The sequence below is a fragment of the Microcebus murinus genome, chromosome 7, assembly GCF_040939455.1.
Source record: "Microcebus murinus isolate Inina chromosome 7, M.murinus_Inina_mat1.0, whole genome shotgun sequence".
Lineage (NCBI taxonomy): Eukaryota > Metazoa > Chordata > Mammalia > Primates > Cheirogaleidae > Microcebus > Microcebus murinus.
In genome coordinates, this window is record NC_134110.1 from 59,884,741 (window position 1) to 59,956,829 (window position 72,089).

The window sequence follows — 72,089 nt, forward strand, 5'->3', positions numbered from 1 at the left end:
TCATTATAGTAAAAGAGCTTAACTTTATGATCTTTTCCAAACCACACCCTTGGTGCTTCTGTCAGGCTTAATCAACAGGTCCAACTGAGGGTGAGCCCTTTCAGCAGTGAACCAGCTCCAAAATTGGTTTCCCCTTCCATCTCCTTTTCACATAGGCCTGATTGCAACATGTGTTGGTTAACCTCTGAATTACATAAAGAGCACTCAATGTGCTTTTTGGTGTGAGGGAGGAAGGGGTTGTGTTCCTATGTTCATACCTAGTTTGCATAACGTACTCTTCTCTTTCGGGGGTGGGTGGTGGGTGGTATGTGTGGTGGGGATGGAGAAGGAAGCCACCTGCTCTGGTGGCAGCAGCTGGAGGAAAGTGTGGTGACTCGGAATGGAACAGTACAGGGTGGTTCATCCTGGCCAGGAGGAAGGAAGGGGAAAAACCAGTCAGTGGTGAGATATGGTCAGGCTTGTGAGTGGCCTTGGGGACACTGGGAAGAAGTTCTGGTGAACTGGACCACAAGGGGCTATCTTAGCGCTGAAAGCTCCTTGCGATCTGAGCTAGCATACTTTAAAGTGAGGAAGTCTCAAGTATTCCCCATGAGCATAGGTAAAGTCTTAAGCCCAAAGCCTTGATATTAAATTTCCAGATGGTAACTGGAATTCTTCATGAAGCCCATGCTGCAGGCAAGAGTATTATGCACATTTTTAGAAATAAAGTACTTCAATGTAGTGGTCCTACTCAGCATCAATATATTTTGAAACAGGACTCATAAGAATATAATAGGAAGCCATTGTTACCTCTGATGGCTTAAAAATCTTTCATCAACAATTCTCAAGAAAGGGATCTTAGAGTTTATTCATTTATTTGTTCATTCATTTACTCATTCAGTCTGAAAATATTTATCATTCTTTTTTATTCTTTATATTCCCCGAGGTAGAACCGATGACCACCTGAGTAGACAGAAGTCAGAGACTGGTGTTTGAATCCCATTTTCACTCGTATTTAATTGTGAGGTCTTGGGAAAGTTCTTTTGTTTATAAAAGCTGAAAAAAATTCTTAGCCATTATTCTAAGAACTTTAAAAAATTCACATGAGGTCGGGCGTGGTGGCCCACGCCTGTAATCCTAGCACTCTGGGAGGCCGAGGCAGGAAGATTGCTCAAGGTCAGGAGTTGGAAACTAGCCTGAGCAAGAGAGATACCTGTCTCTACTAATAAAAAATAGAAAGAAATTAATTGGCCAACTAAAAATATATATTAAAAATTAGCTGAGCATGGTGGTGCATACCTGTAGTCCCAGCTACTTGGGAGGCTGAGGCAGAAGGATCGCTTGAGCCCAGGAGTTTGAGGTTGCTGTGAGCTAGACTGACACCACGGCACTCACTCTAGCTTGGGCAACAAAATGAGACTCTGTCTCAAAAAAAAAAAAAAGAAAAAGAAAAGAAAAATTCACATAATTCACATGAGATAATGTATGGAAAGTGATACAGCACCCATGAAATGATTGCATTTGCCTATTACAGAATGAGACACAGAGTGAACAAAAGATTTTCCCAAAGTCATAATTAGCTAGTAAGGGAGGTCGAGGTCATACATGAGATATAAATTCAGGTGACTGGACATGATATACAGGCCAGAGTTGATTCAGATAAGCAATTTCTTTTTTTGTAGTCTTCTTTTTTTGCATGTCACCTGTGAGAGGCAATAGTCCACTGAGATAGAAAGGGGTATTTACTGAGAGTGAATACAGATCTCACAGAATCCAAGAATGGAACACCAGGTGTTGCTGGGCCTCACTCAGACTAGCCAGGGGACTGGGGACTCCTCACCGACAGGGTGGCTTGACCCTGCGTAGCCCTTGTCTGTGCTTCCAAGCCAGCCTCAGCCTCTCCGCCCGTTCTGTCTGCCTTCCTCTGCTCGCTCATCCTGTGGGAGGCACACACGGTCGGTCCACCATCTCTACTAAGCTCCAGTGCTCACAATCAACTGGCAACACCTACTGAAAGTCCTCAGGGAGAAATGAACCAGCCTGGCTCCTCTGACAGAACGTGGACCACACAAGTGATTTCTGAACAAATGATTGGCTCCTGCTGGGTCAGGCATGTGTCCAACCAGCCATGGGCTTCCCCACCCACCCACCATCACCACAACCCAAGCCTAGAAGCCATGTTATCTCACTTTGTCTCAAGCAGCTGTATCTGCAAGAGCTGTGGGAGGCAAGGGTGCTAAATTGCCAGGCTGGGTGTTATCGCATAAAGAGAGGAACTATTTATAGAGAGAGCATACTTTGAATGATTTTATGATATATTTCAGTTATGAGATTTAAGACCCAAATTTTCTGATCAAAAAAAAAAATCAATTCAGTTTAATATTATAAATATTGTGTCGGGCTCTTAAGATCAGACACATATGTTCACAAGTTATGTCCACAAATAACTGTAATGTAAGACAGTCTATCAAAGTTTCTTAGAAACTGTCTCATAAAATTACATGGAAGCATAAAAAAAGGATTAAATCTCCTGGAGGAGTCAGAAAGCTTCCACTGAGTGAGTGCAGTTCGAGATAGGTCTTGAAGCTTGCATTTAATTGTTATAGAAAGAGGTGGAAGATGGGGAGGACACACATGAAACAGTGGGAAAAGCATGACAAAAAATTGGAGAAGTGAAATTATACGTACCCGGGAGAGAGGACAAACAATAGATATGGCCAAAGAGCTGGCACAGGAGGAGGGAAAAGAAACCAGTGCTAATTGACCCGTCTCAACCACATGCTGGACATTTTCAGATGACACCTCATTTAACCTTTCAACAATCCTTGAGGTAGCATTTACTGTCCCTATTTTACCGAGGTACACTAAGCCAGAAGGCACTCCCTCTGTAGTACCGTGACGGGGCTGAGGGCGAGAGCAGATGGAGGGGAGGTCCCCCCACCAGCTAAGGAGCTCACGCCAGATTCTTAAGGCACTAGGAGGTCGTGCAAGATTTCTGAGCAAAGAATGGCACAATCAGATCTGAATGTTCGAAAAATATGCTGGTGGTAACATGGAGCTTAGAGTATCCTTTCATTCTCCTTCATTCATTTAATTAGAAATATATATTGGTTGTGACGTCACAGTTACTGTTAAAATAAAAAAAAAAAAAAGAAATATATGTTGGAAACTTACTGTAGGTCAAGACCTTGCACCAGGCACTGTGGGAAAAAATGTTATGTATGCCAGACATGGCCCCTAATCTCATGAGGCTTATAACACATAGGCCATATATGCCTTTCTTGACATATATTTTATAATCCAGATGATGCTCAACTTATGATGAGGTTACATCCCAATAAGTCTATCATAAACTGAAAATTTGGTAAGTCAAAAATGCATTTACTACCCTGATAGGCAGGGCACGGTGGCTCACACCTGTAATCCTAGCACTTTGGGAGGCGGAGGTGGGAAGATTGCTTGAGCTCAGGAGTTCGAGACCAGCCTGAGCAAGAGTGAGACCCCATCTCTACTAAAAATAGAAACAAATTAATTGGCCAACTAAAAACATATAGCAAAAATTAGCCAGGCATGGTGGCACATGCCTGTAGTCCCAGCTACTGGGGAGGCTGAGGCAGGAGGATCACTTGAACCCAGGAGTTTGAGGTTGCTGTGAGCTAGGCTGACACCACAGCACTCTAGCTCGGGCAATAGAGTGAGACTCTGTCTCAAAAAAAAAAAAAAAAAAAATCCTCATAAACCCATCACAAAGTTGAAAAATTGTGAGTCAAACCATCATAAGTTGGAGACTCTCTGTACACACAAATACATATATAGAGAGTAAACTAAATTTTAATTATCTTTTAGCTCACAAAACACTATAACATTTTTGTTGTATTTATTATTATTATTATTTTGAGACAGCATCTCACTCTGTTGCCCTGGCTAGAGTGCCATGGCATCAGCCTAGCTCACGGCAATATCAAACTCCTGGGCTCAAGAAATCCTCCTGCCTCAGCCTCCCAAGTAGCTGGGACTATAGGCATGTTCCACCATGCCCAGCTAATTTTTTCTGTATATTTTTAGTTGGCCAATTAATTTCTTTCTACTTTTAGTAGAGACAGGGTCTCACTTTTGCTCAGGCTGGTTTCGAACTCCTGACCTTGAGCAATCCACCTGCCTTGGCCTCCCAGAGTGCTGGGATTACAGGTGTGAGCCACCGCACCCGGCCTTGTTTTATTTATTATTATTTTATTGAGACAAAGTCTCTTTCTGTTGCTCCAGCTAGAATGTAATGGTGTCATCATAGCTGACTGCAACCTCAAACTCCTGAACTCAAGCAGTCCTCCTGTGTCAGCCTTCTCTGGGACTACAGGTATGCACCACTATGCCTGGCTAATTTTTTCTATTTTTAGTGGAGATGGGGTCTCGCTCTTGCTACGGCTGGTTTTGAACTCCTGGCCTCAAGCGATGCTCCCATCTCAACCTTCCAAAGTGCTAGCATTACAGGCATGAGGCATTGTGCCCAGCCCATTTTTGTTTTAAAATATAATTTATATATCCTGGCAGTGTCCAGAATATATCCCTTATCATATATATAATTTGCAGATTTTTCTCCCATTATGTGGGTTGCCCTTTTACCATGTTGATGGTGTCTTTTGATGCCTGAAAGCTTTTAATTTTCTTCTTTTTTAAAAAAAAATTTTGTAGAGATGGGGATCTTGCTATGTTGTCCAGGCTGATCTCAAAGTCCTGGCCTCAAGCGACCCTCCCTCGGCCTCCCAAAGTGCTGGGATTATGGATGTGAGTCACTGTGCCCAGCCAGTTTTTCATTTTCATGAAGTCCAATTTGTCTGTTTTTTATTTTGTTTCCTATGCCTTTGTCATCACATCCAAGAAACTGTTGCCAAATCCAATGTCATAAAGATTTTCTCCTGGATTTTCTTCTAAGATTTTTATAGTTTTAGGTCTTAGGTTTAGGTCTTCGATCCACGTCAGTTAATTTTTGTAAATGGTATAAGGGTCCAACCTCATTCTTTTGCATGTGGATATCCAGTTTTCCCTGCATCATTTGTTAAAAAGACTGTCCTTTCTGGCCAGGTGTGGTGGCTCACGCCTATAATCCTAGCACTCTGGGAGGCCAGGTGGGAGGATTGCTCAAGGTCAAGAGTTTGAAATCAGCCTGATCAACAGCGAGACCCCATCTTACTATAAATAGAAAGAAATTAATTGGACAACTAAAAATATATAGAAAAAATTAGCCAGGCATGGTGGCGCATGCCTGTAGTCCCAGCTATTTGGGAGGCTGAGGCAGGAGGATCACTTGAGCCCAGTTGTCTGAGGTTGCTGTGAGTTAGGCTGACGCCATGGCACCCTAGCCCGGGCAACTCTCCTTTCCCCAGTGAATAGTCTTGGTGCCGTTCTTGAAAATCAAGTGACCATAGATGTGAAGGTTTATTTCTGGGCTCTCTATTCTATTTCATTGATCTATATGTCTGTCCTTATGCCAGTACCATACTGTTTTGACTACTGTAGATTTGTAGTAAGTTTTGAAATCAGAAAGTGTGAAACCTCCAACTTTGCTTTTAATCAAGGTAGTTTTGGCTGTTCAGGATTGTTTGAGATTTCATATAAATTTTAGCATGAGTTTTTCTGCAAACAAAGTAAAACAAAAAACAAAAGAAAACCTCACCAGTGGGATTTTGATAGCGATTGCATTGAATCTGTGGATTGTGTGGGCAGTATTATAGTTACACAGCATTTTGAATGCATTAAATGCCACTGAAATGTATACATTAAATGGTTCATTGTGAGTTATGTGGAATTCAGCTCAATTTAAAAAAATATTAGGTAATTATACCTCAAGAGCAGGTATGGGGGACAGCCTGAGGCAACTGGAAGAGAAAGGAGGTTGTAGTGGAGGAATGCTGGCATTTAAGACCTGTAATTCACAACAGTTTAGGGTGGGTAAAGATCCCTGAAGTTCAGCAGATAAAAGTGGGAAAGGGCAAGGAGCTCCAAATGTAATCAGCAAAGACAATGACTTCACTAGGAGATTCATGACTGCAGTTTAGGAAGCATACCAAGCTGTGACTGGTGGTCACCGCTGCAGTGGGGTGCAGTGGGATGCAGAGAGGATTTTAGAGGGATTTTATTATAGTAGCTTTTTAAAGAGAAAGAATACAAAAATTATTGCTTTAAAGCTATAGTTTAGGAACTTCAATTTAGGAGAGAAAGATCATGAACCAGGTGCCTTTAAAAAAAAAAATCCTTGTGGGAGTGACAGGAAGGTGTTAGATGATACAGGCATGGACGGATGGGGAGGCGGGCATGCCAGCTGGCTTAATCTCTTATTTATTTTCAGAGTAATGGACTGGCAGTAGCATTGTGGAGCTGGGAGAAGGCCAACCCTGTCTCCCAACCCTGCAGTATATGAGGACTAGTAAACACCACTCAACTCAAGACAGCAGCAGGGGAAGCTATGTTCTTGTAAGGTAGCCAAGTTTCAGTAAGGCAAGGAGTGGGAGACAGACTGGGGATGTAGCACAGTTTGCTTACCACAAAATGGGGGTTCCAGAGGGTACAACAGAAAAGTATGAGAAGGAAAAGGGCAATGGGGAAATGACTGTGGGAAGGGACCGATATACAGGAAAAGATGGAAGAATGAAGGCGCTTATATTTTACGCATTTATACAGCATGGGAATAAGAGGATTTATATAGGTAATAGTAGCCCTTAAGGGCCCAGAGAGACCTGTGATGTCAAGTTTAGCAAGAGTGAAACAGGCCTCCTGGGATCTGAACAGGATGTTGGATTTGAGTTGGGATGCTATGGATGGCAGAATTTGGGTAGATAATAAAACAATGATACGAAGTCCCAGAGGCAGACACTAGCATGGATAACTCAAGGGCCCAAGAGGAAACCAGACAGACTTAAGCAGAAAGATTGTGTTGGGGATTAGAAGGCTTGCTCCCAAGGGTAGGGCTGGCTTCTGGAGAGCCTTCTAAGCCAGCAGGAGTCAAGACATGATTTGTAAGAAACAAGGGACCATTACAGGGTTTTGGGGGTTTTTTGGTTTTTTTTTTGGGGGGGGGGTTTAACCAGTGGAGGGACAGATAAAAATAGCATTTAAGGACTGTTACTGTGAGAAATATCCATGCAAAGTGGATTGGGGCAGGAAAAACTGAACACTGTAGATTTTGCAACTATCCAAATATGAAATGGTGCAGGCTTGGACTAAGGAGAATAAAAATGTAATTTCAAAATAAAAACAAGCAAAACTTATTTTATATGTGGGTGAAGGGAAGAAAAGAGGGGGTTAAAAATTTTGAGTATGGGAAATTAGAGAGTTATATTTAGAACATGGGGCTGGGTGAGGTCGCTCACTCCTGTAATCCCAGCACTTTGAGAGGCTGAGGTGGGAGGACTGCTTGAAATCAGGAGATCCAGACCAGCCTGGGCAACATGGCAAGATCCTGTCTCTACAAAAAATAGGAAAAATTAACAAGAGTGGTGGCATGCACCTGTAGTCTCATCTACTCAGGAGGCTGAGGGAGGAGGATCGCTTGAGCCCAGGAGTTTGAAGTTGCAGTGAGCTATGATGATGCCATTGCATTCTAGCCTGGGTGACAGAGTAAGAGTTTGTCTCCAAAAGAAAAGAAAAGAAATGACATTTCTTATAGTTTTGGAGGCTGGGAAGTCCAAGATTGAGGGGCCAAATCTTGTGAAAGCCTTCTTGCTGGTGAGGACTCTGCAGCATCCTGAGGTGGGCAGGGCATCACGTGCTGAGGGGCTGAGTGTGCTCACATGCTAGCTGGGCCTCTCTTCCTCTTCTTGTAAAGCCACTAGTTTCCCTCCCATGATAATCCACAATCCATTAGTCCATGAATGGATTAATGGATCTAGTCACCTCATAAGGGGCCACCTCTCAACACTGCCACATTGGGGATTAAGTTTCAACATGAGTTTTGGAAAGGACATTCCAACCATAGCAATACCCATTTCTTTGTTTTTGTAATAAAGTTCACCTACATTGGGCAATTCAATAAATATTGAATCCATTGAGCTAGGTACAGGCATAGTTGGGGTATAAGGAAGACAAAAATAATTTTGCCTAGAGGGAAAATTCATGGAAATTTCCAAAGAGGAAAATTACACTAGCTCTGATTCTTTTTTTTTTTTTTTTTTTTTGAGACAGAGTCTCACTCGTCCTGACTAGAGTGCCGTGACATCAGCCCAGCTCACAGCAACCTCAAACTCCTGGGCTCAAGCAATCCCTCTGCCTCAGCCTCCCGAGTAGCTGGGACTACAGGCATGCGCCACCATGTCCAGCTAATTTTTTCTATATGTTTTTAGTTGGCCAATTAATTTGTTTCTATTTTTAGTAGAGACAGGGTCTCGCTCTTGCTCAGACTGGTTTTGAACTCCTGACCTCGAGCGATAAAACCCACCTTGGCCTCCCAGAGTGCTAGGATTATAGGCGTGAGCCACCACAGTTCAGCCTAGCCCTGATTCTTAAAGAATAAACAGGAGTTTATCAGGAGATAAGATGGGGAAATTTAAAGGTTATTCAATGATTATAATTTGGAATGCAGTTTATTTGTACTGATTTTAAGGCTGAGTGGAAATATGGCAGGCATGAAGAAAATATTTCATAATTTGAAAATCTCCAGTCTTATTAAAATGTGAAATATCGAGCAACTCATAAGACTTTATCGTTTGATTTCTTTTTTTTTTTTTTGAGTCAGAGTCTCACTCTGTTGCCTGGGCTAGAGTGCTGTGGCATCAGCCTAGTGGACAGCAACCTCAAACTCCTGGGCTCAAGTGATCCTCCTGCCTCAGCCTCCCAAGTAGCTGGGACTACAGCCATGAGCCACCATGCCCGGCTCATTTTTTTTAATATATATTTTTAGTTGGTCAATTAATTTATTTCTATTGTTAGTAGAGACAGTCCCGCTCTCAGGCTGATTTCAAAGTCCTGACCTTGAGCGATCCGCCTGCCTCAGCTTCCCAGAGTGCTACAGGATTACAGGCGTGAGCCACCTCGCCCAGCCTTATCATTTGATTTTAAATATGTCTTTAGAAATCCTAATAGCATAACGGAATCTACAAGGTCTCAACAGCCATTTTACTAAATTAGCACTCCTAAATCTCACCTGTTTTCTATTATAAATTTTATAAAAACATTATAAAAATATTTTTATGAGCACACTGATTAACTAAAAACTTGTATCTAATAGTTTAGAAATTTCTTTAAGAGTCCAATTTAGAACACACCTAAGATAAAGGCTACTCTCCCATTTTCAAGGCTTTTATGATAAAGTTGAAATTCTATTATAGTTTTATTTTTCACTGTTGATTTTACTAATTCTGTGAGCTTTGAAGGTTTCCATATCTTCCCCACATTCTAGTACCTTCCTGCTTTCTTCATTTGTAGATTTGGTGTTCTGGATGCTTAGTATTAAGAGTATGGATGAACTTCAAAAAAGCAGGTTTGGCAGTTTCCCAACATGGCAAAAATTGCAGAACATTAGGTAGTTTTCCCAGGGTTTCTGTCCTCATAAGAAAGCCATCACTGTAAAATATGTTGTCCCGTATTATCCCCTGCAAATCGGGCTTGCTTTCTGAGGCTGTCGGATCACACAGGCTTTGACCCATCTAACCCGACTCCCCAAAAACTACACAACCAGAGGACAGGAACAAGCAGCAACGGGGGATGCCCTATGTAATCCAGCTCGTGATGTTTGGAAGAATATTGATTTTGCTTTTCTGACAATTATTCTCTAACAATTAAAAGGTTTAGTTCAGGCCAGGTGTGGTGGTTCACGCCTGTAATCCTAGCACTCTGGGAGGCTGAGGCGGACAGATTGCTCAAGGTCAGGAGTTCGAGACCAGCCTGAGCAAGAGCGAGACCCGTCTTTACTATAAAGAGAAACAAATTAATTGGCCAACTAAAAATATATAGAAAATAAATTAGCTGGGCAAGGTGGTGCATGCCTATAGTCTCAGCAACTCGGGAGGTTGAGGCAGGAGGATCGCTTGAGCTCAGGAGTTTGAGGTTGCTGTGAGCTAGGCTGATGCCACAGCACTCTAGCCTGGGCAACAGAAGTGACTCTAACTCAAAAAAAAAAAAAAAAAGGTTTACTTCATTAATTTACTGTGCTGTTAACAACCAAATTTTGGATCCAAGTGTTCAATAGTCCTGTAAGTGGTTTATAGTACCCAGGAAGCAGGAGGCATGCTGCAACACAGACCCATCGGCATTAAATCATCTCCCACTCAAGGGCAGCTGCTGGCAGCTGGAAATTTGATTTAGGAACCGATATACTTTAAGCACCATTGTTTTTGTGTATAAAGAACAATGTGTGAGACTGGGTTTTTAAAGCATTCTTGATGTTATACTATTATAGTGTCCCTTATTTTCTATTCATTCACTTTCTTTGAATAGCAAACACTTTTTTCTGACTAAAATTTATAAAAGCCTCTCAAATTAGACACAGGCATTACTTTTCCTATTGTAGGCTGTTGATTTCCCTGAGGAGGAAGAGGAATCCGTAAAATAGCCAAGCACAGATCAAAGTATCCTCATTTTTGTATGGATAAACAAAGAATTATAAAGAAATATAACTTATTTATATGTTAATACACAATCATCGTATTTAAAGTTAAAATAATGTTAAATTCTTTTAAAAAATATATAAGTGAATAGCAATGTATACATTTGACCTCTACATTGTGGTTAAGGAAGGAAAATAAGGGGTCCCTCTGGCCCAACATCCTCCCAATGCACATGTTCCCTCTGTATCTCTGAACAAATCCAGTGACAAGATAACTTTCTGCTCCATGACACATCTCATTGCATTGTCATTTACTCTACTGTTAGGAAGTCATTACAGGTCTGTGCACAAGGCACTGTACTCAGTGTTCTGTGAGATTAAAACAAAAAAAGAATCAGAGTCCTTGCCCTAAAGAAGCTTAATATCTTGTTTACAAAGTTCAGACAATAATTATGGCAAAATCAGACAAGAAATTAAAAGGGCCACAGAGAGACACAAACCCAAACTTCATGGAAACCCAGGGGGAGGGATGAAATAGCCCATCTGGCCAAGGGAACTCACTGGTCACACCTCTGTCTGTACTGACACTGTGATTTCTCTTACCTACCTGTTAGAGCTTGGCATGTTCTGAAAGTTATCCAAAGAGGCAATATGGTTGAGGGGCTTGAAGCTTGGCCTTGGGAATTCGACACCTTTGCATATGAATCTGGACCCTCTCTATTTAGCTGAGTGACCTTGAACAAGTTACATGACCTCACCGTAGTTCTGTTTTCTCACTGTGAAATGGGAATAGTTAAGATCCATCTGATAAGCTTATTGAAGGATTAAATAATAATATTATATAAAGCGCTTTAGCATATGTGTGGTACTTGGTGTTTAAAGATGGTAGCTTTTTTTTACTTTTTTCATTTATCTTCTATTTTTCTCCCAATCTCTCTAGCATTGTTATCATTCCTAATAATATGGAATGATATTTTCTAGATCTCCTCACCTTTATGACTATCCTCTTCCACGATCTAGTTTTTACTCTCCTGTATAATGTGCTGTCTAGAACTTTACAACAATAAAATTTTCCCCAAATAGAAAACCTACAGTTGGGATCCCACCAAACATAGTAAACCAAACTGCTACTTCCCTTCTGACGTATATTTTTACTAATGCAATCCAAATTGCATTCAAGGGTTTTTTTTGTTTGTTTTTTAAGAAATTCCATGACCTTGTTGGTTCATGGCAAGCTTATGGTCAAATAACATCTATAGGCACTATTTAGATAGTAAACAATCAGGCCTCTCCTATCTTGTACTTATGCAATTAATTTTTTCAACCTAAATAAAGACCTTTTTGTTTCTCTGTCTTGTGTGGGCCTGGACTATTGGTTGCAAGTGACAGAAGGATAGGTGGACCTACCTTAGATAAGAAAGAGAATTTTTTTGTTGGTGTAACTGAAAAGCAAGAAAAATAGGACAACTGAAATGCTGACTCACCCCTCATCATCATGAACATTGGCTTCATTTTCTTACATACATGTCTTCTGGGACCCTGGTTATGGGCAGCTCCTGGCTCATATTATCATAATTTGAGCCACAGAAGAAATGATTCCCTCTTTAAGTCTTCCTTCCTGCAACCATTCATTAATAGAAAAATCCCAGGGAAAGAACTATCTGAATCAAACACATGTCAATCATTATTGAACTTCCCTGGCTCCCCCAAGACTGTTTGAGAAGTTGTCAGCCCTTATACCAATTACTGTGGCCAGGGAGCCTATATTAAAATGACAGCTCCTGACAGAACTCAGGGTATGGCAAGGGAAGAGTACTTCCAAAGGAATTGGGAATATATTTTAATGAAAGAAATGGAGGTGGTTTAGAGTTAAACTGTCCTGGCCAAATAGGGTCAGGACTAACTGAAGGTCTTTTAACTATTATACTATAGGTGATTGAATGATCTTCTTGAGTCAGACACAAAAACATTTTTGTGAAAGCAAGTCATTTGTGTTTCTTCCTCCTATTTTGATAAAGAACTCATACTTTATTGTCTTTATTGCATGAACTTTACTCCTTCCAGTTAAAATCAGATAAAGTAAATTTAAATTGATATGAATGTTTACAAGCAAATTGGCAAAACTTCAAATTAAATGACAAAGTCATTTAAAACGTCTCATTAAATAAAATGTAGCCTGCAGTCACTGTTATTAACCATCTTTTAGATCAAGTGTAGTGGCTTGTGTAGCACTTTGAGGCCAGGAGTTCCAGACCAGCTTGGACAACATAGTAAGACCCTATCTCTACAAAAAAGAAAAACAACAACAACAATCATTTAGGAAGCAGAATCAGCTCATGTGACAGCATCCACACTCATTTATTTAAAAATATAGAGTAAACTACAATTCAAATTAGACAAGATTAGATTTCAGAGCTCCTATTTTCTAATCCCTTAACCAAAAACTTTAGCTATCTTCCAGGCAGCTATTTTGACATACAGAGATATAAACTTGAGCCGGGAACAGTGGCTCATGCCTATAATCCTAGCACTTTGGGAGGCCAAGGTGAGAAGATCGCTTGAGGCCAGGAGTTTGAGACAGCTTGAGCAACATGGTGAGACCCCATCTCTACAAAAAATAGAAAAATTAGCAGGGCTGTACTTGGGAGGCTAGGCAGGAGGATCGCTTGAGCCAGGAATTTGAGGTGGCAGTGAGCTATGATGATGTCACTGCACTATAGTTTGGGAGACAGAGTGAGACCCTGTCTCAAAAAATCAAGAAAATGAAATCAATTTTCTGAGGATTTCCTGACTTTTAAGGATTATATGAAGATATAAGGGAGCAAACTCATGGATCATGTCCATTGATTATTCTAATTATCTAAGTTACATTTAATTTGTAAAACTGGATTACTGCTTTGGCCTCTTATATAGGTTTCTAAAGCAGTCCTCTTAAATTAACCATGAGTAATTTGTTGTTTCTGGAAGTAATAAAAGACATCAGTGTATTGCTTATGACTTGCTTATTGCAGAAACCACCCACGTCATTCAGGAGAGGTCAAATGCTGACCCACATCTAATGACATACACAGCTAATGAAATGAAAACAGGAAAATTTTTTCTTTTCCCTTATACCTGGATTATAATCTGGGCTCTATCACTCTTTGCTTGCCATGCATACCATTCTGTAGGTTAAATTATCCTACGGACAAAGGTATGGGTGATGGATATGGGCCAGTGCTGGGATGTAGGCCATTCATTGCTAGACTGGAATGCCCTATAACCCTATTGACCTAGTCCTATGTTTTGTGAAAAAGATTAAATATGACAATAAAATTAAATTAAATGCTTTCTCATCTAAGATGAAAACCAATTCAGGTAAAAGAATTTCAACTCCAACAGATTTTTTTTTTTTTTTTTTTTTTGAGACAGTCTCACTCTGTTACCCGGGCTAGAGAGCCATGGCGTCAGCCTAGCTCACAGCAACCTCAAACTCCTGGGCTTAAGCAATCCTTCTCCCTCAGCCTCCCGAGTAGCTGGGACTACAGGCATGCACCACCATGCCCGGCTAATTTTTTATATATATATTTTTAGTTGGCCAATTAATTTCTTTCTAGTTTTAGTAGAGATGGTCTCACTCTTGCTCAGGCTGGTTTTGAAACCCTGACCTTGAGTGATTCACCCGCCTTGGCCTCCCAAACTGCTAGAATTACAGGCGTGAGCCACCTCCCCTGGCCTCCAAAGGATTTTAATAACAGAAAATCAGCAAATAAAGGAGTAACATCTATTCAGTTAAAAGAAAGAATGGTTTTGACAGTCCATAACTGTAGCACCATATTCTTATAAGCAAGTCAGCTTTTTAGGAAGGTTATTAGTGCACAAAAAGATGTACTGGACAGCTGATATATCATGTTTTAAAATGTGAATGTTTTAACTATTCAAAACCTATATATTTTGGTTTTATATATAAGGAGTACTTTAGGAAATTACCTTAGCAATAAAAATTCATATTAAGCTCTCTGTAAACATTCCCATTGTATTAGCCCATTTTGTGCTGCTATAACAGAATACCACAGACTAGTAATGTATAATGAAAAGAAATTTATTGGCTCACAGTTCTAGGAGCTAGTCCAAGATTGAGTGGCCAGCATCTGGTAAGGGCCTTATTGCTGTGCCAACCCTTGAAGGAAGGGCAAACAGAGGGCTAGAGAGAGAAAGAGAAAGGGGACTGAATTCATCCTTTTATAAGGATGCCATTATTAATTAATTAATGCCATTCCTGGCATTAATGCATTAATCCATTAACTCTGCCCTCATAGCCTAATCACCTCTCATTAGGCCCCACCCTCCAAATTTGTTGCACTGGGGCTTAAGTTTCCAATACATGCTTTTTAGGAGACACATTCAAACCACAGAATTAAACTGGGATTTTAATTCTCAGTTACCATTGGGCTCTTTATATTTGTCACTTTTATATCTGTGACTGCATGAGATTTCCATTATGGGCTGGTGATTTTGGATTTACTGATTATTTTTGAGTGACTTACCTTTATCAACAATCTAATTCATTCAAATCTTTTATATCTACTGGCACAAAATCAAATGGGTTTGAACCAATGGACCAGGATGATCTAAGTGTGAATGGTATTATATCATTTTATCTTAGGGCTCTTTATTTAACGGTAATATATTCACTGGTACTACCTGTGTATTTATGTATGAGTAATTCAACTTGGCAAAATAACCAAAACCCCAAAACCCAAACACAATTAAATAGGCTGTTCTCATTAGATAGCTATCACTCTATTAAAGTTACATACTATGTTGTCTACTCCAATGCAGCACAGTTTTCAAGATTCTATTGTATTCATTAAAAGCTAGCATTAGGGGGAGGGGTGGCAAAAAAAAAAAAGCTAGCATTATTCTTTAAATCTGAATACACATACTAATCCCCATGGGCACATTGTTTTAATAATAAAAGTTGTTAAATTGCTTCATGGTGTAAATAATGTTGGATTAGGCCCTAGTCCAGTACCAACCACTTGAGGAGAGGTCAACATTCACTGACTTCCCTTCAGCTGCTCTTCACTCAATCCTCTGCAACCTTCTGTTCTTCCTACTCCACTGAAATTGCTCAGTTAAAGGTAACTTCTTTTTAGGCCCTTATCATTCTCCGTGAATGAATACAATGGCTTCCTAAGTGGCCTCCCTGCCACAACTTATAGCACTTTCTCTTCCCATACCCACTTTCTACACTTTTCTAAAATGCAGCATTCCCATGATTGAAACCTTTCCCAATGCCTTTGGGATACGAATCCAAACTTCCTAACAAGAGATCAGAGTTTACCAATAATATGCCATTTGCCAAAATGAGAACCCCCTTTCATCCTCTGAGGAATATGACAACCCTAATCACTCATTCCATCTTGGAGCAAGCACTCTCTTCCTTGAATGGCTTGGCATCGGACTATTGCGATTCTCTCTGTAGTCCATAACCATAGCATCAGATTCTTGATAAGCAAGTCAGCTTTTTAGAAAGGTTATTAGTGCACAAAAAGATGTGCTGGACAGCTGAAATATCATGTTTTAAAATGTGAATGTTTAGGCCGGGTGTGGTGGCTCATGCCTGTAATCCTAGCACTTTGGGAGGCCGAGGCGGGTGGATTGCTCAAGGTCAGGAGTTCGAAACCAGCCTGAGCAAGACCCCGTCTTTACCAAAAATAGAAAGAAATTAATTGACCAACTAAAAATATATATACAAAAAAAAAAAATTAGCCTGGCATGGTGGCGCATGCCTGTAGTCCCAGCTACTCGGGAGGCTGAGGCAGAAGGATCGCTGAGCCCCGGAGATTGAGGTTGCTGTGAGCCAGGCTGACGCCACGGCACTCACTCTAGCCTGGGCAACAAAGTGAGATTCTGTCTCAAAAAAAAAAAAAAAAAACAAAAAAAAACTTTAAAAAAAATGTGAATGTTTTAACTATTCAAAACCTATATATTTTTGTTTTGTATATAAAACCAAATATATATATTTTGCTTTACTTGGGTATTTCATCAACAGCTCAAACCCTTAATGCTCAAAGCAGCCTTATCTTATTCCCTCCAAATTGAGTCCTTCTATTAATATTTCTACCTCTGTTCATTGTTCCTGAATTCTCCCGGTTGGTAAGTTTGATATCCCTAAATCATTTGACACCTTCTCCTATCCCTGGGAAGTCAAGATTACCTCTAGTCTTTCTATGCCTTTTCCCTCCACTCATTCTGAACTCCTTAGTACTCTTTTTAAAACAGCTGTAGGAGCTTCCTTCACTTAGAAACTTTCTACCTCTTTTCAATCTCATCCACTGATGCCAGCCCTAATCTTTTAAAAATATACCTTTGAGTATATCATGTTCCCGCTTAAATGGTTCCAGAATAAAGTTCAATGCTAACCCTTTCTTGGTCTCACCCTAATCTACTTTTTCAATCTCATTTGCAACCATGAACCTATGTTGGAAGCAGAAAACCCACTCATTTCCTTCTGCGATCAAAGGACTAGCGAAACTGCTGTGCTTTTAAACGTTCTGAAGAGAACTTTAAGAAATGAGAGCCAACATATAGCAGAGCAAAATACGAAATAACGAAACGAGGAATGAGTCCACAGCTCCTGATTTCTACCTAACACTCTCTCATCTGAGAGACTACATTTCAGCATCGAAAGATATCCAGCCTTTCCACGTAGGAAGGCTCTCTGTTCCTTTTTCTTTTGATGATTTATTAATCAACCACAGTGCTGCTCACAAAGTAAACAGAGGGAAGAATGAAAAGGAAAAAAGGGTCTTAATCCCCAAATCCTTAACTTTGGAGGGGTGTGTCAATACATATTTCATTTGTGCCGTTAATCTCAGTTGCAAAACGTTAGCACGGGAGGACTCAGGGTCTCTAATCACTAGTACTAAGACATCTAAAAAAGATGAGAATAAACTAAAAGCTATGTAGGTCATCTTTAGACCCGCTAGTAAAAAAGTTTGTTATGGAGTAGAAAATTTAAAATGATCGCGAAAACGAGACCTGGGGGATTACAGTAATGTGCGCTGGTAATATCAGTAACCCCCTCTCCAACACTAGCCCTGCATTAATAAGGACGGGGACTGACTGCACCAACCCTTTTTAAAAATGAAGACATAAGAGCCACTCCTCTAAGAAATTCCTGCAACTCCATATTGCAACGTACGAGCACTGAGGACATGTGTATGCGGTCACAAGCCTGTGTAACCACCCGAACGCTGGGCCGGTCCTTCCCGGCCACGAGGAACTCGTTTCCATAAAGGAGCACCGCGCCCCGCGGCGGCCGCAGCCTCAGCCAGGAAGGGCAGTCCCTGGACGCAGACTACAGTCCTCACAAAGCGGACTGATCTCGCTCGGGAAAGCTTCGGCGACGGCGCCCGCAGGCTTCCCCTACTTGAGGCAGTGCAGGGGTCGCGGCCACCTCTGGCCTGGGACGGCCCTCGGAGATGCCGCCAGCGCCGAGCCCGGCGCAGCTCACAATGCGCTGGGGCCCGCCGCCGCGTGAGCGCAGGCGCCCGCTGGGCGGTGGCGCGAGGCGCACCGCGAGCTCAGTCGAGCCGCCTCCCCTCTCCCCCGCCCACGTCCGCGCAGCGGGCTCTCCGCCTGCCGGGGAGCAGCGGGTGGCGGGAGGGCGGGAAGCGGCCGGCCAGTCGGCACCTGCAAGACCCGGCCGCGCGGCGCCCCTCCCCTTTCGCCCGCTCGACTCAGTGCTCCTTCCTCTTCCGCCCCTTCCAGTCTCCCCGGGCTGCAGCCGGGCTCCGCCCCGCTCGCGCGGCTGCCCGGCCGGCTGTGACGTCACAGGCCCCGCCCCTTGGTATAAATACTGGCGTCGCCGGCACCACCTTCCCACACTCTCTGGCTCTCTTCGGTGCTGTACTATTTCCTTCTTTTCTCCTGCTGTCGCCTTCTCTGCCTCTTCTCATCCTCCCTCGCTCTGCTCCTCCGCGGTGTGACGAGGCCGAATCCTCTCCCCCCAGCCCGCGCCTTTCTTCTTTTGCCCGCGCCGTCCTATTTCTCTCCTCCGGCCGCCGCCGCCACTGCTGCACAGCTGGTGTCGGTGCCGCGCTTTTCCCCCCACGTCGTTCCCGCAGCCTATGGCCCAGGCCGCCTTGGGTATTTCTGCTCAAGGTAACCACATCCCTCTTTAAAAATTCCGCCGAAAAAGAGAAGACGCTTTACCCGACTCTTTGGGCCGTTATCTCACGTGAGTACCGAGCCGGGGGACGCGGGGCGGCGCGGGAGGGGCCAGGGCACGGGGTCGGCCTCGGGGGGGCGGCAGGTGCCTCCGGCTGGGCCCCGCCGCCCTCGGGCGTCCCCGCTGCGCCCGGGGCCGGCCGCCTCGAACATGGCGGACGGCGGCGTGTGTGGCGGCTGTCGGTGCCGCTGGCGGCGGCGGGCTGCGCCTCGGGACCCTCAGGCGGCCGCCGGAGGCTCGGGCGAGCCCGACCCGCTGCGGTTGGGGCGAGGGGGCGTGTGCGTGTCGCCGCGCGCGTGGGGGTCTCGCCACTGGGGGTCGCGGCCCCCACCCCTCTCCCGTGGTGCATTGCTGTTTCCGGGGAGGGGGCCGGTCGCAGCCCTCTGGGGCCAGGGTCCCGCAGCCCCGGCGCCGCGCTGCGACGCCGCCTTCGCCTGCTGGAGCCCGGTGGGCGGGCGGCGCCCTGGGCTGTAACGGCCGGGGTCCCGGGTTATGAATGGAGCGGGGCGGGCTCGGCGCCGGCCTCTGGTGACAGCTGCGGAGGAAGTCGGATTCTTGGGGGAGGAGGGGTTCGGGGAGCGCGGTTCCCCTCTGGTGGAGGAAAGTTGACGCCACTCGGGGCCTGGCGGCGGGGAAGCCCCGGTGTCAGGTAGCGAGCGAGAGGCCTTTGGCCCCTTTCTGGAAGCCTCAGGGCTGCTGCTCCGCCCCTGCGGCGCTCCTGATTGGGCCAAGTAGCCTTCACTCACCCCAGTCACCTCCTGGAGCCTAAGGATTAGTCACCATGGCTTCGTTTTCCCGTCCGCGCCACGGTTCCTGGGCAAAAAGGGAGAATGGCAGACTGGGGTGGCTTATCGAGTACTATCGTGGTTGCCAGCAGTTAATGGTGGGTGATGTGTTCTAACCCTTACATAGAGTATATCCTGGACGTGTGTTTCTCAGACTAAGCTGCTGGTTCAGAAACATGAAACGGTCAGGGACAGAGTTTACCGCCCCATAATATTTCAGCACATTTACCTGGATTTTTGTGGTGGCATCTTGGATACGTTAAAGTTCTGTGTCCCGTAGTGTTTCCACCGTGAATCCCCACAGAAAATTGCTGTGTGCTCAGCAAAGGTTGCTATGGACTAGCCTGGCAGAAATATGGCTAATGATTGTCTGGAAAGGCCCTAGTAATTCTTCAGTTTCTTTTACACATATGAGAGCGTAGACAGATAAGCCCTGAGGAGTTTTTACATTAAGTAGGAAAGATGACTACTAAATAAATGATTATAGGTGATAAGTGAAATCAAGTTATCAGTGCCTTTTTCCGCCAAGGTTTTATATAGATTTTCTAGGTGGTTGTACCTTCACCCTAGATTCTACAATTAACATTTTCCTTATTTGTATTTGCCATATCTTATTTTTTGATGCATTTCAAAGTAAATTGGAGACAGTAGAATGCTTCACCCCTTCAACCTTAGTATGTGCATGTCATTACATGTAGCTCAATACTGTTTACTATGTTTTAAATTTTGGGGGGCTAAAATGCACATAACACTAAAACCCACAGACAAAACAAAAATTCATCTGTGTAACACAGACCCCTATTAAGATGTAGAAAGTTGCCATGGCCCCCAAGTTTTTTCTTGTCTGTTCCTACTGTTTCCCACTCCACAGAGGCAACTACCTTTCTAATTTTTTAAAAAAGAAACATAGATTAGTTTTGCCTGTTCTAGAACTTTCATATAAATGGAATCATACAGTATGCATTCCTTTGTGTAAAAGGCTTCTTTAGCTCAGCACATTTTTTATATTCATCCATGTTGGATTTATCAGTGGATTGTTTCTTTGTATTGCTGAGTAGTACTAAATTATAGAAATGCCTTGCCTGAAATATTTTATAAAATAAACTTTGTTTTGGAATATTTTAGTTTTACAGAAAAGTTGGAAAGATGGAGTTCCTGCATACTTCTCAGCCAGTTTATCTTATTATTAACGTGTAACCACATGATGGTATGTTTGCCAAAAGTAAGAAACTGATTTTGATACTATTTACTAAATTCCAGACTTTCTGTGGATTTCAGCAGGTTTTCTTTAATGTCCTTTTTCTGTCCTGGAATCCAGTCCAAGGTACCACATTGTATTAGTTGTCATATCTTCCTCAGTTTGATCTGTGGCAATTTCTAGTCTTGCCTTATTTTTCATGACTTTGACAGAGTAGAGGAGTACTGGCTGGGTATCTGGTAGAATACCCACCTCCCCTAAATTTAGGTTTTGTCTGGTGGTTTTCTCATGATTAGACTGGGGTTTGGAGTTTTTAGAAAATACCACAGAGCAACTTAAAGATTCATTGGTAAAGGCAATGTGTGTTCAGAGAAATAGTGATAATTTTGAGATGCTAAGTTTTGGGTAACTACTGTCAAAGTATAGGATTTTCTGGTGTGTCTTCCTGGCCTATTGACTCAGTCTGGTCCTTCCTGTGCTAAGGTGGTGTCGTTACAGAAATTCTCTTCAAATAAATTTTAAGGAGCTTGATTGCAATGTTTACCCAACATTTTAAATGAGAGTAATTTGCCTTTTTCCATATTGCCTTTTCTCCACATTTCTGTTAACCTTCGTTCTTCCTGCTTTTTATTACATTAACTGTTCAGATTTCATCTATCCTGTGTGTAAATGTCCTGCTTACCCTATGTACCCCTTTTATTTTTTCTATTAAAATGTGCCTTTCAAATGTGGGGGCCTTCATTCCCTACCACTATCTTTTGTTAAATGGAAATGTTTTATTAGAGATCTCACTGAAGAACATTCTTGAATGTCTGAAGTTTAATGTCCTTAATGTTTCACATCACTGCTCTTGGGTTGCATTAAGCAGCAAAATAGCTGTGGATATGTAGCAGGGAAGAGATGAATAATGTTTCACCCAGGATAATTATCGTATTCCTTATAATAATTGAGAATGAACTGTCCCCAGCATGAGCGCTTTTTATTTATTTTTAAAATTATCTTTGTGTGGGAAGAATTGGATTGTTTGCTATGGAGTAATACATTGTTTGGAATTTAACATAAAGTTATAATCATTGTTGCATGTTGGTTTGGTTCTTTCCTCATCTGTAAGTGTCCTTGAGTGTGATCAGTTTGCCCTATTAGATGAACATTTTACCTCCCTTGGGGGTGCCTTGATTCTGATTGAGGTGAGATAAACGTTAGGTATTAATTTCTAGTTTTATAATTTTCTGTTTTCCTTCTAATCACCCCTTTCTAGCAAATACTATCAGGTTATATTAAACAGGAACCACTGAATTGAATAGAAATAGAGGTATAGCATTTTAGTCCAGAGGTGCTAATAAGTCCAACAGTAATGGGTAGTAGCCCATTTCTAACACTTAGCATTTTGTGTAGTATGCCAAGCACTTTGACATTTATTTGCTTCTGGTGCTGATGGAGTGAAGTAGGTCTAAATAGATGTCAGGAGATAAAACTTGAAGGGTTACTTGCCTAATATTATAAGGTAGTTCTCAAAGATTATTTCGGATGCATAATGTATTGGCTAAGTCATAAAATCTTTTGCTTATCTTTTTGGCATTGTAGTGGTATTTTATACTTTAAGCAAAGAAGAATTTGAGGAGTAAAAGGGTGTTCTGGGTAGTTCTATCCAGACTATTAGGTCATGCTAGAACATTAGACATATAAAGTCTTGCATATACACCAGATTTGTGGGAGTAGTTGGAATTTTTTACATCCTAGGCCACTTAAAAATTTGGGTTTTAGGGGAAAAATAAAAAGCAAAAATGAAATTAGATAAAGGCTGGAAACACATGAGAAATAACTTGGTAAGATGGCCGTGACGTCAAGTTCTGTGAATTTTGTAGTACAGCAGCTTGGAAATGTTGACTATAGCAAATTACTTGGCACTGTGGTAAGCCCTTTGAAAACATCATTTGTGTAATGTGACTTTAATGAAATACACTATTAAAACTAACACTTATTCTACAGCTCATCTTTAAGTCAATTGAACATTTGTTTTAACGTAGGACTATCTATTATTTCTTTTATTTCCTTCTTTAGGGCGAACTTTCTGACCAAGTATACAACTACCCAGAGGGCCTAGGAGAAGTGCTGTATAGAGAGCAGTTCGACTTCAACGCTGAGCCACCTTGGGAACCTAGCTGATGATAGGGGGGTTCCATCTCCCAACTTGTCCATGTAAGTATTTTCACATCCGTGAGGGACTTGTAAAATGAAGTAAAGTGCTGTGTTGCTTAGAATTTTTCAAAATTTGAAATTATATTTACCTCTTTAAGTGCAGTGACCCTTAAGCTCTTTAAAGTTCTAAAATAGACTTGATAGTTATAAGTTTACAGACTTGACTGATTTAGTTATATGCTTTGTTTACCAATGACTGGATCACTTAAAACTTTATCTTGAATATATAACAAATTATTACTGTATTAAGTATATATTACAGGGTAAGTTTTAGGAAATATTAGTTTAGGTTTTAATATAGTGAATATTGGAGAGGGGTTTGGGATTTAAATTACAGTTTATCACATCATTCAACCATTTCACTTTGTGGATTTGAGTATTTGGGGTTAATCAGAATCAGACATTTTTTAAATAGAGCAAAAGATTCTGCTCTCATTCCACTCAGTGAGTTATACCTCAGAGCATGGGATATGAAAGATAAATCTAAGTTCTTGTTTTTCTAGTTATGAACATCTTGCCAGAGTCAATGTGATTTTCTAGGATGTATTCTCTTTCATAAGGTGATTTATATAATACTCCGCTGTTGGGGAATGACTGTTTTTAGAGGACTTACTGAAAGTTGATATAGATATATAAATATATATATGTAGATATCTATCTCCTAGCATTCTACCTTTTGAACATATTTCCAAGGATAATTTTTTGATTATACTTGATTTTCTATGTATGGATTTAACTTTAGAATTGAACCCCTGTGCAAAATGTAATTCCACAGTAAACTTTGGATTTGAGCTTCTGTGGTTGTTTCATTAAAAAAAATTCATAGTATATAAACTTCTTGCTGTTGAAATTTGGGTTTTGGTGTTGAAATTTGGATATTTTTAACTTGGCCAGAGACTTGGAGGGAATAATAGCATTAGCTTTCCTGAAAATTCAGGAGAGCTGAGGGTATCAATTTAGTGTTTCTTTAGTCTGATCTTGTTAAACAGATTCTATTGAATAAACATGTTTGCTCTAATTTTAGAGTATGCTAAAGCAAATCTTTTAAATACATTTGATGTTAATACAAATTAGAACTTTAGACTCAAGTTTTTATGGCTAAAGTGAAGGAAAAGCAGTTTAAATAGTAGGGTTTCTTTCTTTTTTTTTTTTTGAGACAGTCTCACTCGGGCTAGAGTGCCATGGCATCTGCCTGGCTCACAGCAACCTCAAACTCCTATGCTCTGGCGATCCTCCTGCCTCAGCCTCCCAAGTAATGGGACTACAGGCATGCGCCAACATGCCCGGATAATTTTTTGTAAATATATTTGTAGTTGGTCAATTAATTTCTTGCTGTTTTTAGTAGAGACATGGGGTCTAGCTCTTGCTCAGGCTGGTTTCCAACTCCTGACCTTGAGCGATCAGCCTCCCAGAGTGCTAGGATTACAGGGTGAGCCACCACACCCGGCCTAAATAGTAGGATTTCTTGAAAGTTCTGACTTACAATTGTAGTGTTTCCCGTACTTTTTCCTACCTGTGTAAATTTGAACAAATTGCTTATTTTTTTAAACCCCAGCTATAAAGTAAAGTTGGGACTAAAACAGTTCTTTTAGTCCTAAACTGGCATGATTTTTTTTAATGAGTGTATTACCATCTTTGTTTGTGCAGCATAGTCCATAGTATTTGGATGAGCTGCTGAGTTGGTATTGTCTCCTAGGAGAGAAATGCAAAATCTCAGCCCTATCTAAACCTAAATCACAATCTGCATTTTAACCACATCTCTTGTATACATCTTAAAGAGAAACAAAGTTGTCACCTCTTGGTAGCAAGTCAAGTCATTTATCTAATTTTTGTTTGTCCATCTGTGTTCTACTTCTGATATACATAATGTTTTTCTCCTAAGTTGGCTTGGAATCTTTTGGGGGGTGGATTCTAGTTGCCATCACAGTCCTGAGTAGATTCTACAGTGGAAATTTAGCAAAAGCTTCATATTTTGAAGAAAGACCAGAATAAAGAATAAGCATTTTTTTAGGTAAGAGTCTTGCTCTAATGGAAACTTAACCCTGCATTGTTTAATATTTCTAGTGGTATTTCCTCTTAGAGACTTGAGACATCAGTCTAAATACACACACACACACACACACACACACACACATATACATACACACACACACACACAGATTAGTCTCAAGATATCAATGAGCTGATGTATTAATGATTTTTGCCAAATCATGGAAAAGTAATCTTTAGAATAATGAATAATATTGTAGAACTCAGTTCATAATGTCACCCTCTTTTTAGGGGTGGGGAGTATGGGAGCAGATAGAATACACTGAAGATATTTATTATTCCATGGGTTCTGGCAGCCAGAGTACCTGATTCTTAAATTTATTATGGACAGATACAGTGTATATTATGTTAAAATTCTAGTACTTGATTCTTTGCTACAAAGCTACAGGTCCTCAATCCCTTACTATCATTCTGGAATCCAAAAAACCCTTGACATTTTTTTTTTTTTTAACTTCCTTGGTATGACCTAAACTAATTTGGAAAAAAAAAACACTTGACCTGAATCTGTGCTGATTTGGGCCTATTTTTATCTTTACTTATCCCATTTAGTGTTAATATTCCTAAATTTTGCTGCAGAAATATTGTGATTACAGGGTGCTGACTCACATTCTTCTGGAGAGTATTATATAATATCTATGAAGTGCATGTACTACATTACTGTTATAAAATCTGAGAAATTCTGAATTCAGAAAGATACCTAGTCCCAAATGTTTTCTTGACTAGAATTAGTAAAAATGGCAAGAGAAAATTGCACATTCCAGAAATGTGTTATCCTTGTATCAGTAACAGTTTGCTCTACCAGACACTGAGATCCTGAGATTTTCTGTGGATCAACAATACTACTTGGCAACGATTAAAAGGAATTAAAACATTGGCCTTCATGGAAATTACTTGACACATAGCATTGCAAAACATGTAGCTATATGAACTCTTTTTGAACTGTTGTACTCTAATACCCCAATAGAATTTCTGTGCAGGTGGTCTGAGCTCCAGGATTTGGCTTCAAGGTTAGATTTTAAACCTCAGAACCATCTGAATTTTAAGATAGTTCATTCCATTAAGTATCTGGAAACTTCTGGAAGTTGCTTACATAATTTTTTTCTTTCAAAACTTTTCCTTAGAATATGTGTATGATGGGGTAGGTGAGTGCTATAAAAATATCTAGACAAAATAGATTAATGTGATGAGCTCCCTAATTTGAAGAAGTTTCTACATGTCTTTTAAAAATTCTTTAGGGCTTTAAACTGGAGTAAAAGTTACTCCAGTGGGCTAGTTTTCAATTCATTTCAGCTATAGGTCCAATTATGGTTAATGAATTAGCCATATTTTAAAACTTAAGAAATATTTTAAAACTTAAGAAAACTAAATTTGCTTCTAGCAGTTGCTTCTACTAGTGGATCTGATGATTAAGTTGGATTGAGTTGATCATTATCCTTACACCTTTTGATCATATCCATATACCTTTTAATGTGTTGTATGTAAGTATGGAAAAGGGAGTCAATTAATAGATTTGTTTAAATGGTCTTCCTAAAGTTTGCTTAAAATTTTATTTTTACCTGATTATTATTAATTGACTCTGTATGTTCATCTAGGAACTTCGTAAGAGCATCAACATTTTAAATACTCATATTCAGCCTTAATTTTCGTATTTACAACATGCTTTAATAGGACTTGCCCTACCTAAGTTAGGATTGTTTTGACTAGGAAAAATGTTCTTTGTTAGTCCTCCTTCCTCATCTTTCACTGTTGTCAGTAGAAAAGGGAGGTTATTGAGAAAAGGGGGAATTTTAGTTTTGGTATTTGGTAATTTAAAGATACTATGATGCAACCAAATTCAACAGAACAATCATTAATTGAAGTTGATGCTCTTTTACCAAAAAGATGAATAAAACTACTCTCATTGAAATACACAGATTTTAAAGTGTATGTATCCCCTTGGTGTGCAGAGTGTTTAATGGGGCTTCGCTGCTTGTGTAAAGTAACAGAAAATATTCTGTACAAGCACAGTGTAAATAAATAGCCTGTTACTGGATAAACAAGGTTTTAGGGACATGGTGTTCTTACTTTGGTCAAATTTAGAATTTTTTCTAGGAGGGTCAAAAAGACTGGAAAGCAGTGTAGACCAATTTTTAAAGGGGATAAATGGTTTTTGCATTTATCATCAACAGAGGATAGTTGACAGAGAAAACTAATAGCTACTACCAATCTATGTGTTCATCTCTTCTCTCAACCTGGTCTTATTTCAGAGTTTTCCATTTTGGGGTTTCCCTTGCTCTCCTTTTCAACCCCCATGAGGGAAGAAAAACTATTTGTGACAGTTAACTTATTAAACTTACTAACTTATTAAAGTAAGTGAGGTATCTTATATATGAGAAAGATTTGTAAACTGTAAAATCTAGGTAAATGGTAGGCTGCTATTCTAGGCTGGCCATTGTTCAGATAAGCCTAAGGGGGCTTTTCCAAGTGGAGTTGCTCACATATTGGTAAGGCCCAGGAAACACACATATTTTTCCATTCCAGGGTCATCCATGCCCACTTAAACATTTTGTCACAAGTTATGGAAGCACAGATTTAGCCATCCTTTAATCTAATGTTCTTAACATTATGCAGGAGTAGAAAATATTTGCATGGCATACTGAATTACAAGGATGGTCATCCTGCCCAGGCCATACCCAGCCACCATGAAGTTTGAAGTGCCTATAACTGACTGACTTGCAACAGGAGCCAAGACAGCAAACCCTTTTGGAATGCTCTGCTCTAAACTTTTTGCTTTATCTTATGTGTAAGCACATATTTCGAGTCTCTGTTCAGGATTTACTTGCTATAGAGTGTTGTTACCTTTTGTCCACTTACTGTCTAGCTTTGTCAACTTGTAAAGTGACTTTTGTTATGTTGAACAGAGAGTCATTCTGGGGATGATGAGTTTTTGTCTGTGATGTGTGTGGGCTTGATCCCTAGAAGTCTGAATTTCTTAAGAAAATAGCGTCTTCTAGAACTTCTCAGTTCAGAACAGAATCCATTAGACAGTTGGCTATTTAAATTTAATGAATTAAAACTAAATAAAATTAAAAATTCTGTTCCTCAGTTGCATGAGCTCTATGTTTCAAATGTGGCTAATGGCTATTTCAATCATCACAGAAAGTTCTATTGGGCAGCACTATTGTAGGATAATTATTGTGAATGTGAGTAGCATTAGCCACAATAATCTTAAAACATCTATTAATGAGAACCATACATATAAACATTTTCTTCTTTCTCCTTAGATTTGTCTATTTTAAAAAACCTGTTTCTTAATTGTAAGGGCTTTTTGGTTTTATGTTCTCTTTGAATCCTTTAGTTGCCTAGCATGTTCTTAGGATACATTTCCTTAACAATGACTCTGTTCATATAGACTGAAATACTTACTATTTTTGCTCTTTACTGCAAGGATCCTCTGATACCCAAATAAGTATGGTGATCTTCATAGCTCTTTACCTAGGTTGAACATGATGAGCACATTATATTTGGCATGACAAAAAACAGAATGGGACATCCTAGTGTATTCAAATATAACAAAGCAATCCCCAAATAAACAGTCTTCAAAACAAGAGAAGTTTGCTATCCTAAATTTGTGAAGAGCTCTTAGAAGTCAACAAAGGCAAAAACACAATAGAAAAATGAGTTAAAAGACTTGAAAACCATTTTCTGTTAACAATCTAGCAGATCCATTCCCAGGTATGTCCTGGGCTCTAGTACCTAGGTCAGTGCTACTTAAACTGCCAGCCAGCAGAATAGGGTCTCTTCGCCGGGCGCTGTGGCTCACGCCTGTAATCCTAGCTCTTGGGAGGCTGAGGCGGGCGGATTGTTCAAGGTCAGGAGTTCAAAACCAGCCTGAGCAAGAGCGAGACCCCGTCTCTGTCTACTATAAATAGAAAGAAATTAATTGGCCAACTGATATATATATAAAAAATTAGCCGGGCATGGTGGCGCATGCCTGTAGTCCCAGCTACTCGGGAGGCTGAGGCAGAAGGATCACTCAAGCCCAGGAGTGTGAGGTTGCTGTGAGCTAGGCTGACGCCACGGCACTCACTCTAGCCTGGACAACAAAGTGAGACTCTGTCTCCAAAAAAAAAAAAAAAAATAGGGTCTCTTGTACCAGAATGTAAAGTAGCATGCCACTAAACACTGTTTTAGGGTTACGTAGAAGAATAAAACTGGATTAGAAGAGCTCTAAACATTCTAAGGGAAATGTATCCACTACCACCTGGGAGAGAAAGAAGGGCCTCTGAGGTATTGAATCTAATTTCTTAACAGCCTGCCTAGCCTGGTCCTGGCTATAATAATTAAATATATGTTTTATATATACTTTTCCTTGGGAGGGGTAGGAGGCAGGTGGGAAATTAGATCTGTCCTAAGGTAACCAAAACAGTGCATTTCTTTAAAGGATTATTCCTTGTACTACTGCATTGAAACCTGGAGAGCTAGAAAACTTAAAATTAATATGGTTATGTGCTTCATGTTGTATTATTATAGTTATCTTTAATGTTATCACATCTTAATTGCAAAAGGAATTCGAGTATGTTACTTGAGTTGCGAGTATACATTTTCTCTGAAAAAAATCTAGTCCTTGGTATTGAATAGTCAAGACACATTTTTTTTTTTGAGACAGTCTCACCCTGTTGCCTGGAATAGAGTGCCGTGGCATCAGCCTGTCTCATAGCAACCTCCAACTCCTGGGCTCAGGCAATCCTCCTGCCTCAGCCTCCCAAGTAGCTGGGACTATAGGCACATGCCACCATGCCTAGCTAATTTTTTTTCTATTTTTGGTAGAGACAGAGTCTAGCTCTTGGTCACGCTGGTCTCAAACTCCTGAGCTCAAGAAATCCTCCCACCTTGGTCTCCCAGAGTGCTAGGATTATAGGCGTGAGCCACCGCACCCAGTCTAAGGGAGTCTAATCATGTCACTCTTGATATACATTCAAAATAATACTGAATGCTGTGACAATTCTGTATTTTGTTTTCTCATTAGGATAATGTTTTAACATTTATTGTGAGGCATTTCATTGGGGAACCTTTTCATAAGTACTTCATACTTGGCCTAATGTGCTTATTCCCTTTAGGGGTCCCCGTGCATGCCTTATATATCTCCTCGTTCTCACATCCAAGTACTAACTAGGTCTCCTGCTCATTCTTGTTCTTCTCTTTTGAAATAATTCTTCACTAGCTGCCTTTAATGATCTTCCAGTAGGGTTACTTCGGTTTTTCCAACCTTATCACCTGAAAAATAAGTTTAAGGGTATTTATCATGATCACTGGCTTTCCAGTTGAGCAAATCCCTGTCCTGATTATCCTTAATACTTGATATGGCCTTTTGTTATTGTCCATCACTTATTTTGGGGTCCAGTGTGACAAAAGTTTATATGATCTTAGAATCACCCAGCTTACTCAAACTTCCTTTTTCTTAGCGGTTCAGACTTGCTCTAAGCCTCACATCAATAGTGCCAGAGTCATCCTTTATTTAGAAGCCTCTTCTAGTGCTTCTAGTCAATTACTTTTAAAGGTATTCTGTGTGGTAAGTAATATTTTTTTTCTGTTGTAGGTAGAATGCAGAGGGGACTTAACAGCATTATCTGTTTTTAAAGCTGTGAGCTGAGCGCTAATTCATCAAATGCATATGTAAGAATAAAGATAGAAATGCCCTTAGGCATCTTCAGAGGTTATTAGTAGTAGTGTAAATTTCAAAATATCTAAAGTTCTCATTTTTAATGAGTAAAACTCCTTTTAGAAAAGTGGTTGATGTTTTAAGGTTGGGTTTCCTGCTTAGGTGTCTCTGAAACAGTACTCTCAACCTTTCAGCTCTCCCTGTTCTACTTCCAGGGAGGTCTCCACTTCAGAAATCCAAGACTCATATTCATCCAGCTTGGTGTCAAGTGGGCTGTTGCTGCCAGAATTATCTTGTGATTATTTGAGAGATGTATCAGTTTCTTCTGAAGTACAATCAACTGTAGAAGCCTTTGTAGCAGGTGTGTAACAAGGCAAGTGCCCAGCTGCTGCAGCCACTACTCTTGGAGCTACTTTCTCGGTGAACATGAGGACTCAGCGGCCTCATGAAAGGCTCCGGGGAGCAGTTTGTGGTTCTTTGGAGCCTTTTGTTTCTTTTGGCAGTATTACCAAAAATCACCAGTATGAAGGTGTAAATAAGGAATGTACATTTTTTTCTTCCCAGCTATGAGGAAATTACTTGTTAATAAAAGTAGTATAGTCATTGTAGCTACTGTATTAGTGTAAAATAGCCCGAGCTTTCTCTGCACCATATATTAACAAGGTGTTTGGTTGTGAAAATAGCTTAAGAGTACTTGAGTAGAGAACACCTTCTAGTGCCTATTGATACCAATAAACATCAGAGCTTTTATTAAAAATAGATTTGCTGTTAAGTCTTGAAGCATTTTGATGAAGAGATTCTAAGATATACATAGAGTAGATGTTTGATTTTTTTTAAAATTTTTTTCTCTATGACCCAGGCTGGAGTGCAGTGGCGCAGTCATAGCTCACTGTAACCTCGGGTGTAGGCAGTCCTCCTGAGTAGCTAGGGGTAGCTGGCACCATAGGCGTGCACTACCATGCCCAGCTTATTTAAAATTTTTTTTGTAGAGACAGTCTTCCTATATATATTGCCCAGGCTGGTCTTGAACTCCTGGCCTCAAGCCATCCTCCAGTCTGGGCCTCCCAAGGCGCTGGTATTACAGATGTGAGCCACCATGCCCAGCCTAGATTTTTAGAAGTTTAATGTAACTAATTCAAGGTCCACCAGCACCACACTATAGTATATATAGTGGTCCATAATGTGTTAGAACAAGTAAATAAGTCCCCTTTCTGTTATGTAAACCAGAAAAAGTAGTATAGTACTATTGGGAATTATTATTGCCATCCAGAATTGCAGGTAGGTTTGATATATTACCTTGGTTTGAGTCTGTATTCTTAGTGGAGAAGATGGAGAGTTCCTAGAAAAAGAATTCCTGTGGTGTTTAAAATTGAGGTGTATTAACTTAGCAAATCTGGCAGAAAGGTATGAACTATCCTCATCCTCTACACATGCACACTTATTTTATGCTGACTCTCTAGAATGTGCTGTGTCTCAGATTTTTGGTTTAACATATTATCACAAATTAACTTCAATAGCTCTTAAAAATATTTTAGCAAAACCTTTAGTGTTATTTTAGCAAAACCTTTAGTGTTTTAAATAAGGCAAAAATTTCAGAACATAAACCTTTTTGTGACAGTGGAGCTGTATTGTATTTTTGCTAACATATTAAGAAAATTGCAAGCAAAGACTCACAGAGGTACAATTTTGAACTGCTTTTTAGGACTTCCTTCAGTGAGAATAGGGGTATAATATTAGAAGTCGGAAAGACTCAGGTCACAATCAGCCTACCCTCACCCACCTATTTATTATCCCTTTTCAATTGTTGGAAATACTGGGCTTCCAAGTCACGTTTCATTTAAACAGAGAAGTTTGTTGGCTCAAAGTATATTAGAAAACCTGTCTATTGGCTGGGTATGGTGCCTCATGCCTATAATCTCAGGCTGAGCCAGGATTGTTTTGAGGCCAAGAGTTCCAAACAAACTGGGGGAACATAGCAAGATCCTGTCTCTACAAACAAAATATAATGATTAGCTGGGCATGGTGGCTCATGCCTGTGGCTCATACTCATGGTGGCTCATACTTAGGAGGCTGAATGAAGCAAGGTAGGAGGATTACTTGAGCCCCAGGAGTTAAGGTTGCAGTAAACTATGATGATGCCACTGCACTTCATCCCAGGCAACAGTGGGAGACTGTCTCAAAAGAAAAAAAATCTTATGGAGCCAACCTTCCTACATTCAGAATGGACTGGCACATGTGAATCCTAGGAGATGTACCTCCCTCAAACCTTGTTATGATGTTGACACATTACCTATCTGATGGCAAAACAGAACAAAAAGAATGAAAAATGGGCTTTCTTTTTCAACACATTTCCAGGGAGTTCATTACCACCACCCCTAAGTTTAAGAACTCTCTACTCTTAGTGTTGTGAAGTCCTTTGTCCATTTGTTTCTGAGCCCTACCCTAGGCTAGGAATTCACGGGAATCTCAAAGCCTTAAGGGAGGATCTAAGAGATAAACCCCATCAGAGCTTTATTAGTATTGGTTTTATTTTAAATCAGCTATTTTATTGTGGTTATCAATATGTTTAAGGAAACCAAGTAATGCTATATGTACTACATCTAGTTTAGTGGTTTCAGGTGGGCCTTAATCCCTTTTATCAAGTGATGCCCAGTGTAGCAAATGAATTTTATTTCTTTTTCCCAACAGAGTCCTTTTATCAGCCAGCCAGGGATTGGTTAACAACTCTGCAGTTACTTCTGAAGTGACAGTTCCATTTCAAAGATGAATAGCCACTCTATAAGCATTGTATCTTTCCCTTAGAGCAGGGCATACTTTCTGATATTTTTATTTATATTGGTGGTATATTTTTATTCATATGGATAATACTGTTATTTGTGGTTTGGATTTCAGTTGGTGTTTAAAACATTTTACTTCTATAAAAGTCTAATTTCTAGTGATAGGAAGCTGGTTCGTGATTGCCTGGAGTGGATCTGGGGGTATGCTGCAAAAGGGACATGAGGGAACTTATCTTTATGGTAGTGGTGGTAACACAGTTGTATACCTTTGTCAAAATGAGCACACATTATTGCATGTAAACTGTTAATAAGTGGATAAATGAAATATTTCAAATTTGGGATACTAATATCTGACAAGATTCAGAGATAGATATAGCAATATTAAAATGTAGAAAACAGTCATCTGAAAATGCCTGAGGCAGTGGATACCCCAATTATCCTGATTTGATTAATTTACATTATATGCCTGTATCAAAACATCACATGTACCTTATGAAGATATACATCTATTATGTGCCCATAATAATAAAAAATTTAAAAAGATAGTCATGAAAAAAGATAAAAAGGCTATTAGTAGGCATAAGAGATAGGATGTTTATACCAGCGTGAATAAACTTAAGAGTTCATCAACAAATGACAAGGTTTGTCTGAAAAGGGTTAGTTGATTATGTGGACATCATAAGAGACTGAGCTATATTGGATTTCAAAAAAAGGAATTCTGGTTTATAGGAATGGCATGATGAGGAGAGAGGTTTTCATTTTGTTTTAAACATGGTTTGATCACCAGCATCTCTAGAGCACTTAAGTGTTCTGTGCCTCAGCATCTTCATAAGTAAAATGGGGATAATACCATCATTGTGTGTGTAAAGGTTAAGAGAATTAATATTGAATAGATAAAATACTTAGAACAGCACGTGACACTGCTATATAAATGTTTATTATTAGATACAAGCTAGTGTAGCAGTCATTGAGAGTTGAACCTACTAGATTATGTAGTTTGAAAATACTTGGGGGAAAAATCTGTAACCATGATTATACTAATACAGAAAAAGCTCTAAAATAATATAGTAGGCATTCAGCAGGTACGACTGATGCAGATCCAGTGGACCAGATGTTTTTTTGAGTACTGAGGATCGTGCATGTTAGAGGAAAATTCCGTTTCCTGTAAGCACTGTAGCTATAGGAAATTGAGCTTCATCTTGTCCTGACTTGAAAAGTAGACCTCTTCTTGTAGTTGGCAGTAATTGCCTAAATTGGTCAGTAATTGTGTTCAAGTAAGTACTAAATATTACATATATAGTGAGATATATTATACTTGGAGACTTATCAACTGAGATACAGTAAGTCCTCTAACAGCATCTGTAGGTTCTTAGAACCTGTGACTTTAAGTAAAATGGCACACAGCAAGTCCTTGAATAACATTGTTACAATGTTACTGTAATGTTATTACAATGTTGTTATAATGTTAAGAAAAAAATTGGTTTCATTATAGGTTAGTTCACTTAAAGTAAGTGAAACATTATTAGGAGAAAGATTGTTTTTTTTTTATTTCAAAGTGTATTTAGTGTATTTTATGTAGGCCAAACATCTTGATTTAATATTTTTTCATCTAGTTAATAGAATAAGTTAATGCCGACTGTTTTGCCAAAAAGATGATGATGCTAAATTTAACAGGAAGTTCCTACCTTTTCTCTGGCCAATCTTTTCTATTGCTCTTAGTGTCTTGTTGATCTCCCTAAAATTGGTATTCTAGCTAGAGTTTCATTACTTAAAATAAATATGCATCCTCAGCCTAAATGTCTACTTTGTGGGTGTAGATTTGCATCAGTTCCAGTGTAACAACCTTTAGAGAGTGTCCAGGATGTGATTTGACTTCACTGTGTAAGTATTAGGGCTCATTCAGATAGACCTCAATTAACTCTTTTTTTTTTTTTTTTTTGTGAGACAGAGTCTCACTTTGTTGCCCAGGCTAGAGTGCCATGGCGTCAGCCTAGCTCACATCAACCGCAAACTCCTGGGCTCAAGCAATCCTACTGCCTCAGCCTCCCGAGTAGCTGGGACTACAGGCATGCACCACCATGCCTGGCTCATTTTTTCTATATATATTAGTTGGCCAATTAATTTCTTTCTATTTATAGTAGAGGCTGGGTCTCACTCTTGCTCAGGCTGATTTCGAACTGCTGACCTCGAGCAATCTGCCCGCCTTGGCCTCCCAGCGTGCTAGGATTACAGGCCTGAGCCACCTTGCCCCGGCCTCAATTAACTCTTGATAAAATGAAAAAATCTTCAACTTCTCAGTTTCATGGCATGAAAGAGATACAATGAGTTGAACTGAATACAGCTGGTTTCTTAGAAATGCATCTGTGTTAGTCTTTTAAAAGTTAAAAGTAAGTATTGTTTGTATTCCGTGAAATTTGACTAACACACTACAGCTTATTTAAGAGTTTGTTTTGGTGCAGCCAGAATGCTGACACTTTGGGAACCATTTGAAATGGAGTATACTTACGGGATGAGAGCCATCACCGAAGTGTGAACTCTAGCGTGAGGCAACAAGGAAGTGGAGGGGTGTGGCAGGAGGAATCAAGGACACAGGAAGGTCTGTGTAGATTTTAAAACAGGTTGCCAAGATAGTTGCTCTATGCCTGGTTTTTTTTAATAACTCTTTTTTTGTATATGTTGTATAGTGGTATGCTCATTATTAATGTGGCAACCAGAATCAGTATCAGACAGTAATATCCCATCTGGAGGACTTGTTTTATCACATTTATGTTAAATAATTTCCTAAATTAAACTAAGGACTAGTGAATTCAGCAAAGAAGGAAAATAGATGATAAAAATGTCAGTATATGTTGCCCCAGAGAAGAATGAGTGACCTGGGAGAGGAAGGTTTATTTGAATGATTAATTAGAAAGGGGTAGGATTTAGCCTAAAGCTTTTTTTAAAGATCAGATTTCTTAGTAGCTGACTCAAGATACATATACAGGCTAGGCGTGGTGGTGGCTCACACCTGTAATCCTAGCACTCTGGGAAGCCGAGGCAGGAGGGTTGCTTGAGTTCAGGAGTTCAGGACCAGCCAAGCCAAGAGCGAGACCCTGTCTCTACTATAAATAGAAAGAAATTAGTCAAACAATTAAAAAGAGGAAAAATTAGCAGACATGTGGCACGTGCCTGTGGTCCCAGCTACCTAGGAAACTGAAGCAGGAGGATCAGATTGCTTGAGCCCAGTAGTTTGAGGTTGCTGTGAGCTAGGCTGACGCCACAGCACTCTAGCCCAGGCAAGAGAGTGAGACTCTATCTCAAAATAAGTAAATAAATAAAAATAAAGATAGATATACATACAGCAGATACCTAGTAACTGGCTCAAGGTATGTACCTAGCTTGTATCTAATTTCCAATTATGATAACATTTTTTTGTTAATTAGCAACTTAATTTTAGCTCTATAAAAAGATTTTTTTTTTTTTTGAGACAGAGTCTCACTTTGTTGCCCAGGCTAGAGTGAGTGCCATGGCGTCAGCCTAGCTCACAGCAACCTCAAACTCCTGGCTCAAGCAATCCTCCTGCCTCAGCCTCCCAAGTAGCTGGGACTACAGGCATTCACCACCATGCCCGGCTAATTTTTTTTTTGTATATATTAGTTGGCCAATTAATTTCTTTCTATTTATAGTAGAGACGGGGTCTCGCTCTTGCTCAGGCTGGTTTTGAACTCCTGACCTCTAGCAATCCGCCCGCCTCGGCCTCCCAGAGAGCTAGGATTACAGGCGTGAGCCACCGCGCCCGGCCTAAAAAGATTTTTAATTCCCATGCTATGATTATATTTTTACAACAACCTTTTGAGGAAATAATTAAGATATGTAGCTGAGGTTTAGAGAAACTGATGTAGGACCCCTGTACTATTTAATGGCATAGCCAGTACTAGGTCTTCCGATTCCTACCTAGTCCAGTTATTTCAGCAAATGGGATCACTACCTAGGAGATCTACGTTGCTAACTTGATGTAGCTAGTACCATTTTAGTTTTAGGCCTAGTCAGTCTGTATCAAAGCTGTACATTGTTTCCTAAAACCACCCTCCACTGCCACTCATTTCTATTATTTTCACCAACTTTGAAATTTTTTTTCAGTGTGATAGTATTAAGTGGTTTGGGGATGTTATTTATAAGACATTTATCTACAGTTAGTGGTAGTGCTGTGTTATGTGGCTGGCATTGTAGTGATGCTCAGTCTAATATTTTAATTTCTTGGCTGCAGATACTTATTTCATTAGCTTTCTTTACTTAAATGAGTACAATTGTACGTGTTTACAGAAGCAGCACAAAATAAGATATGAATGATGGAGATTGGATCTGCAACTGTGGGTAAATAAGGTGATCATAGAGGCTTGTAATATATTGTGTGCATATGTGGTGGGTTACTCTCAAGAAGTTACATTGACATTGTTTTATAGATGTATAAAGTATATATTTACTCACTTTTTAAAATGGGCATTATAGGATATAATCCATTGTTACTGAAAGTATTAAATGATTTCATGAATTCCTCATTAGGCACTTGGCACACTTTCATTGACAACTCATACATCATGTTTAACTACTGGAATAATAGACTTTGATTTAACTTTTGTTTTCGCAGTTTGTTGCATATTCTAAGGACCCAGACATAGGCTTGGTGGCCCGTCTCTTGTTTTCCCTGGTTTATGACTTTCGGCTTTGTGGAATACGGCTGAGATGAAAGGATTTATTGATGATGCAAACTACTCCGTTGGCCTGTTGGATGAAGGAACAAACCTTGGAAATGTTATTGATAACTATGTTTATGAACATACCCTGGTAAGTGTACCATCTCATATTTATCAAATATAGTGTTTATAAAATTCTAAAATATCAATGCTTTGTTAATTTCCAATATATTTATCTGCTAAAAGTACTTAGTTCAGATGTTAACTTTTTTAGGTTGTCTTAACTCCCCATCCTTACCCCACTCCCCTTGTGATACTATTATCTTTTGGTTCCACATTAAAAAATGCTTCCTGATAGCCCTTCCTCTGCTATGCCTTTTAGCATCTGGCTCTCATGTTCTATTTGTTTTATTGATGTGTTGCTTGCCAACCTTCTAATCAGTATATGGCTTCATACTCATAATTCTCAACTCTATTCTTCAGCAGATTTTAATTTACTTTCGCATAATCTGGGTTGTGTACATTTGAGAATTTGATAATTTATACCAAATGCTTGCTCTCTGCTGCCCCAGGAGGCAACTTCCATGGAATCATATTCATTGCTACTTAAAGTCATTTATTTTCATTTTAGATTTACTGAGAGTTATTTTCATTTATTCATATACTGATTGAAAGTGTTTCTTTATTGGAGCTAATTTCCTATGTTCTCCCAAACTTGTTGGAGAATTATTTTCATGTTACTGGTGTTCAGTAATAGAATACCCAAGAAACTTCTCTATCCTCTTGACCTTCAGTCTACAGATGTGCTCACCCTAGCAAAAATCCCTTTATTTCTTTCTTCCTGTGCTATTGAACTTTGTGAAAAAATAGTGATACTTGTCATACTATTCAACCATTTCCTGCCAAGCCACTCTTCAGTTAATTTTCTCATGTCACCAGGAAGCTCCTGGTCAAATTTGGTGACCTTTCATTTAACTTTCCGCTTCTGACCTCTGCAACACTTTTCTTGGGTCATATATAATTCTTGAAATAGTCCTGTCATCCATTCTTGTCCCACATTTTTAGTAACATTTAGTGAGGGTTAGTCCTCATCCCTGTTCTCTTCCTCTGGCAGTCGTGTCTAATTGTATGACTCAAGGGTGGTACTTCTGTAGGTTGTTTTTTTCCCCCCTGAGTCCCTCAGCCCTCCTTTTGTTTGTCCTCCCTTACTTAGCCTTGGTCTTTCCTCCATAATGTCCTTGTATTCATCCCCTCCCTCCTCTATGCCCATTATTTGAGTCTGCCTTTGCACATGTCATTATAGTGACGACCTAACTTACCTACCTTTTCCATTTCTGTTCTTTTTCCTTAGTTTGCTTAATTTTGTTGAATGTTTATTATATACAAAGCTTCTCTGCTCCCTAAATTCTTTAGTTTTCCACTGCCTACTGAGAATTTTCCAGACTCACATTGTGCCTAAGAAAGGAAACTTGAATACCTTGTTGTTTTATCCCGTTTCTCTTGCTGGTATGCATAAACATCTTATTTTTCCCCCATCAAAGTAAACATAAAATTTCTGTTGCCAGAATAGTATGGATGGCATATCTTGTGAGGATGGGTAACTTAATACAACGGTCACACATAACCCATATTTTACATTTGTATTTTATCAGCATGGCAGTATATTCCAATAAGGGACATTTTCAAATAGCATGTGCTACAGAATTGAAAACAGTGAAATTGTCTTCCTGGCTTTTCAAACAATGTTTGGATATTGTATATCCTAAGTAAGATTATTTTGTTTGCTGTCTAATGTTCAATAATTTATGCTCTGGTCATGTTTCTAGTCCTACAATAGCTACAACTTTAAAACCATTACAGATCTCTCCCAGCTCCCTAATTAAAATCAGGTTTTTTTTACTATTGAGGGAAGATTATCCTTATTCAGGTTTATCTGACATTTGGTATACTTCTGTATATTTTAAATCTAATTTTGCCATCTTTGTGCATATAGACTAACAACTTTGTCTTCTTAAAAATGGTTTCCCAGTGAAGTTACTCTATTCTTTTATCATCTGTCTTAAGATGCCATTTTAATGGAGATACTGTTTTGTTTAGCATTCCTGATTCTACTTACTCTATTAGAGAATTCTATCCTGAACTGCCAAAGTATTTTCAGCAGTGGGGGAAGTATGGAGGAAACAGGTCTCTTTCTCTCTACTATTTAAAAAGTAAAATCAAGGCAGTTAATTCTGAAAGAGAAGGTCACAGTAATTGATTTCTTTTTTTGGAGATGAGGTCTCACTTTGTCACCCATGCTAGATTGCAGTGGTATGATCATAGCTCACTGCTGCCTTAAAACTCCTAGGCTCAAGCAGTCCTCCTGCCTTGGCCTCCCAAAGTGCTGGGATTCTAGGGATGAGCTCCTGTGCCCAGCATGATGCTGAAAAAAACCTCAAAGGAGAGATTATTTCATATGCCACTGTAGCATAGCAAAAGATCAAGTTTACAAAAGAAAAAACTAATGTGTTTAGATTCTTCTTTAATATATACTAGGTCTAATTAAATTGCTATTAAGAAGCTTTAAATGTAGTAGTGTATCTAAATATATGTCTTGGCTCATGTGGAGGGAAAAAAGGATGTTCTTTCCTACTTATGATCCTTTGTTTTCAGTGGTTCTTTGATCATATTTATCTTTTTTCATAACCATAATAGACAGGGAAAAATGCATTTTTTGTGGGAGATCTTGGAAAAATTGTGAAGAAACACAGTCAGTGGCAGAATGTGGTGGCTCAGATAAAGCCATTCTATACAGTGAAATGCAACTCTACTCCAGCTGTACTTGAGATTTTGGCAGCTCTTGGAACTGGATTTGCTTGTTCCAGTAAAGTAAGTATTTTTCATTTTTTCACTAAACTACAAAAATTTAAAATCCATCTTATAGTTACAGTAGGAGAACAAATGCAAGGAAGTTTGGCTTTTGAATGGTGTTTTTAAATAATTGCTTAAATTTATAGTCTCATTGGGAATTTACGAACTTTTCAAGTGTACCAATAAAAGGGAAGTTTCAGTTTGATGAGCCTTCCAAAGCTTTATTTTTCCCTATTAATGGAAAACCTTTACTTTTTCCTCATTCTTGGGCTAGGGCTAGTTCTAGACCAAACTACTACTGACTGCAGCAAGATTTCTCTGGTACAAACTCTTGCTCTGTTTCCTGGGTTAGAGTGCTATGGTGTCAGCCTAGCTCACAGCAACCTCAAACTCCTGGGCTCAAGCAATCCTGCCTCAGCCTCCCAAGTAGCTGGGACTACAGGCGTGTGCCCTGCTAATTTTTCTATTTGTAGTTGGTTGGCTAATTTCTTTTTATTTTTAGTAGAGACAGGGTCTCACTCTTGCTCAGGCTGATCTCAAACTCCTGACCTCAAGCGATCCTCCTGCCTTAGCCTCCCAGAGTGCTAGGATTACAGTGGGAGCCACCATGCTGGGTGATAATTTTAACAGTAGTGTAGGCAGCTTTACCAGAATGTGAATGGTGACATATAGTATCATCTTAATTTAACTTCATGTAATTTTAGTTTAATCAAAAAGTAACAAGTATGCTAATAACCAAATGAAAAGTAATAGAAATTTTACTTTTTATATGATGCCATTTAAAATCCATTTCACAGAATGAAATGGCTTTAGTGCAAGAATTGGGTGTATCGCCAGAAAATATTATTTACATAAGTCCCTGCAAGCAAGTGTCTCAGATAAAGTATGCAGCGAAGGTTGGAGTGAATATCATGACATGTGACAATGAAATTGAATTGAAGAAGATTGCACGTAACCACCCAAATGCCAAGTAAGTGTAAAACTTTAGTGTTTGAGAATATTATCTTACTATTTAGGGGGTTGAGTTTGCCTGGGAAGAAGGAGCATTTTTGGTAGAGCAGTGATGTAATAAGTTTTCTTTAAAGTTCCCGTATGGAAAATGCTAATGGCATTTTATTGGCTGCTTGCTTCTGATCCTTCATGTGGAATTGGGATGAAATAAGGGCAATCAAAATATGATTTTGTAATCTTTAATTCAAGGAAGAAAAGTTGAAGTGATAATCAAATTAGGGCCATTGATATATTTTCATATTTTATAGTAATAGTCTTAGTTATTTGACATGGGAACAAGATATATTTTGGTCAGGTTTTTTTTCCTATTTAGCAGAGGGTTTAATCTACCCTTGGGCTATAGTTCTTGAATGATCATAGTGTCTCAAGAACCTAGTTTCAAGTTTCTTTTTTTCTTTTTTTTGATTATTTATGGAGATGGGGTCTTGTTCTTGCTCAGGCTGGTCTTGAATTCCTGTCCTCTAGCAGTCCTGCCTCAGCCTCCCAGAGTGCTAGGTTTACAGGCATGAGCCACCACACCTGGCCAAGAGATTTCATTTTTAAGGCTCATGCTTTCCTTTTGGAACATGTAGTTTAATTTTTTACCTGCACCTGCATACACCTAGAAATAGGGTTTTTTTGTTGTTATTGTTTGTTTTTTTAATTAAAAAGTTTACTTTTTAAAAGCAGAACGTTTTCAGGCAAAATTTATGTTGTCATGAAACTGGTATGTCAAGAGGCCTTTAGAATATACTGAAAAGTCTGTTGTATTTTTATGAAATTGTTGACTTTTAATGAGCTATATATGCACTGAAGATGTGTATTATATCTGCATTGTCTTTGTATGTCTATAATTTTCTGACTGACTTTAATGGTATTCTGAAGATACCCTAAAAACCTTTGGATAATAGACTTTTTGGCAAAATTGTAAGGGAGCCACTTATTTTTCTAAAAAATCTTCCTGTTCAGTGAACATAAGAAGACAAGTTTTTTTCAGGGATATTAACTGTGTTAGATTGTAAACTGAATGGCTCATTCTTTTTGTTGTTTGTTTGAGACAGAGTCTCACTTTGTTGCCCCGGTGAGTTCCGTGGTGTCAGCCTAGCTCACGGCAACCTCAAACTGCTGGGCTTAAGTGATCCTCTTGTCTCACTCAGCCTCCTGAGTAGCTGGGACTACAAGCATGCACCACCACACCCAGCTAATTTTTTCTATTTTTAGTAGAGATGGGGTCTCGCTCTTGGCTCAGGCTGATCTTGAACTCCTAAGCTCAAGCTGTCTTCCTGCCTTGGCCTCCTAGAGTGCTAGGACTACAGGCATGAGCCACCACGCCAGGCCAGAATGTCCATTCTTGATAGAGCTTATTCTACCCCGTAGGTAGAATAATTTTGCTTTTTATCAACCTTGCCCTGATTTACCAACCTTTGCCTTAATTTTGGTCAAATTAGGGCCCAAACTTTATATTTTCATAATGGCATTGACTCTTTTAGTTAACGTGTTTAATACTTCCTTGTGAAAAATAGTTTTACAAATAGCATTTGTACATTTGCATCTTTTAGTGGTTTGTAAATACTTAACTCCTGAAAATAGGAAAAATTAATGTCTTCATCATCTCATCTTGGTTTGGAAGGAAATACCAAATAAATTTGAATCAGTAGACTAAAAGGCTGCTATTTACATAAAATAAATCTTCCCATTTTTTCCAGTTAGAAACCTGATGGGATGTAAGAGGTTAATAGGAATGTTCTGAGTAAATGGTAGAGGGTTAGCTAGTGTGAACATCTGAGGAAATTTGAAGACATTTAAAGCCCTGATATTTTTATTGAAAGACAATGATGGCATTGCTATTCAATTTAGTCTTTCTAGGTGAATTTATGGACTGATGGACTTTATTTGAAAGTAATGTCTCGTCTTTCATTACAGAGCCCAACCGACTCTTGATGCTACAACAGTCTTAACTTGCTGCATTTTCCAAAATCCCGTCCTTGTAAGCTTCATGCTTTAGGCCCTAATTGCTAGTTTTTTCTCTATACAGGATTGTTTTTCATTAGGTTCACTTGATTCATCCGTCGCTGGATTTGGGAGCACTGGCAACATAATCAACACACTTCCTACAATCTTCAGGCTTCACATGTGCTGATGATGATGTAAACCAACTCTGCCCCAATCATCTTCCCCTTCTCTTAGGGTCTTACTACATATTGCAACAGAAGATAATATTGGAGGCGAAGAGGGTAACATGAAGTTTGGTACTACACTGAAGAACTGTAGGCATCTCTTGGAATGTGCTAAGGAACTTGATGTCCAAATAATTGGGGTTAAGTGAGTATTTGTTTTAAACTTTTAAAACTTTAACCATATTATGGTGATAGTAGTCCTTGATTTAGGACTTCATTTATATGAAATCTAATATTTAATTTTTTCAGTTTTTTAATATACATTTTAGTTAAGAGGAAAAAACTAAATATATGCTTTGTCCTTTTTCATAGTATTTTGCATCTGTACCTTCTCCCCCAGTAAAGAGAAAAAATAGTAAATCACTTCCTTTTAAATTGAAAAGAGAATTCTGGTGAATGAATATTGAAATGTCATTGAGCTTCTAAGTTGTAGGTGTCATTTCATTTTTTCTGTTCTCTATCTGAAGATTTTTCCTCGTCTTAATCCCTGGGGGGCATTTCAATAAATCAAACTTGAATATTAATACACAGAAAAATTGACTTTTGGGGTATACAGTTCTGTGAATTTTAACGTTTAGCAATCAATATACAGAACCATATTGCAGTTAAATTTAAATATTTGGAAGCCTCAAGTATCACCAATACTAGTAAATGTAACTTACTGGTTTAATTAATGTTCATTTGTATTTATTTTATAATAGACACTTTTTGGGGGAGGTAGGGAGATAGCATCTTGCTCTGTTGCCTGGGCTAGAGTGCAGTGGTGTCATCATCATAGCTCACTACGACTTCAAACTCCTGAGCTCATCAACAATCTTGCCTCAGCCTCCCAAGTAGCTGGGACTATAGGCACACGCTACTGCGCCCAGCTAGTTTTTTGTATTTTTTGTAGAAATGAGGTCTCACTGTGTTCCTCAGGCTGGTCTTGAGCTCCTTGTCTCAGAGCAATCCTCCTGTCTCAGCCTCCCAAAGTGCTAGGATTAATAGGTGTGTGCCATCATGCCTGCCTTACAATAGACAGATTTGTATTTGGTCAGATAAAATTGAATGTTCAAATTAAAAATTTTGTGAACCTATTTGATTGGTAGTGCTTGTTACTTTACCATGTATACATAAAAGCATGCCCTATTGTATATACATGGAGCACAACTGATGATTTAATTAAAATTTTTGTTTATAGCATTATATATATATAAACATTGACTCTTCTAAAAAGCTGGCACTGTGGCTTGGATAATTAGAGACTGGTGCTTCTAATATTTAAAATATTTGATAAAGTTAACATGAATACTTAGTGTAAATACATTGAATGACAGTTGAAAGGAATTACCTGTAAAACTGCTGCTTTAAAGTTATTACCGTATTTCTTTCAGATTTAATGTTTCAAGTGCTTGCAAAGAATCTCAAGTATATGTTCATGCTCTATCTGATGCTCGATGTGTGTTTGACATGGCTGTAAGTTCTTTCCTTAAATTATTTTGCTATTTTACTAAGGGTCAGTATTGTTTTCTGCCTGTGTGGATTACTGTAATTACACACAATATGACACATACCTCATTTTTTAATATCTGTATTGCTTTCTGCCTGTGTGAATTACTCTGTCTACACCCAGTATGACACACCTCATGTTTTTAATAAATAAGCATTCAGGGCTCTATACAGTTATTTTTTTAAATGGGTAAAGAGGAGTGAAATAGAGAGTACAGATAGAATCAGTGAAACAATATCTATAACATTGAATTAATCTGTTTCTATTAGTAAAAAACCAAGAACTTACTGTACTAAAGGTCAGAACAGATGTTTACCTCCCTGGATTTTTGAAATGTTCTCATATCCATTACAATTTGGAATTTAAAATATTTTTTTCATCTCTAGGGAGAATTTGGCTTTACAATGAACATGTTAGACATTGGTGGAGGCTTCACAGGAACCAAATTTCAATTGGAAGAGGTAAATTTTCTTCAGTGGATAATGTATCAGAATAATTGCTTTCTTTACTACTTAAGTGGTAGATGTGTAGGCCTGGATTTTTACAATGGCAGAAAGTAAAGCCTGCAACATCTATTTAAAATTTCATTCTTAGAAAATATCTAGGCAATAAGAAGACCTAGCTTAACTTTGAAGCATTTGATAAAATTCTTGGAACCCTATAACATTATCACAGAAGATTTTCTATTTCAGTTGTGTTTCTGTACTTGATGGCACAAAATGAATTCATAACTTTAGCTATTTTATCTAGGTGCACATCACCCCTGTCCCTCATTCTGTAATATCTAGAAAGATTTTATTTGAAATTTTGCTGCTTCTGTTGTTATCCATCAAGTATAGAAAAATGACTTAAAAAAAAAAACGCCAGTAGGTATTTGGTATTAGAGTTACTATTATATGTATTTTTTTTTAAAGAATGCCATGCTGATAGTTAGAAAGTAAGCTTTAACTTAAAAACATGCCTCAGTAATTGCTTTGATGATACCCACTAAATGTTAATAGCTAAGCTTCATGGTCTGTAATTGTAACTGCTCAATTTTCCTAGGCAACTTAGTTAATAGCTGTCAAAATCTCTGAATATTGTAAATTATCTAATCCAATATTGAAACTATAATCTAGGATTTTAAATCCATAGGTTAATCATGTTATCAGCCCTCTGTTGGAGATCTACTTTCCTGAAGGATCTGGCATTAAGATAATTTCAGAACCTGGAAGCTACTATGTGTCTTCTGCATTTACACTTGCAGTTAATATCATAGCAAAGAAAGTTGTTGGAAATGATAAATTTTCCTCTGGAGGTAAAGTTTATAGTTTTATTTTTGTTAGTAGATAATTCCAATTACCATGGAGATGAGTAGATGGCCATACAATTATTGGTGGTCCTAAGCCAGCTATAGGCATCTTAGGGAGCTTTTCAGGATGCCATAGCCAAGGTTCCATTCTGTAAGAACACCTGACTCCAGCTCTCCTGGTTGTGATGTTTAGATAGGTATGCATGTTTTAAGTAAACTTCCACCAGATGACTGATTCTTATCCCTTGTTCAGAACTGATATTTTATTGTGATCCTTTTCTATTCCTCTTACCTCAGATGGGTCACAGGGGAAATCTGCTTCATACTTTCTAATATAGGTAACAAGGGCCAACAAAGAGTCCTTTTTTGAGAGAGAGAGAGTGTCTCACTCTGTTGCCCAGGCTAGAGTGCTGTGGCGTCAGCTTAGCTCACAGCAGCCTTAAACTCCTGGGCTCAAGCAATCCTTCTGCCTCAGCCTCCCAAGTAGCTGGGACTACAGGCATGCGCCACCATGTCCAGCTAATTTTTTCTATATATTTTTAGTTGGCAGATTAATTTATGTTTTTAGTATAGATGGTCTCACTCTTGCTCAGCCTGGTCTTGAACTCCTGAGCTCAAACGATCTGCCCGCCTCAGCCTCCCAGAGTGCTAGGATTACAGACTTGAGCCACCACACCCAGCGAAAGAGTCCTTTTAATCCATCTCAAATCAAACCAACAAAAAGACAGTAGACAGTGTTGACCAGCATTGCTGTAGGAAATACTGTGTTCTCATTTAGGAAATTTATTTTTTCCCCACCATGCGCTAATCCATAGTCCATAGGGAAATTGTCTATTTTCCCAATATTATCCTTTATAGCTTTTTATTTTTCCTCATTTAGACTATAGTCCAGAACTATGTATTACACTTGTCATTTCTCCTTTAACCAGGAAAAATTTTCTCAACTCATGACTTTGTATTTCTTTAACATTTTTGAAGAGTAGAAGTTTTTTAGATGTTCCTCATTTCAGGCTTGTTTGATTGATAGATCCTCATGATTAGATGTTTCAGGATATGCATTTTGGTCATAAAGTTCACCAAAGAAATATTCTGTTCTTCTTGGTGCATCATTAGGAGACCACATGGTATTGTGGCATCTTCTAATATAGATCGTATTAAGATTTTCTGTTTTGTTTTCTGATGCTAGTTTTGATCAGTTGGTTGCCAGGCAGGTTTTTCCATTGTGAAATGACAAGGTAATTTAAAAATGTAAATAAGCTACCTGTTTCTCAGCAGACTTTCACTCCATTTAGTTATAGCATCTATTGATGAATGTCTTTTAAAATTTTTTTGTTTTTTCTGTTTAACTTGTCACTGAGTTAAAGCTCAAAATTCCTAACTCCATTCGGTCTGTATTAGTTGGCTTTTACTTAATGAAGAACCTTTCTTTCCTTCCTATTTATATTGTTTAGACTTAGAGATATTTATTCAAGGTTATATAATCTATTACTTTCATTATTTTACCATCACAGATTTGGGTCTTTTTAACAAGTCACCCCATATTCTCTGAGCACTTTATTTTGTGGAATATGTTTTGTGGAATATGTGGAAGATGTTTCAGGCTCATTTTATCCTTTCCCCGCTTCAGTCCTTTCTCCAAAGAACCTTGGTTCATTTTTGTGGAGAGTGGTATTTTAAAAAACAGGAAATGAGTATTGGTCACTCTAAAAGCAGGATTGCTGGGTCCTAGAATGGATGTTTTCAAAGTGATAGTTGGTATTGTATGCTCCCACTGGCAGTGTATACATGTGAGTTCTGATCTCTCCTCACCCTCACTGTTAAGTGTTTTGTGGTAGTGGTAGCTTATAATTTGCATTTTCCTGATGACTAATGTAGAGACTTTTTCATTTGCTCATTGGTTATCTTCCTTTATGAAATGTATGTTCAATTTTTTAAGCTAACTGTTTTATTTTAAGGTATGTCTGAATGTCAGTCTCTTTTTTTAGTTAATTTAAATATTTTGAGAAATGTGAAGATTACATTAATTAAAAGCTATTACTTCAGTGTTTTGATAAGCCTTGTGTACTAAGTATATATGACATCTTATTATGAAGTCATCTTCCCTTTTCCTGTTTATTTCAGTAGGAAAAACCGGAAGTGATGAACCAGCCTTCATGTATTATATGAATGATGGTGTTTATGGTTCTTTTGCAAGTAAACTGTCTGAGGACTTAAATACCATTCCAGAGGTTCACAAGGTAAGTTTTAACACAAATAATATCAGAACCTATTAGGCAGTTTATAAACTGAACCTGTTATTTTTAAGATAACTCTCAATTTTTTGAGAAATATTTTAGGTTGGGGAAAAATGCCCCCTTTTTTAGGATTTGCATTTTTCTGGCTGAGTCCCTTTAGTGTTAGCTGTCCTTATAATGGAGTTAATGGTACCACTGAGCCCTAAGAAGTTCTTCCTCTGGTAGAAGTTCCCTTTCCTCTGGTTCTGGGCCTTTCTTACATAGGCACATTGGACTTGAGATAGTGAATAATGCTTTTCTGATCTACCCCAGATTCAACACCTGCATGAGTATGAGTAGAAATTAATAACTTTTTTAAAAAAAACTTTCCCTACAGAAATACAAGAAAGATGAGCCTCTGTTTATAAGCAGCCTTTGGGGTCCATCCTGTGATGAGCTTGATCAAATTGTGGAAAGCTGTCTTCTTCCTGAGCTGAATGTGGGAGATTGGCTTATCTTTGAAAACATGGGAGCAGATTCTTTCCATGAACCATCTGCTTTTAATGATTTTCAGAGGCCAACTATTTATTACATGATGTCATTCAGTGATTGGTAAGGTGATTTTATTTTAAAGCAGTTGGGATATTTGAGGTGACATTTTAGATTTGCTAATAACTTTAATTTTGTAATGAACGCATAACTTACAAGTACAGTCATGTGTCACTTGATGAGATTTTGTTTTGAGAAATGTGTCATAAGTATTTGAAGAGGGTAGAGCCTACTACACCTAGACTATATAAGGTAGCCTATTGCTTCTAGGCTACAAGCCTGTACACTGTGTTACTATATTGAATACTGTAGGCAGTTCTAACAGAACTGTAAGTTACTTGTATATCTAAAGGTACTTAAACACAGAAGCTTATATCACGACAGCTATGACATCACTAGGCAATAGGAATTTTTCATCTCCATTGTTGTCTTTATGGTACCACAGTTGTATATGGAGTTTATTTTTGATCACAATGTCGCTGTGCAGCATATGACTGTAATAGAAAAATGATAATCTTTTAAGGGTTTTTTGCAAGACTAGTTATAGGTATGTCTCATTTTCCATTTTTTATGTGATTGTGTGGTCTTTGGGCTTCAATTCAGAATTTTGCTTATTTTTATTTAGGTATGAGATGCAAGATGCTGGAGTTACTTCAGACACAATGATGAAGAACTTCTTCTTTGTGCCTTCTTGCATTCAGCTGAGCCAAGAAGACAGCTTTTCCACGGAAGCTTAAACAGGCATTAACGCTTCTTTAGATCTGAAGTTGCAGGTTAAGTTTGTCTGGTCGACATTCCAGTGTGGAAAAATTCAAACAATCTTCTCTGTTAATTTTCTTGGAAACAAAACCATTAATAATAGCTATTTGGGACCAGACAAAATCAGCTTTCATCTATAATTCATTGGGGGTAATGGGAGATTTAGATAATGTATCCAGATTTAAACTTAACAGTGTGTCCTACCCCTTAAGCGTTTAAAATAAAATATGCAACAAAATGGATGACTTAGTGGAGATGGAAGCCCATTAATTGGGTTCCCCATTAAACCGTTTACATACAAGTACACAGTTTTTATACTAAGGATTCGTGTTAAAAAGTCTTGTAAAGTTATGTCTTTCACCCAGATATATCAAATGTCAGTGGAAGACCAGTGTGACTTCATTAGATACGTTTAGTGTATTTAGAATGTGTAAATTTGTGCTTTGAACTGTAGTTTAATAAATGTAAAATTGCATCATAGTATTTGTTGTATTTGACCTAATGTAACCCTTGTATGATTGCAATAAAATTTTGTGTAGATTTTACTGTTTTTTCAGGCTAAAACTTTGGGAAAGGGGCTAGCTAGCAAAGGTAGGTTTGAAATAGATGTGTATTTGGACTGTTTGGAAGGTTATTTTTCTTTATCGCCCACTTAAGTTTAGTTTGGCTCAGTGCATTTTTCAGTTATTTAATTAGTAATTTAAGTAAAGTGTTTGGTAAATCATTGTGAAGTTCAGATTCATTATGGAGAGTTGATGTGCAGTAAGCATGATGTTTAACAATTTTAACACCAAAAATGTTAATCCTGCATAAACCAATTGTAATAATTAATAGGTGTTTCTGTATAGATAGATGCATAGAGTACCTTAGTAAATCTTTGAATCACAAATCTTTCGGCTGAAATGGAAGATTCTATTAAATACTTTGAAGAAACTTGAGGGGAGGGAAATAAAATTGCAGAAAACTGCAGAGCACTAAAACTTAAAAGAAGGGCTAATGTTTATTCAGAAACCTGATGCTCTTTTGCACGAAATATTTAAATTCAGAGTTGGGGGATTGGGGTGAAGCACACTTATTTTCTTCAATTTCTCAATTGCAGTGATTTCAAATTTAGGACTTTGTTGTTGGTTTGAACAATTCCCTTAGTTTCTTTTACCCATTTGTTCAGCTTAGTAATTTTAATTCTTTTCTTACTAAAATTTTATGGTGGTTGGGGAAGGGAGTTAGCATCACTAACCTGACAGTTGTTGCCAGGAATTTGCTTTGTTCACTGCTAGTATATTAGTAATCCTAGATCTCAGAATCACAATAGTAATAAAATACAGGGGTCATTTTTTTCCTAACTTACTCTATGTTCAGATGTGGAATTTCTGTCTCCCAAGAGGAAATGTGACTTCACTTTGGTGCCAATGGACAGAAAATTCTACCTGTGCTACATAGGAGAAGTTTGGAATGCACTTAATAACTGGTTTTTAACACCTTGATTTCAAGGTGGAAAGAAATTGATCATGAATCTGTAATAAATTTCAATCTCTTAAACCAGTAGGTGCTTAATATTTTTTGATTTGATTAATGCCCATTTGAATTTCATGGGTTCTATTAATTAAAAATGTTTAGGATCCCAATCCATTGTCATCTAATTGCCCTGGGACTTTTCCAAGGTATACTGTGGGATTTTGTGCAAAATTCCCAGCTACCATGCAACTTTTTTTTAAACCGTACAAGGAGGAGGAATTGTTTCCTACCTTCTTTACATGTTGTGCATTGTTGTGGTCCAGAAATGCCAAACCTTTTTAAAGATGGTGCAACTTTGAGTCCTTGGCTTAACTACACAGCCTTGAACTTCGTGGCATATCATTTTTGCCATATCCATAGGAGAGCTGTTCTATGTGAACCAGCTCAAGAGTTGCAGATATCACATGTGAATAATATGGTAACTTTAAGAAATGTCTGTATTGTATTTGAAGACTGTTTGCCATAAATCTGAAGTTTGAACCAATGTATTTCAATTTGGTATGCTAAAAAAGTACTGAATTAATGTAAATTTTTTGTTACAATATTGTAATCTCAGTTCAAAATTTAACTGAAAATATAAAACCCAAATGATTTCTATATAGTAAATTGAACTGTAAAGGTAACTTGTGTGTGATTCTGAATACATAGATAAAATGTTTTTATTCCTCCTCACGGTTTACTTTGATGGTTTTGAGGTAAAATTTTTCGTATCAGCTTTGTATATTAGCTTGCAAGCATTCTTTAGGATAATAACCATTAAATGCAAATACTGAGTTAGAGAAGCCACATTCTCTGCAATCCCCTTCATCTCCCCTTTGTTTCTGGAGTATGTAGTAGCTAACCTGTCTTGGCTTTAAGAAGTCTTCTGAACTCTTGCTGAAGTGGAAATCAACATCTTTTTGTTCTTTAAACACTTTAAACACCCAGTTAACTGGGTGACTTGATAGGAAATTTTCTTTCATTCTCTGTCTTTCCAGAAGGAATATTAAATCTAAAGATTTCATTATTTAGGCAGTTTGGTAGTTTAAGGTAATAGTTACATGTGTAGACTTTGACTCCTATCTGCCTGACTGAAATTCTGCTTCTGCCACTTACACTATCTGTGTGAAAATAGGCTATTCACCTAACCCTCTGTGCTTCAGTTTTCTCAGATAGGAAATCGCAGTAAATAATAAAAGTAGCAGCTTCATAAGATTTTAAGTTTAGAACAGTGCCTGGCATACAGTAAGGGTTCAATAAACATCAAATCTTATCACCCATTAGATTATATTCTTTTGGACAAGTTGCTCTGGCTTCCTTGTCTGTAGGATGGAGGCAGTAGAACTCAACTTTGCCAGGTCACTGGGAATTAAAGGTCAATATTCTAAAAAGTGCCTAGTTGCAGTCCACTACATGAATGCAGATGGCACCAGTGTTGATGCTTGATATTAAGATGACTGTAGCATATGCTTGGCCATTCTGCTTTATCCTTGTAAATTGAACTTTTGGGTGGGTGTTGGGAAGGTTATGCATTGCTGCCTGTTATTTAGTTGATTTGATTTTTTAGTATAACCTTGTAGCATTATCTAAAAGTACAATAATTGTAGAAACCTAAGTTACCTAAGAGGAATCCATTAAAATGTTAATGTAAAACCAAAAATTTAGTCTTCCGCCTTCAAGTTGTAAATAAATCCTGTGAGTCTCACCCATCCTGAAGGGGAAACAAATATAGTTGCAAGTAATGGCAGATACAAGCTTTCATAATGGGAATAAACGTGGCCTAGTCTTGGTTTTGACTGGAATTTGCTAGAGGCTGATCTCTGCCTAAAGTGTTAGCTAGCTACCAGCTTTCAGGGTGGCTGTATTTTGATAGCAAAAGATACAGCTATGGTTTCCGTAGCCTTTTTCTTTGGCTGGGACTGGAATCAAATTTGAGTCAAGGATTGTTTAAATTGGGTTTTTTCCTCACCTTCATGTTGCTAATTTGGGGCATTAGAAAGATAGAAATAAGGAAATGATTTTATGTTGCAAGTTTGAAGAAATTGCAGTAATGTATGATCATCTATTTGAGTAATTTAAACCTAACCTGAGGCTGGGCAAGGTGGTTCACGTCGAACTAGCACTCTGGGAGGCAGATGCAGGAGAATCACTTGAGCTCAGTCTGAGCAAGAACAAGACCCCATCTCTACTAAAAAATATAGAAAAATTAGCTGAGCATGGTGGTGCACACCTGTAGTCCCAGCTACTCAGGAGACTGAGGCAGGGAGATTGCTGAGCCTAGGAGTTTGAGGTTGCAATGAGCTATAGGGATGCCACCGCACTCACGGTAGCCTGTGGGGCAGAGTGAGACTATTTCAAAGTAAGTAAGTAAAGCTAACCTGAAAAGTTTTCTCACTTTGTCACAGTTCCTACTCAAACATACCGAGGAGTTGTTTTTCCTTTACATACAGATGGTAGGTGCTACGTATGTCCTCACCGAGAAAGGAATGTAGATGGAGGAACGCTGAAACCACCCCTGCCTCAAAGGGCAATCTGACTTCAGTGTTACACAGTTGAGAGATTTGTATTTTGTTTACTGGGAACTGGAACTAGTCAAACTAATCTTTTTTTAAATGGCCATTAGTAGAAGGCTTAACGTGCTTGATTTTTGTTGTCTTGCCATACTAAATGGAGCAGATGACAACCATTTTTTGCACTCCTGAATTTCTTGACTTGTATAATGCAACTTCAAAAGCAAGTCAATTCTTAAATGGTCTTTCAAACCCTAATTCTACCACAATACTGTTTATGCCTGTCAAACCCTTTGAGGTTGATTTTATTTGCCGGTGGCCTAGTGTAAAGATTAGCACTGGATCAATTATGGGCAATTGAAAAATTATCTACAATTGAGTGACAGATGAAGTGATTGTGCATTGCAGTAGAGCAAAGGGGTTGCATAGGCGTGCAAAAGATCTTGCAGTGAACTGATAGACTCTTATTTGGATTTAATTTAGCCCCAGAGTTCAGTTAAACCTTTTTGTAAATAATGGTGCTAGACTTCATTTGACATGCGCCTATGCCTACAACTTTGTCAATACTCAATTTTTGGCACTATGTACATGAGGGGACACTTGGCTAAATTTTAGGGATTTTAATTCTCAAGATTGTGTTGATTTCCTCCCATCTAGTTTCTATTTTGTTTTTCCAATTGCTCCACCTTCTGGGAGGTTTTCTCAGCTCTGTATTCAAGCCTTCTGTCTTTCACTCATGCAATTTTGAATTTCCAAGCTAAGATTGCAACAATATCTTCTATCTGAGAATGTTAAGTGTTTTGAAAGTTTCTCTCCTCACCTTGACATTCATCCCCCTCCCCCAAAAAGAAAACAAAAAAACCCACCTCTGGATAGTCAGGTTTATCCTTTTTTTGACAGTCTTGCTGTATTGCCTGGGCTAGAGTGCTGTGGTGTCAACCTAGCTCATAGCAACCTCAAACTCTTGGGCTCAAGTGATCCTCCTGCCTCAACCTCCCAGGTAGCTGGGACTAGAGGTGTGCGCCACCACACCTGGCTAACTTTTACTATTTTTAGTAGAGACAGTCTCACTTGTTCAGGCTGGTCTCAAATTCCTGAGCTCAAGGGATCCGCCTGCCTCAGCCTCCCAGAGTGCTAGGATTACAGGCATGAGCCACCGCGACCAGCCCAAATTTATCTTGAATTGTCTTGGTTTTCAATTAATCTGAATCTTTTATGATTCCAGGCATTCCTCAAATGTTTGGTAACCCTGTATCTATCTGAGTGGGGAACTGCAGAGCCAATAGGCAGCTCTGAGTGCATGAGTGCAGTTTGTCAACTGAAAAAAATATGTCCCAGCAGATCAGATGTGAACTTTTTATGTTATTATTTTGAGGTCCTAGTGGATCCTGAAATCAGTGTTCTTCATATCTCTTGCCTGAAGGGTGATGGGCCATCTGCCAGCGTTCTAGAAGCTCAGCAGTGTAAGAGGGTTGGGCTTCTGATTTCAGTGTGCAGGAGGCACCCCTGCCATTCTAGAGAGTATGTTTGCCATCGGAGACCTGGTTATTTTCTCTAGAGAATGAACCGTTAGTCTTGCCAAATGAGAGAGGGCTCTTGCCTAGACATGCAGTGTAGGAAACAGGATCTGGGATTCGAATGCTTAAACAACTAATCTTTATTTTGCCTCCACATACAGAGAGGTCAGGACTGCTGCCAATTCTGTACTTTTTTTGAATTTCTGAGTATTTTGTTTTCCCCACTGCTGGCCTTGGGATTTGATTTCCTAAAGCTGGTAAATTATGTACTAATGTGTCTACTTTCCAGCTTTCATTTTTTTCATCTCTTTTCTTCTCCCCAAACTTGTGAGTTTTAACCTTTTAAATATGCCCTTTTAGTTTTGGAAGGAATAAGAATAGGTGCATTTCCAATCTACTGGTGACAGTGTGTTCCTTAATACATACCACATACATAAACATAATTGTCAAAATAAGGGGCCTTTTAGATTTCGGGAGACCATCCAAACTGCTTCTGTCTACCTCTTGGAACTAAATTTGAGAGGCATTTTAAAGGTACTCTGTCATCCAAAATATAAACATGTAAAGTTCTGCCCAAGATTACAAGAATAGTATGTGAAGTTTTATACATTTGTGGATTGTACTCCAACAATCCCTTACCAGAGTGATATGCAGAAATAGAATTTTAATTTATGCATCTGAAATTGTTTTAAACTTAATGAATGGGATGGTTTTAACACCTAACTTATGTAAGTCTTTGAAATGCATACTCTGTGCTGCTTTTATGTCACTGCAGACCAGTCTCATTGCATCCAAGTCTCCATGTGTTTTGGTGCTCAGTAATGCCCTTCAGATTTAATTACTTTATGGCTTAAACCTACCCTTCCTTACTGTTAGGTTCTCAACAGAAATAAAGGAAATGAGAGCATTTTCAAAGTTTGGCTTTCTCCTTTGCTAATTTTACGATTCTGTTGGAGGCAAGAATGTAAACAAGACACTTAAAAGGCTTGCTGGGAGAGGGAAGAAAACTTTAGTGGTCCCCAGAGACATTTTAAAATTGGTTTAGGTTTAGGTAATGCTAGCTTCATCACCTAATCACCTCTTAACAGGCTTCACTTCTAAATACTGCTGCATTGGAGATTAAGTTTTCCACAGTAGTGATGAGTTATAACACTGATAACCTGGTTCTAACCTTTAGTTATCCCTGTAAGTTTCAAAAGGGGTTGCTGGTGGTAAAGGGTTGAGTCAAATCCTTGCTTTGAACTGCTTTGTTTCTAGGCCTTTATTCTTTCAAGGTAGAAACTAATTGTTGGCCCTTTGTGCATATAACCTCAAGCTAAAATGTGGGAGGACTAGGACTCTTCTAGACATCTTTTAAGTCCAGGGTGTTTGAGATCTTTTAGGAAAAGCAGCACAAGCCCTCCTTCAAGGTAAAGCTGTGGTCCTCAACAGGAACTGGGCCACAGAACAAGAGGTTAGTAGCCAGCAAGTGAGCCAAGTTTCAGCTGTATTTACAGCTGCTCCCCATGCTTGTATCACCACCTGAGCTCTGCATCCTGTCAGATCAGCCGCAGCATTAGATTCTCATAGGAACTCAAACCCTACTGTAAACTGCATGTGAGGGATCTAGGTTGCATGCTCCTAGAACCTAATGCCTGATGATCTGAGGTGGACCTGAGGCACTGAGGAGTGGCTGCAAATACAGTTATCATTAGCAAGAGATTTGAGGGCACTATAAATGTAATGTGCGTGAATCCTCCCAAAAGCATTCCTCCCTCCCCTATCCATGTAAAAATTATCTTCTATGAAACTGGTCTCGTGCCAAGAAGGTTGGGGACCACTGATGTAAGGGATTATAGGAGTCAGATAGTAGGTGTGGCAAGGTTACCAATGTCAAACTTTTCGGGGAGTCAAATAACAAGCATCTCTTGATAGGCCTTACCTATGTGATCCAGATCTTTAGCTATCTCAAGGTTCCATCTTAAAGATGCCTTTATGTTCTTACACTTAAGGCCATAGGCCCAGGATGGGTGATAGTGATAAGAAAACTGATGGTGACCTCTTAAAAGCTAAGAAGTCTGCTATTTCCTAAACTACTGTGGAAGCCCTGTGCATTACCATGACACCAATGACAAGATCAACATTACTGTAATTGTAATTCCAGTGGGAGGATCTATTGCCAAGGTAGGGGGCTGCAGAATCATGCAGCCATTGCAATATTTTGTTTCCAGCACTGTTCTAAGGGCTTGGGCTATTGACACTTGTAGTCTTCTAAATGAACTCAATCTTCCGAGCAACCCTATGAGATAGAGATTCATGGCCCATTCGAGAAGGTCACACAGTTAAATGGCAGAGCTAGGACTGTAACTCAGGCAGGATGGCTATGGATCTATTCTCCCCAAAACCCTACCGTATACCACTGGACTCTCAACCAAATTTCAAACTTCCTATAAGAAGTTCTATTTAGCTAGAATACCCAAATATTAGGTTATTAAGTATGAGATTCCAATTTCCTTAAATACTAAGTTCGACAGTTGATATGCCTGACATTTCACTTTCACTTCTTGTTTTATTTTTTATTGTGAAGGTACATCCTCACGTTTTGGCTTGTGATAATCTTTCAAACATTTTTATTTTGGAAAATTTTTTTGAAACCATGGACAAGTCAAAAATTTGTGTTATTTTTTTATATGAGTTCTGTCATGGAACCAATGCAGCACAAACAGCTCGAAATATTGATGAAGTGTTCGGGAAGGATGTGGCTAATGAACGCACAATATGAGCTGAAAGCTGTAGTGGAAACAAATCCATCTCAACTTACGTGTGAATTAGCAAGATTTGACATTACTATTCCAACAATATTGGACCATTTGAAACAAATGGGCAAATAAACTGGATAGATGGATTTTGCATGAATTAAAGGAGCATCAGAAGGGAAATTGTCTCAAAGCTTGCCTTTCTTTGTTGTCATGACATAAAGGCGAACCATTTCTTTCTCTTTTTTGTTTTTGTTTTGTCCTTTCCTGCTATGTTATCAAGGTGATAATGGCTTTGTGGAACGAGTTGGGGAGGATTCCTTCTTGATGTTATGAAATAATTTCTGCAGTATAGGTACCAGTTGTTCTTTGCAGGTCTGGTAAAATTCAGCTGAAACCATCTGGTCCAGATGGTTTCTTTTTTGGAAGATTTTTTATTGCTGCTTCAATTTTGTTACTTGATATTGGTCTGTTCAGGAGTTCCGTTTCTTCCTGATTGAGCCTAGGGAGGTTGTGTTTTTCCATGAATTTGTCCATTTCCTCAAAGTTTTCAAGTTTATGTACATAGAGATTTTTATAGTATTCAGAGATGATATTTTGTATTTCTGTGGTATCAGTTGTAATATCTCCTTTTTTCATTTCTGATTGATGTTATTAGGGTCCTTTTCTGTCTTTGGTTAATCTAGAGAGAGGCCTGTTAACTTTGTTTATCTTTACAACGAACCAACTTTTTGTTTTATTCTGCATACTTATTTTGGAATTGATTTCATTTAGTTCTGCTCTGACCTTAGTTATTTCTTTTGTTTTGCTGGGTTTGGGATTGGTTTGCTGTAACTTTTCCAATTCTTTAAGATGATTCAGTAGATTGTTGATTTGTGATCTTTCCATCTTTTGGGTGTAGGCATTTAAGGCTATGAATTTTCCTCTAAGAACTGCTTTTGCAGAATCCCACACCTTTTGGTAACTTGTGTTCCCTTTGTCATTTATTTCAAAGAATCTTTTGATTTCCATCTTAATTTCCTCCTTGACCCAATCATCATTGAACAGTAGGTTGTTTAATTTCCATGACTTTGCGTAGAGTTGAGTGTTTCTGTTGGAATTGACTTCTAATTTTATTCCACTGTGGTCTGAGAAGATACATGATATAATTTTTATTTTTTTAAATTTGTTGAAACATGTTTTGTGGCTAGGATGTGAGCAATCTTAGAGAATGTTCCATGAGCTGATATGAAGAACACATATTTAGTAGTTTTGGGATAAAATGTTCTGTAAATGTCTGTTACACTCATTTGTTCTAGAGTTCTGTTTAAGTCCATTGTCTCTTTGTTTATTTTCTGTTTGGAGGATCTGTCCCGTTCATTCTCTCAGTGGGGTGTTTGAAGTCCCTGGCTATTATAATGCTGCTGTTTATCATTTTGTTTAGATCAAATAGAATTTGCTTTATGAACCTGGGCCCTGAACCTGTGTTTGGTGCATAAATATTTAGGATTACTATGTCTTCATGTTGAATCATTCCCTTCACCTTTATGTAATGAGCATCCTTGTCTCTCTTTACTTTTATTGATTTGAAGTTTATGTTATCTGATATGAAAATGGCTACACCAGCTTTCTTTTGATTTCTATTTGCATGGAATATTGTTTTCCAGCCCCTTCACCTTGAGTCTGAATGAGTCCTTGTGGGTTAGATGTGTTTCCTGGAGACAGCAGATACTTGGCTTATATTTTTTTAATCCATTCAGCCATGCTGCCTCTCTTCAATGGGGAGTTCAAGCCACATTTAAAGAATTGATAAGTGGGGTGGATTTCTGTTCATTCTGGAAGGCAGCTATGTTCACCACTATACCACCAACGCACTTGATTTCTGTTCATTCTGTTTCGTAGAACTTTATTGCTTTGTTTTATGAGCCATTGTGGTATCTGGGCTCTGAACTTTAGCTCTTGGATGGTTTTACGCTGGTGTCTATATATAATACAGATCTGAGTACTTCCTGCAGGGCAGGTCTGGTCTTAACAAATCCCCTCAATGTTTGCTTGTCTGAGAAAGTCTTTAATTCTCCCTCATATAAGAAACTTAGTTTTGCAGGATACAAAATTCTAGGCTGGCCATTGTTCTATTTGAGCAGACTGAGAATGGGGCCCCAGTTCCTTCTGGCTTGTAAGGTCTCAGCTGAGAAGTCTGCAGTTGGTCTGACGTGTTTTACTTTGTAAGTTACCTGATGCTTTCACCTTATGGTTCGTAGGAGTGCCTCTTTTGTTTTAACTTTGGCCAGTCTGATGACTATATGTTGTGGTGATTGCCTCTTGGTTATGAATCTCCCAGGAGTCTGTTGCATTTCTAGTACCTGGATGTCCAGATTTCTAGCAAGACCTGGGAAATTTTCCTCAAGTAGTCTCTCAAATGGGTCTTCTAGCCCTTATGTAATTTTTTCTTCACCCTCATAGATGCCTATAATTCTTATGTTTGGCCTCTTTACATAATCCCATATTTCTTGTAGGCTTTATTCCTTCCTCTTATTTCTCTGTTCTTTATCTTTAACTGACTCGTTTAATTCAAAGGTGTTGTCTTCTAGTTCTGAGATTCTTTCTTCTTAGTGTATTCTTAAGGCTTTCCACCATATTTGTTTTGTATTTCCTCAAATGAAATTTTTATTTTGAGAAGCTCTTGATTTTTTTTTTTAATAATTCAATTTCTGTCATCCACCGTATTCACCAGACCTTGCACCAACTGACTACCACTTCTAGGCTTTGGACCACTTCTTGCAAGGAAAAATATTCAATTCTCAACAAGCTGTAGAAAATGCCTTTCACAATTTCATTGCCAGGCTTCACTCTTCAGGCTTCTTTGCGGCTGGCATAAGCAAGCTACTGTTAAGATGGCAAAACTGTGTTGACAGTTCAGGCACATGCTTTGATTAATTGTACTGCTTCTTGTTTGAGATATAATATACTAAACTTTTGATTCAAAATCAGACATTTCATATTTAATGACCTTATAGAAATGTGTTCTTCCTGTATACTATATGAGTCCAAATTCCCCCTTTTTATAAGAACATTAGTTATATTGATTATATTATATTATATTGGAAACCCTAATGACCTCATGTTAACTAGACTAATATCTGCAATGACTCTACTTCCAAATAAGTTCATGTTCTGAGGTACTGAGGGTTGGGTTTCAACATAGGACTTTTGATGGGCACACAACACATAAAATATGTGCAGCCATTTAGAACAGAAGCACTGGCTGGGCACAGTGTCTCACACCTCTAATCCTAGCACTTTGGGAGCTCAAGGTAGGAGGATCACTTGAGGCCAGGAGTTTGAGACCAGCCTGAGCAACATAGCAAGACCCCCTCTCTACAAAAAATACATATATCTGGCCATGTTGGCGTGCACCTGTAGTGCCAGCTACTCTGGAAACTGAGGCAGGAGGATCACTTGAGCCCAGGAGTTTGAGGTTGCAGTGAGCTATGATGACGCCACTGCACTCTGTACTGTAGCTGGAGTGATACAGCAAGACCCTGTCTCAAAACAAAACAAAAAAAACAAAATCCAGGAGCACTATCTTGACTCTTGACCCATCATGCTCAATGGCTGTTCCTTTCTTCTGCTCTCTCCCTTTTTTTTTTTTTTTTTTTATTTACAATTTTTTACTTTTTTTTTTCTTTTCTTTGCTACAGGATGTTTGAAGTATGCTCCCTCCCTTTCTCTCCTTGTCAAGCTCCCATTGTCATCCTGCTTTCTTACTTTCTCTCCTACAAAGTTAAGAGATCTTTGTTTTTCCTATTATAAAATTATTTTAAATTATCAAAATTCCAATAATACAGAAAAGTTATATAAAAGGCCATTTTAAAAAAATCACCTGACAGCTATCCAACAAAGATTCCCATCTTAACAATCTGTGGCACTGCCTTCTAGACACCTGTTTTCATTCTAACCTTCCAGCCCCCTTTCTTCTCTGTCTGCAAACCAGGGAAAGCCTAACTACCCAGCATTTCACCTCTGCCACTGCTAATCCTTTTACACCTTTCCTCTCTAATAATACGAGAATGGCTTCAGGTATTGTAGATATCCCCTGACTGCGAGGGAGAGTCTGGGGAGACAAGCCCTTGAACGCCTACATGCCGATCTGGGAGCATGGAAATGGTACATTCCAATTGGACCTTCCAGAGGGATGTGGCTGTAGCCCTCAAGATACTCTTTTTTGAGACAGAGTCTCACTTTGTTGCCCAGGCTCAAGTGAGTGCCATGGCATCAGCCTAGCTCACTGCAACCTTAGACTCCTGGGCTCAGGTGATCCTCCTGCCTCAGCCTCCCAAGTAGCTGGAACTACAGGCATATGCCACCATGCCCGGCTAATTTTTTCTATATATTTTCGGTTGGCCAATTAATTTCTTTCAATTTTTAGTAGAGATGGGGTCTTGCTCTTGCGCAGGCTGGTTTCGAACTCCTGACCTTGAGTAATCCATCCGCCTCAGCCTCCCAGAGTGCTAGGATTACAGGCATGAGCCACTGAGACTGGCCTAAGATGCTCTTCTTTAGGGGAAGGTGAGCTCTAGGTTTAGGCCTCCCTGGTCCAGCCCAGAGGGTGACTGAGGACATGAGATCATGTCCAAGAACCAGTTTCTTTAACCTGAATGACCTCTTTTTATTCTCAACATTTTTGTCTTTCTCTTCCTTAACTTAGTCCCCCGACCAGCAACTTAGAGGCCCATCACCCAGTTCCTTGCACCTCATCCCCCCCACCCCCTCCCACCCTGCCATCGCCTGCTGACAGCACACACTGCACTATCCAAGTGCGCAGCATCAACCCACCCAAGCACCCAGGACAGGGCAGAGGCCACACCTGGTTCTAGAGCCCTGCCAATTCCACCCCCTCCCAGGTCTTGGTCTGTCACTTGGATCTCCCCTTGGGCCACCATCCTTGTGGTGGTACAGTGAGCTTCTGAAACTGATAGGATTAAATCACCAACCTGCTTGAAAATCTCCCTTCAGAGATTTGTGTGGGATGTCACTGGAGTTGTGCTTTCCAGGCTGTGGTGGGCATTTAAATGGAAGCCACCGTTTCCCACCCATCCCAGGAGATCCCTCAGCACCTCTCAGACACCTTTACCCCTTCACAGCAAAGTCTGGGAGAGATTTCAACTGTATCATTCATCCATTCATTTGATTATTCATCCAACAATTTTTTTTTTTTTTTTTATTTAGGTGCCAGACACTATTCTAGCACTGAGACAGCAGTAAACAAAACAGCCCCAAATCCCTGCCGCAGGGCACTTCCAGTGGGTTTCTTGAGCCTTCCAATTGAGAGACAGGCCTGGCTCCTCTTGATCACAGACCTGGCACAGTAAGTAGTCTGACACTTTAGGTGAGGGATGCTGTGCTGGGCAGGTATCAACAACTATAGTATCCACACAACCCCAGTCACATGCCAAGCAACCGCAGGTGGTTCCATGCCCCATAAATCCCCAGCTGCTCTTCCAGCTTGTTTTGGCTGGTGCCTGGCTGGGAGCTCATGAAGCAGCAGTAGAGCTTAGTAGTTAAGAACATGGGCTTGGGGTGTCCTAATCCATTTCTACCACTCACTAGCTGTATGATCGCGGATGACTTATTTAGCCACTCTGAGCCTTAGTTACCTCTTCCAAAATAAGAGGGTATTCATTATTTATTGCTGTGTAATGAATTACCCCCAAACTGAGTTTCATTTGCTCACCTATAATAATAGGATTGTTGTAAGAATTAAATATTTATACATTTCAAGTACTTACAAAAAGTGCCCTATATATATTAATAGTAAAGGTTCAATATGTGCTAGCCGTTCGTTTTATCTCCAGGGTTCCTGCTCACCGATGTCTCTGACACCCTGAACTCTCACCCTGATGACCCCTGAATGAGCTGTCTCAGAAGGTAATGGAAACTCTGTGACTCTACATGGAATTGGCGATGCCTCCACCTTCTTCCAAAAATCCTTTGAAATATCTTTCATATAAGAAACTAGATGCATTCGCAAGCTACACATCCGATAAAGGGCTGATAACTAGAATCTATTTAGAACTCAGGATCAGGGAAATGCAAATCAAAACCACAATGAGATATTACTTATCTCCAGTGAGACTGGCTTTTATCAAAAAGTCTGAAAACAACAAATGTTGGCGTGGATGCGGAGAGAGAGGAACACTCCTACACTGCTGGTGGGACTGCAAAGTAGTTCAACCTCTGTGGAAAGCAATATGGAGATACCTTAAAGCGATACAAGTAGATCTACCATTTGTCCAGCAATCCCATTACTAGGCATCTACCCAAAAGAACAAAAGATACTCTATAAAAAGGACATCTGCACTTAAATTTTTATAGCAGCACAATTCATAATTGCAAAGATGTGGAAACAGCTGAAGTGCCCATTAATACATGAGTGGATTAATAAAATGTGGTATATGTATACCATGGAGTACTATTCAGCTATAAGAAACAATGGTGATCTAGCACCTCTTGTATTTTCCTGGATAGTGCTGGAACTCACTAAGTAAAGTAAAGTATCCCAAGTACTAAGTAAAGTATCCCAAGATTGGAAAAACAAGCACCACATGTACTCACCAGCAAATTGGTATTAACTGATCAGCACCTAAGTGGACACATAGGAATAACATTTATCAGGCTTTGGGCAGATGGCAGGGGGGAGGAGGGGATGGGAATATACACACATAATGAGTGCAGTGTGCACCATCTGGGGGATGGACACGCTTGAAGCTCTGACTTCTGGGGGGAAGGCAGGGGGAAAGGGAACACATGTAACCTAAACATTTGTACCCCCATAATATGTTGAAATTTTAAAAAAAGAAACTAGATGAGGAATATGACAGTACAGTGGAAAAGAGGCTTTAAAAATTAGGTAAAACAGAGGTTAAGTAGGTAAATTAGGTAAAACAGAGTAAGGTTAGTACACAAAGAGATCACCCTAAGATCCTGCTAAAGATGAACCCATTTTTGGCTCAGAGTCTCCTGGGGGCCAGCATTAAAAGGGAAAGACATTGAATTCAAATTTCAAAAAAATGTGAACATAGTTCAAAGCGTCCATAGAATACAAGTGAGGCTTGTTTTCTGCAGTGCAGAGCAGGCTGCCGGAGGCAACTAAGCTGGACGTGCTGTCTCTGGTGGATGCGGCCCGCAGGCCTTGTGAGTATGCAGAGTGCAGCCTCCCAGGGCGCAGGCTGCGGCGCCCCAGGAGCTCAGGGCGTGGGCCGCAGTGGCAGGTCCTCCCACTAGAGGGCGCCCGTGGATTACCTTTGCTCATAGTGCCGGGGACGTTGCCCCAAGCAATTGTTTCTCAGTGCACAGCTGATTTCGGGTATATTAAACTCATGTTCCTTCACGTTTCCGAGCGTCGCAAATGCCCCCAGCTCCCTGTCCTTTGCACCGCTACACTGTGTTTTGAGGTAGGGAGGAGCCAGGAGGAAGAGAGGATTCCTGTCTCGCTTTCCCTCCCCTTCCCAAACGCCCACCCCAAGTCCCAAAGTACGATCCAGGTTTCCAGTCCCCAAGACTACTGCCGGAGCCCTGAGCAGAACGGGAAGCGGCAGCGGGGATGTGGGAGGATGTCCTGCGTGTGAAACAACGTAACCAGAGGCTAGAAGACCCTGGCTTCAGGAGATGTGGTTGTTACGTGTGCAGTTCGAGGCGTGGCTTTTGCAGGTGGGCTACGAACTCCTTCACGGCGGTGACGTCAGGCCCAGGAGGGACACGCCCACTGCCACACAGAGCCAAGTTTGCTTAGCTTGATGCATCACAGGAACGTCCGTGCTGGCAAGCCTTCGGAGCCACTCAGTCATAGGGTTGGGAAGGGTTTTGTAAGGTCGAGTGGCTGAGACCCGGCTTGCCTGGTTGGTTGGTTAGGAGAAAGGGGCTTTGGCTGATTGGTTCAGGCTCAAAGCAGGGACCTTTTTTATCTGTAGGGGACAGTTCCCTGCGAGGCTGTGAGAAGCATTTCTTTGTGGCTTTGCTAGGTCCACGGGTCTGTTTTTGTGGTTTAGAAGTTAAGACCTTGAAGGTGCCAGTTGCTCAGAAACCAAGTCTTAAATGCTTTTTATCTTATGTCCAGCTGAGTGTTCTGCAAGAAGCAAGTATTTATGGTTTTGTTTTTGTTTTTGTTTTTTTACAAGAAGGGGTCTCACTATGTTGCCCAAGTTGGTCTCCCACTCCTGACTTCAGGCGATCCTCCTGCTTCAGCATCCTGAGTAGCTGAGATTACAGGCACATGCACCCCCAAGCCTGGCAACAAGCAGGTGTTTTTTGTTTGTATTTTTTTTTTTTTTTAGAGACAAGGTCTTGCTCTGTCCCCCAGGCTGGAGTGCAGTGGCACAATCATAGTTCACTGTAACCTCAAACTCCTGAGCTCAAGTGATCCTCCTGCCTCAGCCTCCTAAGAAGTTGGGACTATGGGTGCACCACCACACCCGGCTAGTTTTTCTATATTTTTGTAGAGACCCAGTCTCGCTTTTACTCAGGCAGGTCTTGAACTCCTAACCTCAAGCCATCCTCCTGCCTCCACTTCCCAGAATGCTAGGATTACAGGCCAAATAAACTCTGAACTTTCTCTGTCAGCCCCAAAACCCAGTCAGACCAAGCCTGCGGTCGTGGTCTCTATGAGTGTGACCGCATCCCTTCCTATTCTTCCACGCCAGCGCATCCTCATTCTTGGTGCCGGAGAGGATGAAGGAGGAAAAGGCTGCAGACAGCTGGGTTCCCAGCTTGCCTGACTGCGTGGCTGTTGGGCTCCATCACTGACATAGGTCGTAGAAAAGGACAGGTTTTGAGGGGAGGTTTGTGGTCCTGGACATGTTGCATTGGAGGTGAATTTGTGGTGAGAACCAAGTGGAGAAGTCAATAGGAGACTGGATATTCAGTCTGGAGCTTGGAGAGAGGCCTAGCACAGAAGCTGCCTACTGTAACAGCACAGCTAATGACAATTAGCCAGCTATATGTCTTGGTTCCCAGGCCCTCTTGAGAAGTTACTGGCCATTTGGTCACAGTAGTGCCCTGGGTTGGGGGTGTTTTTGGAGAGGCCTGCCGCTCTCCTTTGAAATCCCCAGGTGGGGTCCCCTAGGACAAGCATAGCCCTGAGGAAGAAGGGACAACCACACAGTGCTGAAGTTTATCACTTTGAAGGTGGCAGGCTGGGAGTAGAGGAGGTATGACCACATCCAAAAGCCTAACCTCTTCCATCCCATCTCATCAGTCGGCACCCTCAGCTGCCTGGGGTTAACTGTGCACTAAGGGTGTGCCGACAGGCCAACTGGAAAGAGTGAGCTCGCAGCAGAGACTCACCATGCGGCCAAACCTGTGGATGTACATGGAGGCTGGGTCTGTACAGGTCCACTGTCCTTTCAAATTCAAAACTCAGAATGCTCTGGAAACCCAAAGACTTTTCTTCAGTTTGGTGAACTCATTTTGCCTCAAAACCTGACCCAGCTGACATGAAGCTGTTTATAGTGTTTATTTTATCCTACTTGGTGTTAATGGTCACATACTTTGCAGTAATCTGGTGTTTGATTACAAGGTGTTGTCCCAAACCCACTGCAGGGTAGGGGTCACTTTATATGTGCACTGTGAATAATTCTAAATTCCAAAGACATCTGGCCTCCAGATTCTAAAGGGGCCAGTGGACCATTTTACCATCAAGCTTACATACTGTCATCTAGGGAGTCAGGGCATCATACAAGGAAATTTAACTATACTAAGAGTGATGGTCCCATTTTTACAACTGTAAAGCATGCTTCCATTTTGGTAGAGAAATCAAATCAAATGGTTTTTGAGCACACAGAACACTACTTAATAGTGTTCCAGACACTGAGGATACAGCAGTGAACAAAGTAAGGTTCTACGTTCAAAAAGCTGATAATATTGCATTTTTATTCTATAAAGAAGGCATACAGGCATAGACTTGCAGATGCGAAGCACTGGAAGGACAGACTAACATTCTAAGAGTGCTTCTTTCTAATAGGTAAAGGCATTGTGAGTGATCATTTTTTTTTCTTCTCCACATTTCAAAATTTCCTGCAATGTGCATTACTCATTTTTGAATTATTACTTTTTTAATAGAGGAGGATGACCCTTAATTAACCGGAGATTTCTGCTGATCAGTAGGAGCCCTCACCGCCCTCCCAGTCGGGTTGTCGCCTCAGGTCCGGGTGGGGTCCCCTGCAGCTCTCAGGCCGCGCCAGCAGAGGGCGCTGCGCCTGCGGGGCCGGGGCGGGGCCGCGGCGCGCTTTTCTCCCTAGCAACACCGGCGGGCGCGCCGCTCGGGAGGCGCGGCCTCGCGGGTTCCCCGGCCGGGCCTCCGCCCGCCCGCCCCGCCCCGCCCCGCCGGCCGAGTGCCCTGCCCCGCGCTGCGGCCTCGCCCCGGCCGACCCCTCGGGCGCGGCGGGCGGGGCCGGGCCCCAGGCTGACCCGCCCGCGCCGCGCGGCGGGGAGGAGGGGCCGCCTCCCTTCCCTCCCCGCCCCGCCGGCCGCGGGTTGGCCCGGCCGCGCCTGGCTCGTACTTTGGAGCCGGATGGGGAGACGTGACCGCCGAGACGCGGGCCGCGCCGGGGACAGGCGCGGGGGCGGGAGGGGCGGCCGGGCTTCGGGGCACCTGGCGGCCCGGGCGGATGTGGGGGGCCGCGGCCGGGCGCCCTCCCCCGGCGCCGGGTTCCCAGGGGAGGGGGAAGGGAGACGGGCGCCTCCCCGGCGCTCCTTGGCCCCGGCGACGCGCGCGGAGACCGTTCCTTCTGCGCCGCCCCGCCGCGCCCTGCCAGGGGCGCCTGCCCGCGAGGGCAGCCAGGGTGCCGTCCTGCCCGCGGTCGGTCGTCAGGGCCCCTTTTCGGGACCAGGGAAAGAATTTACAGTTTGGAGTCGGATCACCCACAATTCAATCCCGGTGGTGCCTCTGTCCAGCCTCAGCTTCCTAAGCTGTAAAATGGGAAAAGGAATACCCACCCTCCAGTAGGCCTGCGGGCTCTCACATCCAGAAGATTGCGACGCTAGGAGAGGTGCCAGGAAGGATCCCAATAGCAAAATTACCAGGATTTGTCCATCTGTCGCCAGTGGCCAAAGGAGAGCAGGCTTGTCTGTCCCTAAAATCAAGAAGGGGCCATTTTGTGGCGCCTCTTCTAAATGTCCAAAAGCCCTTAAAAATCACTTACCCTCTTTTTTTTTTTTTTTTTTGCTAAGAAGTACCCCCCAACAAACACCGGTTACTCTCTAATAGAGTTTTCTTTCCGTGATAGGAATTCAAAGGGGGAGTGCCCAGCTTTTGAAAACCACACTTGCCCTTGGATTTAATGCCCACACCCTAGGATTAGGTGTGGCTTTTCCTGGACTCTTGATTGAAAGGTTTGGACAGAAAAACACAAAATCCCAAGATCTTAGAGCTGAAAGGCAGGGAGGGCTCGCCCCACTACTTTTAACTGATGATCTCTCAGATTCCAGTCCCAACTGCACCACTTGCTGGCTTTTGCTGCTTTGGCAAATTATGGACTGCTTCTCTGCCTCAGTTTTCCGGGCTGTGAAATGGGAACAGCATTTGACAGGTGACAGTTCTGGTGCTCAGGAGGAGTCTCCTACTTTCACAGACCCTCCTGAGTCCTTGGGCAGCATTGTTGTTTGTCAGGAAATCCTTCCTGTAGTTCTCCTAGCCTCCCCAAGCTCAACGCCATATTTCTACTTTTCAGTCTTGGGAGAGGACAGCTGGTCACCTCCTTGGTGACCAGTGTCATTTCCCTTGCAGCATAGAGGCCCCTGCCAAGTTCCTCAGCCTGAGCTTCCTTAGCTCCGGGCCTCAGATGTGGCTTCAAGGTCCACCTCTAGAACCCCTGTAGACTGGGGGGGGTGGCGGTGGACAAATGCTGGGAGGGCAGTCGTGAGGTCCAGACTTGGAGATTCTCCCTAAATTTGTGAAAAGAGTTACGAGCAAAGCAGGAGAAAGGAAACAGTTACTGAAAATTATCCCCATGCTGAACACTGCTAGGTGATTCACCTCAAGATCCCCCAAAAGAACCTTTGGGCCAGTAATCATCACCTCCATTTTCCCAGAAAGAAAGCAGAGGACCTGTTCCCCAGAGCCCCAGTCTGTCCTTAGCTGGGTCCTCCTCCACCTCTGAGGCCCAGTGTTGCAGGAGATGGGGCCACCTCCAGCCCCCTTCAGAGTCCATGGGAGATGGCTGCAGTGGCTACTGACGCCTAGTTCTCCCACCAGTGAGGTTCCTGGTGGTTATCATTAGCCTGAAAGGTCAGTGGCTCTTGGGAAATAAACAGAAGCCTCACCCTCCCTTCCTGTTAGAACCTTTGGCCTTGGCTACAGAGTGGATGCCTGGGAAAGACTGCAACTCCCAGCCTCAGGGAGCCCAACTGCCCCTGGAGGTCTGCCAGGGCTGTTCTCAGGGTTTGTTGCGTCTGAAGGCCACCAGGCTCTGCTCTGAGTGGGGGTCTGACCTGGACACCCCCCCATGGTGACCATCTACATCAGTGGTTCTCCGCCCTGGCTGCCTGTGAAAAGACTGCTCATGCGTTGACCCCACCCCAGGTGGATGATGTCAGATTTCTGGGAGGGGGTCCATGCATCAACATTTCTGTTTTCTAAAGCACCTGTAGGTCATTCCAATGCGGGGGGTCAAGGTTGAGACACTGATATAGATCAAGACAAACTGATAGTGATCAAGGGACAGAAAAGGAAAAATATTTGAAATCTGGACAAAAGAAGATCTGCATTAGATAACAATAAAAGGCATCCAAGGCGGAGGTTGGGCAGCTGTGATTGAGCAGGGCTGTGGAATTCTTGGAAGGAATCCATCTGTCTGGGAACTGGCATGACTTGGTGCCCCAGGGCAGCAGGCGGAACCCCGTGACTCCAGGTCCTTCTGGGCCACTGTGCCTGCTTCAGACATCCACATCTGTGCTGCCGTGCCAGGCTGCTCTGAGCCAACTGGACTCCTGGCCATTCCCAAAACTCACCCTGCTCTTTCCTGCCTCCCGGTTTTGGTTCCAGGCTTTGCTTCTATCTGAAGTTTCCTTTCCCCATCTGTTCAAATCATTCCTCTTCAAGGTCCCTGCCCTCATGCCAGCCCCACCGGGAAGCCTCCACTCCACCCTCCCCTTTTTTTCTATCTTACCCCAAGGTGCACCAGGGGCTGTCTCCCTGGCAGACTATACATGCAGGGAGCGTGAGGGCCTATCAGACCTTTTTGTGTCTCCTCCTTCTCCACCTGTCCCTGGGGACAGGGGCACCTTGCACAGAGAAAGCCTCACGCATCTCCAGTGCTATGGAATTTGTCCCTGTTCCAGGAAGGGGTGGAAAGTCACACAAAGAGCTCCTCTCTGCCCCCACCCCTTCCTGAGAGTTCTCTGGCCCCTCTGCTGCATTTCCTGAGTGCCACGGGGCCTTGTGGTTAGCAGTGACAGGAAAGAGCTGGGCCCAGGCGCTGGCCCAGCA

The 72,089-nt window shown here is 40.4% G+C and overlaps 1 protein-coding gene and 1 pseudogene across 9 annotated transcripts; both read left to right on the plus strand.

The window, feature by feature from the left end:
- The first annotated feature begins 18,350 nt into the window (after window positions 1-18,350).
- On the plus strand, window positions 18,351-52,557 carry AZIN1 (antizyme inhibitor 1). Of its 9 annotated transcripts, none has more exons than XM_076005107.1 (13): window positions 18,351-18,740; window positions 22,776-22,913; window positions 30,819-30,976; window positions 38,008-38,204; window positions 40,748-40,921; window positions 41,701-41,873; window positions 44,081-44,215; window positions 45,444-45,525; window positions 45,946-46,020; window positions 46,694-46,856; window positions 48,972-49,087; window positions 49,461-49,675; window positions 50,238-52,557. In XM_076005107.1, the coding sequence occupies exons 4-13, from the start codon at window positions 38,103-38,105 to the stop codon at window positions 50,347-50,349; spliced, it is 1,347 nt and encodes a 448-aa protein (XP_075861222.1). In that variant the 5' UTR covers window positions 18,351-18,740; window positions 22,776-22,913; window positions 30,819-30,976; window positions 38,008-38,102; the 3' UTR covers window positions 50,350-52,557. The 9 variants fall into 9 exon arrangements, with proteins under 9 accessions (XP_075861222.1, XP_075861224.1, XP_075861227.1 ...); XM_076005109.1 differs by having other exon boundaries at window positions 48,975-49,087; XM_076005112.1 differs by having other exon boundaries at window positions 30,819-30,964; window positions 43,929-44,215.
- LOC142872257 (uncharacterized) lies at window positions 32,807-32,903 on the plus strand (annotated as a pseudogene).
- Window positions 52,558-72,089: the final 19,532 nt, after the last annotated feature.

What these genes read in the sequence shown, in the direction of transcription:
- AZIN1 (XM_076005107.1), top strand. Translation starts at nt 38,103, where the DNA reads ATGAAAGGATTTATTGATGATGCAAACTACTCCGTTGGCCTGTTGGAT. An exon ending in GATTTGCTTGTTCCAGTAAA is followed by an intron (nt 40,922 to 41,700) that starts GTAAGTATTTTT and finishes TCCATTTCACAG; the next exon opens with AATGAAATGGCTTTAGTGCA. An exon ending in ATGATGTCATTCAGTGATTG is followed by an intron (nt 49,676 to 50,237) that starts GTAAGGTGATTT and finishes ATTTTTATTTAG; the next exon opens with GTATGAGATGCAAGATGCTG.